At 40.8% G+C, this 60,948-nt stretch overlaps 1 protein-coding gene across 3 annotated transcripts; it reads left to right on the top strand.

The window, feature by feature from the left end:
• Window positions 1–538: 538 nt before the first annotated feature.
• Window positions 539–48,924, top strand: arhgef7a (Rho guanine nucleotide exchange factor (GEF) 7a). 3 transcript variants are annotated; one of them, XM_036139122.1, is made up of 23 exons: window positions 539–1,083; window positions 6,167–6,250; window positions 20,037–20,121; window positions 20,264–20,397; window positions 21,853–22,054; window positions 29,599–29,687; window positions 30,058–30,152; window positions 30,250–30,345; window positions 30,604–30,726; window positions 32,990–33,128; window positions 33,218–33,277; window positions 33,377–33,523; window positions 36,314–36,400; window positions 36,493–36,571; window positions 36,657–36,796; window positions 37,273–37,494; window positions 37,632–37,725; window positions 38,135–38,224; window positions 39,240–39,414; window positions 43,546–43,550; window positions 43,581–43,680; window positions 45,166–45,220; window positions 48,050–48,924. In XM_036139122.1, exons 1-23 carry the CDS (start codon window positions 919–921, stop codon window positions 48,170–48,172), a joined length of 2,589 nt encoding a protein of 862 aa, XP_035995015.1. In that variant the 5' UTR covers window positions 539–918; the 3' UTR covers window positions 48,173–48,924. The 3 variants fall into 3 exon arrangements, with proteins under 3 accessions (XP_035995015.1, XP_012719829.2, XP_012719827.2); XM_012864373.3 differs by lacking the exons at window positions 39,240–39,414; window positions 43,546–43,550 and having other exon boundaries at window positions 543–1,083; XM_012864375.3 differs by lacking the exons at window positions 43,546–43,550; window positions 43,581–43,680; window positions 45,166–45,220; window positions 48,050–48,924 and having other exon boundaries at window positions 39,240–40,240.
• Window positions 48,925–60,948: the final 12,024 nt, after the last annotated feature.

Below are 60,948 nucleotides of genomic sequence, written 5' to 3'. Positions count from 1 at the left end.
GGACTGTACCGCTGCTTGACCACAAGAAAGGGTATTATTTTCATTAATATAATCTTCATTAGCTTATACAGCTTATAATTGTGGTAACATGGAGCTAAACCAGTGACAGCAGGTAGGTGAAGGGGCCTTGAATTTAGCTCCGCCCCCAACGGCAAAACAGTGCCAGCTTATAATGACATGGTAGCTGAAGGAACTCTGCAGTGACACTGAAAACATCTCTCATTGAATAAAAGCTGCAGTGTAAAATGAGAACATCATCATAAGTTCTTACTTTCCAACAATGTTTGACTTTACAATATTTGTATTTTCAATGTTTGGACTTTTCAATGTCTAATTTTTCAACGCCATATCTCTTTTTCGATGTCACTGCAAGTGATTTGTCAATGTTTGCTTTGTCAATGTTTGATCTTACAATGCCAGATCTCTTTTCGATAACACTGCAAGCTGTCACCGTTTTAGCTCCATATATTGTCCCCATCCAATAGACGAGCGGCTGGCGCTTGCGACGCGCATATGTATGCGGTCCGCCGCTTCAGCGCGTCACGGCCCAGCCGCTGTTCTGACAGCTTTTCCAGGTTAGACGGACTGGAAACGGAGCATCCAGTGAGAGAGAGAGAGAGGGGGAGAGAGAAAGAGAGAGAGAGAAGGAGAGAGAGAGGGAGAGAGAGAGCAGCTAAATTTCCACTAATCAGCCGTCACCATCCGCATCCAGCCGACCATATAGGGGTTCTCTCCGCCATCCTCCCCCGGCTCACCGTTTGCATCTTTTTTTTTTTTTTACATTTTTATTTTTTCTCCAGAGGATTAATGGTGATGATATTGTAACGCACAGATGACAGCATAGCCGGGGCGGTGAGCTGTCAAACACTCCACTGCAGCCTCTTTGTTGAGACGGATCTGTAGCTACAGGGGCCGGACATGAATTCGGCGGAGCAGACGGTTACGTGGTTGATCACGCTCGGGGTGCTGGAGTCGCCGAAGAAGACCATCTCGGATCCCGAAGCCTTCCTGCAGAGCTCCCTGAAGGATGGGGTGGTCCTCTGTAAGCTCCTGGAGCGGCTCAGCCCGGGCTCCACGGAGAAAGTAAGCGCCACTCATCCCCTCCTCTTCCTCCTACTCCCCCTCCTCCTCCTCCCAGCCGCACGGCCCGTGCATCCGTCGGCGCGTCGGTCCACGTCCGTGACACCGACGCGGCGGTTTGTTGTCTGGCCTCTCTTTTTGTCCACTGATCCATGAGAGCATTTCTTTTGTAGGTCAACGGCGGCTCTTGTTATTGTCTGCCATAGCAGCTTGCGCATAATGTTGCCCCGTGTCAGCTTGTATTTACAAAAAAAAAAAAAAAAAAAAAAAACAGAAACGCTCGCCTGTTTCCTATTGATCTGCCATAAATAAGGCTGCTTCACGTTCATCGACATTATCAGGAAGTCTTAGATCCAATAGGCGCTTTGTAGTGTTTTGCAGTGGTGCCGCAAATGCATTACGTTTAAACCCTGTTATCATATTTAAAAAAAAAAACACACAAAAAAAACGTCCAGCTGTGAAAGCCTGTAGCCTATAACATAATCCATGGTTTGCATGCCATGTTGGTACACACGCTGTGGGCCCGTGGGGGGGATCAGTAAGGGATGATAGGATGTTATGTGTACACAGAGCATCAGTAGGAATGGGCCGCCATTGACAGCAGAGGTGCACACGGGCAGAGATCGGCTCTTCTCCCAATTTAAAGAAACAGTGCAGTGTGGCATCAGCCTTGATGCTGCACATCTTATTGGGGTTCATTAGACCGACACTAAAGTAGTCCATGATTGTGAAGGGTAAGGAAAGGGGTATGGTTTGTTTATTTATTGCTTTTCGTTTTTCTTTTTTTTTTTTACAAATAAGAATCTGAAAATTATAGAATGCATTTATGCGCAGTAACACTGAGTCAATACTTATAGAACTACCTTCTGCTGCAGTATCAGCTGCATGCTTTTTTTTCTTCAGATTTGTCTTTACCAGTGGTGCATCTGCAGGCTTGAAAGGCAAAATGTGATCAGAGTGATTGGATGGTGGGGGTATGTAGGTAAACATCAGTTTTAAAGCCTTGCCACAGATGGTCTACTGGATGTAGGTCTGGACTTTAGCAAGGCCACTCTAACATGAATGGTGTTGTTTAAATGAATATACCTTGATCTAAACCAGGGCTGCACAATAAATCACATTGGAATACGCATTGCTATATGCCTTTGTGCAACATCACAATTACAAAAGACAGTATAATATATGGTTGGATAATTTGTTTGAAATGTCATGCGTGCAAATTCGGCATGCAAGTTGTATATTTGGCCTCTTGGATTGACTTTCAAGAATCAAGAAGCTTTATTGTCATTATGTGTCACCATGATGAAATCCTGATGAGGCAGATGTTGGCTCAGATTGCAGATAAATGCACATAACACACAGACAAACAAGATATGATCTCTCCAATTTTAAACTGTTGATTGTGCCCACCAACAACAACACTCCCTATAGTCCTTAGCAGCTAATGGGCTTATTTTTCACGACCCTCTATGACATGTATTAACACATTCTCACTCCTGTATACTTCTAGTAGTTAAAATACTAAAGCTCAGAAAGAGTGGTGAAGATATTATGACATGAGGAAACATAGCTAGGGAAATTTTGGGTTAATTTGAATTCATGTTGTCCGCATAATATTTATTAGTAGTACTGAAATGAAAGGTTTTCCTGAAATCAAGATGCCCTAACCTCAACCTTTCCAGTTTGGGTATGGCTGTATAGTTAGGGTAAATGTCCCGCTAGAAGGTGAACCTTGATCCAAGTCTCAAGTCTTTTCCAGCCTCCATCAGATTCTCCTTTCTAGCGTCTTCAACATGATGCTAGACAGTATGTAGACAGGAGGAGAGAGTGGAGGGAAATACAACCACACAGAGCAAAGGGCCGTACGCTGGGGAAGTGCACCTGTACAAGGTCATTAAAATCGTTGCCACAGGTAGTCTAAAGTCATCCAACGCCTCCTGTTATTTTCATCTTTATCTTGAGATTATGATGTTAATGGTGAGAGGCTCGTCGACATCATCCCATCCAGGGCAGGGGACAGGTGTCTATTTTCAGCAACCATTGGACCTCAGGCAAGTTACACCCTGAACAGGTCTCCAATCCATCATAGAACATCTGAGAAAAAACATCTGAAAAAAACACACACTCAAGCCTAAGGCAATTAACCTAACAGAGAGAACCTACGTGTCCACAGGGAGACCATGCAATACCCTGCTGGAAATTGAACCCAGGACCATCTGTCTGCCAGGCCGCAGTACTAACAACTGCGCCACTGTGCAGCCTGATAACGATAATATCAATCTCTGGATCTGACATGGCCTGGTCCGGTATGAGGTTCTCACTGCGTAATAACTTTGAATAAAAGAATCATGGATTCATGCTGTTGACAAGAAAATAGCATGAAAAACTAAACTGTGTGAAACTAAAGTGTGTAACACGGCTGGACATGTAGCTAAGTTAATGACATTAAACTGGCCATCTGAAGGCTTGTGTCTCATTAAATGCTCGACACACAACATATATCAGCAAACATGTCCCTGTAGAATCTGAAAGAACAAAATGCTGAGAAACAGACTGTCATCAGCTTGTATACGAACTCCTTAACCTGAGGGTTGGTAATTGCACCTTTTTTCTCATTTCTCATTTGTGTCGTTTTGACCATTTTGTGCCTATCCGCATCTGCCAAGGGAGATGTGTGCACATTGTGCCGAATGTTTTTCCTCTTAGCTATATCTGCTCCTTATAGAGTAACACAGGTGGATGCAGGGGAAAGTGAAGTAGCTTTCTTTCAACTGACTGGCTGTGTGTGGCAACAGGTTAAGGAGGGAAAACCTTATTGAGAAGAAAACACCGGCAAATCATCCCTTTTTCTAGCCTTTAATCAATTAAATAAAAGCCTTTAGACAATATAAATGGTATAATGAAAGACCTTTGCCATTTTGAAATTGTAACTCTTTAAAATCTTGGTATACCATATTCCCAATAAACCCTGCATGTCTAAGTCTTACATACATGCACAAGATGAGTCACCTCTCCTGTGAGTGCGCACAAAGCCATGTTGGATCTCAGTACATATGAACGCCATAATTATAAATCGTGGAATAATGGGTAGAGCTGGTGGAATTAAAGAAAATAGCAGCCATGGATGTCACAGGCACAATGGCCCATTTAACATGTCCTAGAAACCTAAAGAAAACCTTGACGCAAATTACTTTGGAAAATCATCGTAACAGACACAGACTATCAGATTTGTTTTTTCTTTATTCAGTTTTGCGATGTATTACGTGTCTAGACTGAAGGACTGATATACTTCATTATAATATTTCGCTCATCGCTGGGACTGACTTAATGGGTGGAGAGAATTGTGACAACTATTGTCAGATTATACATGAGAAACAAGCTTTTGTCTGTAGTGCGCTGCACTCATCAAAATGAGATCTTTAGATGATTCCCCGCGCAGTTTAGAAGAAACAGTTGGTCTTAAAAGTGATGGATGTTGTTGTCGTCTCATTTTATTATGATTTATTGTTGTAAAAATGTTCAGGACTTTATTCTTTTGTCCCACCTAAATATTGTTCACTCACTGTCAAGCCTGTTGTGTTTGTAGGTTTTACCATAAAACTTAGAGCCTTAAGCATCTTATGAAGCTTTAGAAATAAAGACAAACCACAGTGACTGGAAATGACTATTGGATTAGAAATTGCCGATATTCCAGTATGGCAGTTTTGCTGCTGTATGAACTGGAAACAGTCGTCATTCCTCCCATTTATTTACTACTTTAGGTGCATTCATCTGAAGTTTTGCACTTCCAAGTCAGAAAAACCTTCAATACGTTGGATTTTCTTCTCACAAGCTTGAAGGTTTCTTGACAACTTCCAACCTCAAAATCCAACATAGTTTATGCACCTATAAAATGCATTAATCTGCTAATCTGTATCTCAAAACTGCCGCTCATACAGCACATCATATCAGTGAGCATGTTCCTTTAGTTCCTGATTGTATGAGATAATAAGAGATGGTTTTAATTGGCTTGTATGGTTTTAACCAGTTTTGTTTTGGTCATTTTAAACCCCGCCTGCATCTGCCACAGGACTTTTCCTGATCAAACACCCACCAACTCATAATCTGCAGTAAGCAAATTAAGTTTTGTAAGTCTAATAAACAATATCTACTAGTAGGGTGTAAGTTGTTTATTTTGCTGTCATATTTTACATTTGTCAACGGTCTAAAAAAAATGACCAAAAAAACCCTAAATAAATGGAAATATGGTACAATAAACGATTTCTTACATTGTTATATGATCAAATTAGAGATTAGGGGATTAAATGAGGTTACAAACTGGCAAAAAGGGGTGAAATGGCCTTCGGTCTGGTCCGTTCTTGCAAAAATAAGCAAACAGCACTAAATAAATAAATAAATGAACTAAAATGAAAAAAAAAACTACTTGTAGAAAAGTTAAAGGAAACCTATAATGCTTATTTCTCCTATGCTCTGTTATAGTCATTTTGTACTTATGTTGTATCAGAAGAAGATAAACAAAAATAGAACGACCCTATGAAAGGACCCAGGTTCCTGCAGGGGAAACACATCTCTAGCGATGGAGTTGAAAACATTTCATTCTGAATTTTTCACATTTCCCTCAAAGTTGCGTGTGTCTGGGCTACAGCGGTAACATGCGCGGTTAAAACTAGATTTAGGGCACAGTGGTGCATTTGTCAAATACATTGTAGTATTATGTTGGTACTTCTTAATAGTCCAAAACGTTGTCTATGTTATTTCTACCTTTTTTTTTTCTTTCTTTTTTTTTTTTTTGTAAAAGTCTTGCATCATCATCATCATCATTGGTGGGGGATCCCTATTTGGCAACGTCATTTCCTCAACAGAGCGCTTCCAGCCTCCTTTGAGAGCAGCAGAGCTCCAGGAGCCGCGGGCCCAATGCGCACAGAAACCGTAGAATGCGCGTTGGGGGGGAAAAAAGGAGAGAAGACACTTTAAAGCTTCCAGATTCACAAACGAGCGCAAAGTGAACAGCGGCTTGCCAGCAGCGTGGAGAGGATCAGTCCCCCCTCGATAATCACCGTCTCGGTGCCTTTTGTTGTTGTTCCAGACCTATCCAGAACCGAAGAACGACGGCGAGTGTCTGAGCAACATAAAGGAGTTTCTCAAGGGCTGCACGTCGTTCCGCGTCGAGGTGAGTAGTAAAAGACAAGCTTAACCTTTCGCTCTTCTGCACCACATGTCCGCACACAGCAGCTTTCCAGAAACGTTTGAGTTTGCATGTTTGGGTTTTGGTTAAGGACAGGAGGGATACAAAAAAAAGGCGCTGCGCTTGTGGAGCTGATCGCTTGGAGCTCCTGACAGGGAAGAAAAAAAAAAGGGGGGAGGAGGAGTGAGTTTGCTACCGAGAACAATCCCCTACAGCCCGGCTGAGAGAGCTTTCCGCAACCAAACACACCCGATAGGGCTGCAAGTGATTTACATGCAAGGTTTAAAACGGAGTCTGTTTGCTTTCTCCTGTTCTATCTGGACGCGTCTGGTTAATGTTTACGCGTTTTAAATGAATGCAAAGCTTTGTCCAGGGGGGCTGGTGCGCGGCTTTATTGTCCCTAGCAGTTCACTCTGGCCATTGTGGATCGTCTTCCACCCTGCAGCTGTGGCTGTGAACAAAGGCTTAAAAAAAAAAAAAAAAAAAAAAAAAAAAAAGTAACTGGGACTTCTCTAACTTTTTTAATAATGGCTTTACCATTTGAAAGTGTGACCTGTGAGGTGCAGATCCAGATAGGACCGCGCTTGGTTTTCTGTAAATGAGGCCAATGGGAGTGCTACCGCAGTCTAAAAAAGCAAATTAAGGACAGGGTGTTGTTTATCTCTGTGTATTGGCCAGTGCATAGATGGGTCATTGAACCAGTCTGACAATGCAGCTCAGTGTTCCCCAGCGTTGCCTCTCCCCGTGCAGAGCCTCCGGCCACTGAGCAAGAAGAGCCAGGGCTGCACAGGGCCCTGTCACACTGAGTTGGTGAAACATGCAAATTAAAAGTTGACAACACACCAAATGCGAGAGGAGCTAAGGGCAGCGTGTCATCGTTGCAGTGGTAAAGGTCTTTGTTCCGGCCTGCTACGAAGCCAGGGGTTTTTGACAAGCGCTGTTTGAGAAATAATCTGCAGGGTTCTGCTGATGTGACTCTGTATCTCATCCCTTGTTACACCGAGGTTTTAAGGGGTTACAAGGTCCTGTGTGTCCTGTTCAAAGTCACTTTTTAAAAAAAAAAAAAAAAAAAAAGAGATGGTAGTGGTTGAGGAGTGAACACAGTTTTCTGTGGCTGAACTTAGCAATGGAGCGCATCGGTCAGCTGGCTGAAAGAAGGCGGCTACAATTTTCCCCTCACTTTCAAGAAAGATGAAACTAAAACTATAACTCTTCTTAAGGTAATGATGTTTTCATTTTGCTATAGGCAAGAGTTGCTTCGGGCAACTGTTAACAGCGGCCTGAAGGCTTGCCATACAAGCAGATAACCTGACACATTTAAAGGGGACATGTCGTGCTTTTCAGTTCTTCCTTTTCACATTGAAATCATTCAGCTGTGGTCTATATAAAGTGGAGCTGCAATTCTTTGGTCTGAATTCCTCGTTAATTTACCCCCAAATTCCACCTTTTTGTCCCTGTTCCGAGGTGCATCTGAGAGCAACTCGTTTTGGTCCTGTCTCTTTAAATCAAGAGGTGGGCTTCACACCCTGCCCCTCCCCCCACTCACTGAGCTATATTATACACTGGAGTGCTAATAGTTCGCCACCAGCCACCATATTGGTACTCCCTATTTCCCCCCAGTAACTAGGGAATACGTCCGCTACTGCATCGAATAATGAGGACTTTCTCATGTTCAGGGGGGGCTTAAAACTTTTAAAATGTCAAATGCCATATACTTTTATGTTATGTTCTAAAACTATGAAGTACTGAGAAAGTCATGTGCTGAAATATTTTGCATTTTATTTATTTATATATATATAACATTTATACATGTATAAATAACAATATACAAAAACATATATTTACATATATACATATGTATACATATTTACATATACATATACTTATATATACATATATCTATACTTAATATGAATAACATGTAAAATATTTCAGCTTCTAATTTCCTAGTAGTTGATAGTGTTAGTACATCCACTGACTGTAGAATTACCTGTGAAACGTTTTCACACAGCCACAAAACTGCTTGTTGTTGCAACCAAATCCTATGGGATTCTGTGAGAGTAGGGAGTAGCAAGATGGCGGCCAGTGACTTCAGTTTTTTGGCAAAATCAGCCCTCCAGTGTATAATATAGCTCAGTGGTTCCACTCCACCCAATCGGCCATTCTTGTAGTATGCTGGAGGACGGTGTAATGAACAGCCAAACGTTTTCTTGTATCCACCCGTAGCTTTGGCATCGTCCAGCTTGGACAACAAAATTGCCCAGAGGAAAAAAAAATGGCGGATCCGCGAAATTGGTAAGCCATAAGTCCTTGACCTTGTTTAGCAGCTTTCTGCGGTGTATACAGTGACGTAATTGTTCAAAAAACTGTAAGAAGAGAACAGAGAAAACTGAACAGCTATAAAAATATGACCCAAAAAAGAATATAAGGACATCTACACAGCACCTGGACAGACCACATTCAAACAAGAACACAATTAAATGTATTTAAGGGCTAAAAAAAAAAGTGAATTTGGCATGATATCTCTCCCTTAACCAACTAATGCCAGCTTGTTGTCTGTAAAGGGCAGAACAGCAAAAACAGATCATATTCTGCACAATAAACACTTACAATAAAATAACGTTTCTAGCATATTTAAAAAAAAATTCTCCTTGAGAACCATAATTCTACTTTTCTTTTTTTAAACAAAGAAAGAGAAACCACATTCTTTTAAATGTTGTCTAAATACCACAAAATTGTGTTATTCCCCCCTAAAGTTGTCATACTGTCATAATCTCAAATCAAGTCCATCTTACTGCTGGAAGCACTATTTTCTTTGCATACTGTCGTCATCTCTTAGTCTTTTACACTTCATGAGTTCTCGCATGCAAGGTTTTGATCAGATATGTGTGACCTTGTTTTAGTGAGGTCGGCAAAGCAGGATTACAGTAATTTGTGTCTTGGCAGTCCGCCGCTCAGCGTCTGTAGAGCCAGAATGAGCATTCAGAGCTCTGCTGGCTCCGACCTCTGTTGGCTTTGGTGGCAGATAAGAGGAAATGCTTGTAATATGGAAAAGGCAGAGGTAATGATTCTTCGCTTTTGAAACTCTGCCAGCTTGCCGTTAATAGAGTTAATATTCTTGTTTGCATACGTTGCCAGAGTATATAAATGTTATGTGTTTAATTTGAATGCTTGGTTCAGTCTCTGTGCCTGGCACTTGCGCAGCTGCTTATGCTGACCTCTTAACCTCCTGTAGTTTTGACCACAGGAAGAGCTCTTGATTGTTTCCATGTCTTCTTTGGTGCCTGCGGGTAGTTACCTTCACCCCATTACGGGATATTTTTTTAACTCAGGATTTTAAGCATATCTTGCATTTATTTTATAAAATCATATTGAAAATGTCTATATAATGCACTTTAAAATGCCTAATTTTACAGTGATGAGCTCCCTCTTAAATTTTCGCTTCACTTTTAATCTGGTAATCTTTGGTCGATAAGTACATCAACAAACAACAAACAGGGAAAAAAAACACAAATACAGGTTAGAGGCATATGCTTTAGTGTCTGACTACAGTTTAAAGTTTTGTTAAATTTTAATTTTGGCTCTAAACAATTACCAAAACGATAACATTAAAAGGACCATCGTTACAATATTTTGGTCACATTCAACTTTGTAAGGATGTTCCTAATTCGTTCTTTAAGCACAATAAATTAACATAAATTTAAATACTTTTTTTTGTTTTTTCTTGCATGTATTTGTCTTCACATATCTTATGTCGTTGTGTGTTACATTTAATTGTTGAAATAAAAATTAATTTTATGTAATATGCCTTAAGGGCCCTAAAAAATCTGGATCAGCAGTTCAGCTCTCAAAACAAACTGGAAATTAGTATTTGCAGGTAAAACCTAGTTTGGTGTGTTTCTATTAACAAATGAATGCACCATTTGTTCTGCTTTTATTAGAAATTAAGGACCACCCATTTATTTTTAATTCTTTCTTGTGGCTTGATTAGCTTAGACTAATTTTTATGTTGTTGAGCTGGGTTTTCTGTTGTGCTGATGATTTTGTATTTAAAGATTGTTCTCAGATTGTATGGCAATACAGTGAGACCAGATAAACCAAAATCAAATTCTTCAGCAGCATGTCTTTACAGCCGCTTGCTAATGCTATCATAGTGACCTAAGTGAACTTCAACACTGCTGATTTTCATATTTTGACCAATTGGTCATTGAAGATACTTCAGGGTTTCCGCGGGTCATTAAAAATCATTAAGTCATTAAATTATTATTTTTTTTAAATTAAGGCCTTAATTGCCATTTAAAATTAATTAAATGTGATTATCGGTGGCACTTAAAATGCCTTATTTTTTTCTAAAAAAATACGTTCATAAAAACAGTTTTGTCAGAGATATTATATCACATATAACTGCTTCCGCGTGTTTGCGTGGAACCAAACACGCTGAACTGCTTCCAGTTGATCGTAAAACCATATGTTTTTACGATGTTCGGAAAAGAAGCTCGAGGCGGAGAAAGAGATAGAGAATGGGGAAAATGCAGATTTCAACAAAAGTGGGTGGGAAACGAGGAATTCGGGACTGTCGATGGTAAAGATGATGAAGGATTTTGCAGTGTTTGTAAAAAAAATTAAGCTTTACACAATTGGTATTAATGCTTTACGATCTCACATGAAGTCGGACAGGCAGTGGTGTAGTCCTGGGTATACGCGGGTATGCGCCGTATACCCACTTATTTTTCAGTCATCATTCAGTATACCAACTTCTGGAGGAATATTTGTGCCTTTTGTTTGAGTGCGCAGTGAGACAGGTATTCAGCCTTTAAACATCACACGCGCACGCTCAAAACCTGTTTGGCGTGCCAAAATTGGGGCTAAACATTCATTGCCAGGGGGTCTAAATCAACCGGATCAACAGTTCTTTGGGTGTTTCAACTGGTATATTTGACAATTCATGATTTGCAAAGACAAAGTGATTTGAGTTTTGATGTTCTCCTCGTCATTACCTTTACCTCTTTCTATAGATTCTCTTTCTCATTCAATTCAGGGCTTTCCAAATGCCTTATCATCTAGGTCTATATTGAAAAACCTAGAGTAAAGTAATGAAATGTTGATTCTGGATGTAGTGTAGGAATTCCTTCAATATAAACCAAAGAGAATTTTACATTACCTGCCAGAAGCTGGAAAAAATAAAGAGACAACAGTATTTTTCACACCTCAAGTAGTAGATCAAGAAAATATTTTTATCTAAATATTTTAGCCTAAATATTTTAGGCTAAAATGAGTAAACCCTATTGATGGATTTTTGTCTAAACTAAATAGAGCAGTGTTACATGTCATCGTTTCTATAACGGCATTTTTCTGAGCTGCGTCTAAAAGGGCAAACATTAAGAGTATACCAACTTCTCCAGGGACCACTACACCACTGTGGACAGCCACAGATCAGCTGCAAGGGGCAGACAACAGCTAACAATGTCAAGTTACTTTTCTGTAACCAACGCAGTCACGTCAGTAGCTACTGCAACCAGCACAAACAGCACAGCAGAAGCTGGAGCAAGCTCTACCGCCACTAACGTCGGGAAATCAGACGGTCGGGTACTTGTTGATGGCATTAAAAGAGCATTAAATTAGAGTTACTCATTCCTGTATAAACCCTGTACTTAGAAACTCACTTATTTGGCTTTTTTTTAATAGAACCGCTGTCCTAAAATCAGGTAGATTGGTTTTGTTTGTTTCAAAGTAAAATTAAATAATGTGTATAAATAAATAAGAACATGGCAAAAATTGCAGTTTTTGTTTGACTATGGTGTGAAATGTGACCTTTTGATGACAGTGGTTTGCTGTAATACCACAGAGAGGTAAACGCGCATTTCTCTATTGATTAGCACATTCAGTCACCTTTGGGTGTTGCACTGTTTTCCTAACCTGCTTCAGAGGATCCATTCCTCACTCCGATGCCGGAGAACGAGAGACGAGTCTGAGCTTGTCAGTTTAGTCACTCTTAATACCTCACTTATCTTTATTAGCCATTATTTATTGTGCTTTAAGAAGGAAATGCTTTTACTTTGCAAATAAGAAGAAAGAAAGGGGTTAAAGATGCGTCAAATGTTTGTTTACACTGCCAACCGGGTCCCTCCAACTCAAAGAAACGGCAAAGAATTTTTTTTTATTACTTCTGCCTGGCGATATTGACATGTCGTCATACAACACTGCAACCAAGCTGGGAAGGTTTATACTTTAGGGCAGCATGCAACATATTGTGTATCTGTTCTTGTGGAACACATACACATGCATGGGTTTGGCAGTCATTCCTAGCATCCACCGTATCCTAAGCTGTTGAATGTTTGCATACGGGGGGAAAATTGGATGCTGAACCTTTTACAGAGTCCCTAAGTTGTTACAATGCTTAAGATGGGCATAAGCCCGAATGGGATCATCCTCTAAAGATGCTGTTGTGTTTTTTTTTTGGTGCATACAGAATTTAAGGACTTGAATAAAAGTTGAACAGCTTGTCTGAAATTCTGTTGTTTGTAAAATAACACTGGGACATTGACAAATAAACCCTAGCTGGTTGATTAGCCATGTTTTCTACTGGTTACAAGCCTACGGCATGCTGTTCAATTTACCAACAGACACGCTTCATTTCAGCTTGTTTGTAATTGGTCGTTGAAAGCAGTGTTGCCTCTAAAAGCTATGGTGATCTTGTAATTGCTGTCCCATTGTGTTTTTCAGTCTAGGGAAAAGGCTATAAAACATTTGCACAGCTGACTTGGTCTATATTATGTAGAGCTCTGATTTAAGCCCATTCAGATTACGGTTTAAGAAATATAAATAACATCAACATATGTTTTTCTACTTACTAGATAAATTGAACTGTTTAAATAATGCAATGTTTAACCAGTAGATCCCATTGGGCATTTTTCCTCTTTGTCACTTTTTAATTACCCCTTTCAATTTGGTGCTCATTCTAGCTGATATATTAATTCTTGCTGTGTGTGTGTGTGAGATTGTGTGCGCGTGTGTGTGTGTGTGTAATACATCAAAAATCCTTAATTTTCCTAATTTTTTCAAAAATGTATTTAAAAACCTTCAGAATTGCTGGCTTCAATTAAAACTGTGCTCTTTTACCTCACTGCTATTTCCGTATATGTTGTGTGTGAAACTGCTGGATACAAGCACTAAATTTAATTCATATATGTTGATTTAATAGCAGTTTTTGGTGTGTTTATATTTCTGCCACAAAGGTCTGTGGATTGTTGTAAATTTGAGGAAGGTCCTTTTTTAAAAGCAGCACAAAGTTACAGGGCTGTCTTTTTCTGAAAATCTGTAAATACTATACAAGTCGTCTAGTTTATTAGACAAAGGTAGCTGTACACATAAAACTCAACTAAAAAGAATGGAAGCATATCATATAGCTCACTAATACGTTGTTTACAAATCAAAAAATGTACAAAGTCAATGTGACTTCAGGATATATATTTTTGTGTGTGCAAGATCACAGCTGTGTCTAAACCCTTCTGTCAATACCGGTTATTATATTAGGAACTGAGGCGGTGTCAGGCAGTGTGAGTGAGAGAGACCAGTCAGCATTACACAGCACTGCAGTCTAACAGGATTATACTATTATTTCAAAGTACTCCAGAAATACTTGGATGACTCTGCAGTTGTTAGTTGCATCAGATATGGACAGGAAGCTGATTACAGGGAGCTGGTGGACCGCTTTGTGGCAAGGTGAGGAAACAATCATCTCTGCCTGAATGTGGATGAAAGCAGAGGTGTTGATTGTAGATTTCAGGAGGAATGGGAATGGTACCAACACTACTACGATGCTGGGAGAAGAAGTGGGGGTGGCGGAGGAGTATAAATACATCTGTGTTCACCTGGACAGCAGACTGGACTGGAGACGCAACTGTGAAGCTGTCTACCAGAAGGGACAGAGATGACTGTACTTCCTGAGAAAGCTTAGGTCCATCAGGGTTTGTAGTACGATGCTGCAGATCTTCTATAAGTCTGTTGTAGAGAGTCTGATCTCCTCCATCATCTATTGTGGTAGCAGCATTTGAGCAATTGACTTAAAGCAGCTCAACAAGCTAATGAAGAAAGCCGGCCCTGTTCTCGGGACTCCTCTCAAACCTCTGGGGATGACTGCAAAGAAGGATTCTTAATAAAATGAAGAACCTTATGGACAAACCTGAGCGTCCTCATCCTCAGACTGTCGTACAACAACAGTGTCTTTTGTCACGGGCTTCTCCAGAGCCACTGTAAGACGGACCGCAACAGGAGATCCTTCCTCCCTGCAGCCATCCCTACCTACAGCAGCTGGTTGAAGAAACCCCATGACACGGCTTGCACCTGCATTTAATTTCCCATCGGGATTTTTGAAGTATTATTCAATTGAAAAGAAAACGCAGCACGATTACAACTGTCCTTTGATCTGCACCGTTAGTGAGGTTAGCATAGTGGCAAAAGTCTCCGTCTTTATTCCCTGTGGAATAACTTGATCTCTCTGAAGGAACGTTTTCTAATCCAGCATGTTCCATAACCTCTTCTAAAGGATGAGACAGAGCAGTGCAGTAACAGGGTTAGGGCTGGCAGCTGATGTCTTCCTCCCTGTATGCAGGTCTGAATAAACTGCTGACGTGTCTCTGTAGGCTGTCTAGAACCGCCTCGCACCGTTTCTGCTTCGTCTGAGTTAATTTTGTAACACCTCACCGATACTGATAAGTTCAAGGGTAACTTCGACCGATTGCTTGTCACCGTCTAGTTTCTTGATGCATCTCTAAAATGAGGTTCAACTCTCTTTTTTAATTCTATTAACAGAATCTGATATTCAAAAATATGTTATATCTTGAGGTTAAGGACCTAGATGCCAAATATCTTGTGACTGGTGAACTTCTGGGAGCCTGCTAAGATTTAAAACCTGCAGTTTTTGGTCTGTACTACAGGTTAAAACTAAACTTTCCAAATTCGGGATCATTGTTTAGAATCGATCCCCCATGTTGTCTCACACACATACACACATACAAGTATAGGAATCAAAAAAGCATTAGAGTTGGTCTTTTATAGCTGCTAGCTAATACTGACCAATAATTAGTAGATTTGGCTTCAGGGGCATCCTGCAATCTGAAAGTTGTTTTTGATTCCAGCTTCCTCCTCCCCTGAGCAAGGCACTTAACCACAAGTTGCCTACGGATCTGTGTATGAATGCGTGCGCGGGGGAATTTTGCCACAGCGCAAAGCACTTTAAGTGGTCGGTACGACTAGAAAAGCGCTCTATAAATTCAGTCCATTTGCCATCTGCTTGCTCGGAGAAAGGCTAAAAGTCATGCAGCTTTTGAGCGCGCACATACACTTATACACTTTGTGAACCCACAACCACTAAAGCACAGTCACTGATACATTCCCCTGAGGATATGGGTGTTTAGAGTGTAAGATGAATGAGACTCATGACTCCCTGTCGCTGGGCGAGGGGAGAGCAACTCATCACATGACGTCGCCACAGAGGAAGATGGAGGAGAGTTACGCTCAACAGCGGATACAATCACTTCCATTCATCTTAACTGGGACACCAGTCATGAAGATCATGCAGATGCTGTTTACAATTTTACATCCATTTCCTTCTACTGTCTTTTTTTTTTAACCAAGATTTTCATGTTCTGATCTAGATAATTTATACTTACGCTTGAGTTTCAGTTCTTGCCTTTGGAGTTGTTTCTTTTTGTCTGAGGACCACGGGTTTTGGGGAAGTTCTCCTTTACAATTGTCGTTTTGTCATTTACGTTAGTATCAACAGAGGCGCCTCAAGCATGCTTTTCTTGGCCAGTTTCTGGTTTGGCTTGAGATCTGAGGTTTTGATGCATTTAATACAAAAACCCAAATATCTCAGTATTTGACCTGCCTAATACTAATCGGAGCAGATCAAGTAAAAATTGGTGTATTTCTTGTTATATCAAGTATAAGCTGAGGCGCACATTTTTTTTAAACTACCTTTGTGCTCCTGGAGTGCTAGTAAGTTTTACTCAAAAACAGTTTGATTTTTCTTTTTTTTTTTCTTTTTTCTTTCCAAACTGACCTGCCAATTCCAATTTCGGACGCTGTTTCCTTCCCAGGGTTGTAATTTATAGTGACTTGTTTAATTAAAGCTGAAAAAATGCATGATTTTATGCTTCTTAATTATTAAATGATTAAAAAATTATATTGGTTTCAATGTGTCTAATAGCAATTGTCGTTGCAGTATCAATGTGTCCGACGTTGCAATCAGAACCTGGATGCAGTATTTGGTTGGAGCACATTCTGCATCCCAGTCGTATATTTGGCCAGTTGCTTGTTCTTTAACTGCGCTTGAATGGTTGCCGGGTGTGTTTTTTCTTGGCTGAGATGCTAAAGCTTACAGGCAAAATTGCAGAGATGAAAAAGAAAAATAGCATTTGTGGATTAAACATAATTGCTGTTGCAATATTCAGCTGTTTGACAACTACGTTTTTTTCTGATATCTTGCAGCCCTAACTGTGATTTAACCTGAATGTTTTGGTGTTTTGTCAGCCATCTCTGAGGATGGACATCAGTTATGGTTATCAAGGGCAGTGGATGTCTGTGCAACTGGACTCAAATAGTATCCACATAGATTAATGCATGGGATTTAAAATACAGTAGTCTACCAAATATTGTAGCTAAGCAGTCCCTTGAGAATGCCATGGTGCTCATACTGATGATCTTGTTACGATGCAGTGATATAAATTGTGCAACCTTATGTGTAAACATTTTGTTAATCCAACAAAAAAAACGCATACATCAGCCATAAAAGATAAAAGTGGTTCAGATTACTCAATAGAGATAATGGATTTAAATCCACCTAACAAGGAAGGAATCACAACATTATCCCAATTCATGCATCAAAGCAAGTATCCCTAATATATATTGATTTGTGTTAAACCCACAACAAAGCTGTAAATGGAGAAAGCTCTGTCTGTTGAGAAAGACAAAAAAAGGGTTCGTTTTTAATTGAACGTGTAACAAAAAAGGATTCTTCGGCTTTTTACGTAGTGATCGCAGATCAAAGCCGATCAAGTGAAAAATTGTGTTTTAGTCACTGGTTAGTTGATTGATGCATAAGTGTACACGTTGATGTGCTACATTGACGTGTCATTTTTATTACACGCAGTGCTAAAACAGGAGACAATGGAGCATTTAAGTACGTTTTCCCTGAAGCAAAGGGATGATGCAGAGGAAAATGGTCCTAGACAAGACAACAAACATGGTGGGAGTGTAATATTTGAATTGGAAACCCATTTATTACATTCATCTTTCAGCAGAATGTTTAGTTGGTGTACTGGGTTGGCAACATGTCCATCTGAGGTCTGCGGGGTTTCTCGCAGGGTTTCACCTCCACCACCTTAAGTTTCTTAGAACAAGCCTTTTCTTTGCTCTGCTAACATGATATTATGCAATGAGGTTCTCCAAAGATGTAAAAGCAATCAAGTGTTTACTACTATAACCTATCAGTTTATGTGTGTATATGCACCAACAAACAGTAAAAAACAATGTTGTTTTCTTTAAGAACAATGTTTCTGAAGTGACTTGTAAGTGCAGTGTCTCGAAATCTTGTTCTGGAAGTTTGGAAGGAAGGACTGAAAACAGTTTAAAGTTTGCCACAAGCCATGCATGGGGTCACAGCAAACATGTGGAAAATGTGACCTGGTCTTAGAAACCCGATTTGAACTTTTTGGCCTACATGTGGGGGGGAGTTGCGTAGTGAGAAACCAACAGTGTGCATCATACTGAACATACCAACCCCTCTGCAGTACACGTGGGGATGCTTTTCATTAGCAGGAGCAAGAAAGCTGATAAGAGGACGGAGCTAAGTACAAGGGAATTGTGGATGAAAAACCTGTCAGAGGCAGCAAACCACTTAGGACTGGGGCGGAGGCTTACCTTCATGCAGGACGACCTGAAACATGCAGCTGGAGATACGGGGGTATGAATTCACTGCGTTAGAAAGACAAAAGTCAAAGTCCAGACCTAAATCCAACTAACAGCCCGTAGCAATACCTAATAATGGTTGTTCCCCGACTGTCTCCATCCATTCTGTCTGAGCTGAAGCTACTTTGTAAACAAGAAGCTGGTAAAGACCTGAAAGAGTTGCAGCTCTGACCGCAGGGAAATGTGGGGCTACAAAGTATTGACTCAGGGAAGCCGAACAGAAATAAACAGCTCACCAAGAATATGAAAACTTTGCATCATTTTCCTTCCACTTTGCAGTGATTACTTTGTGTTGGAGTTTAAAATAAAAGCACATTGAAATACATTTAAGTTTGTAACATGAACAAATGTGACATGTTCAAATGGGAATACTACTTTTGCAATTCACTTTACCTTTTAGGTGTTTATTTATAATTTGTTATTACCAATTAATAGATGACTTAACTAAACCTACGTTCAGAGGCAGATCCTGCCCAAATCCAATCTCTTTCACCATATCTGATCCATATGCGCCTTTTTAATGGCAGTGTGAACAGTCAATTCTGATCTTCTCACCCAAAAAAAAAAAAGAAAAGGGGAAAAAAAAGACTACCTAATTTGTGCCACTTCCATATGTGGTATGAATTTGAATATGTATCGGATAGTTTTCAAAGCCTCCGCAGTCTGAATGGTCATGTTGCTCGCTACAGATTCACACTGACTTCTCTACATCAGCAGCGGTCATGTCTCCACAAAAGACCATTAGCCCCATTTCCATTCAAAGACCCAGGATTAAAAGCCCCAGGCTTTGGTTTCCCGGCGTAAACCAAAGCCTGGGGCTTCAGGTTAGTTGTTTTTCCAGTTAGCTAGGCGCCATTTATGTAAAACAGCCTGATGACGATTGGGGAAGTTGTGAGGAAAACCGCAGTATCAAACAGACGAAGGCAGAGAAGTTGTAACCAATATGCTGCCCCTCAAGCTGCCATTCGTCAAGACTCCACAGAAATAGGATGGAGGATGCGCAGCTGATTGTGTAATATCTCTTTATAGCCCCTTTTACGCCAGCTAAACGCTATTTCGCACCGTCAGGCTCCACTCTATTCTACTGCTGTTGGTATAGATAAATAAAAACAAAGCACAGCTTTATTTCTGCACTCGCAAAGTTATTTTTTTTTTTCTCTCTCCCAACACACGCGTTATAGAACACCGTAACAATTACATCTGCCGTCGCCTCGTACACAGTGTGCCGTTGTGTGACATGTCCTTCTGGTATCTGTGCATGAAACCATCCACACATACTGTAACCCGGACGGCGGTCACATTGAATTAGCAGTATGAAGGACCACTCAAAAAAATGTAATTCAGTAAAACATCGGAATTGAGCACCAAAACCTGCAGTGTGAATGTGGCCTCAGTAACAGTGATTTACTCTTTCAGCTAAAATTAGAAAATGTCTGTATTCATTCCTTGGTTTATGTCTTAGTATCTGACATTTGCCTTTACATTTAAACCCACAGAGAGTTTGGAAGTTGGCATGGGGGCTTTAATGCATACAGGAAATGCTTTTCATTGGGTTAAAAGAAGGAACACGGCGAGATGCGATTGTTCGTAGATTGATGTACGGGTCCGTGGAGCTTGCTTGTTTCCGTCTCTGCTTCTGCGAGAGACTGGGAAAGTTGGCGACTGGCGCTGGTTAAACCGATGGCACGCTCCTGCCACGCTGCGATACATGATGAATGAATCAGAATCAGAAATACTTTAATAATCCCAGGGGAGAAGTTATTTAATTATTTGCTCATGTTTTGTCCTCTGTCATCCACAGCCGTTCGAGGCCAGTGACCTTCTGCTGGGCCTGAACTTCTCCAAGGTGCTGAGCAGTCTGGTGGCCCTGAATAAAGTCACTGCAGGTCGGTGGAAATGTGTGCGCTGTGTGTGAGTCACATGAGGAGGTCATTTTTTTTATTTTTTATGAAAGGACGGCAAGCAGTGTGTGGGGGAGGACTGCAGATGCCGGCTCCGTTTTATTTATACTCTGCCGTGTGTGTCTAGATATCGGCGTGGGCAGCGATTCGGTGTGCGCCCGACACACTTCCGCCCTCCGCATCAAGTCGTTCGACTCGCAGTCCTCCCAGTCTTCGCTGGGCCGATCCTCTAAGCTGCTGCAGAACCAGTTTCGAAGTCTGGTGAGGTTTGCACACAGCGCAGCAAATGTTTTTTCATTAAAATGTAACATTTAACATTCACTTCAATAAGAAGAAACTGTCAAACGGCTTTCACTAACAGCTAAGTGGATTACTATAGAGATTTCCCCTATTTTACTTTAATCTTTTTGTTCATCTTAGCGTAAATGTATGTATGTACAAATGTATGCACGCATGTATATGCACATATATATGTGTAGGTACGTAGGTATATATATATATATATATATATATATATATATATATATATATATATATATATATATATATATATATATATATATATATATATATATATATATATAATCACTATGTATGTAAATAAGACATCATATGCCCATTCCTATTTCTTTTTGTATTTTTTTGGTATGCTTTTTGATCCATTGTATATATATGAAGATTCACTGTATATAATTCAATTCAATTCAATTTTATTTATATAGCGCCAAATCATGAAACATGTCATCTCAAGGCACTTTACAAAGTCAAGTTCAATCATATTATACAGATTGGGTCAGATTATACAGATTGGTCAAAAATGTCCTATATAAGGAAACCAGTTGGTTGCATCAAAGTCCCGACAAGCAGCATTCACTCCTGGGGAACCGTAGAGCCACAGGAAGAGTCATCTGCATTGTACATGGCTTTGCTGCAATCCCTCATACTGAGCAAGCATGAAGCGACAGTGGGAAGAAAAACCACCCATTAACGGGAAGGAAAAACCTCCGGCAGAACCGGGCCCAGTATGAACGGTCATCTGCCTCGACCGACTGGGGTTACAGAAGACAGAACAGAGACACAACAAGAGAAACAAAAAAGCACAGAAGCACACATTGATCTAGTAATCTGTTCTACATTAGATGGTAGTAGCGGGTGAGCCGTCTTCTCTGGATGATGTCACAGTTAACAGAACGCCAGACCAGGTGTACCTACTATGAAGAGAAAAGAGAGAGAACAGAAAGTTAAAGCAGAAATGACAACACATAATGCATAATTGAAGAACAGTAGAACTCAATAGAGTGAGAAAATTAGATCCTGATATACTCCAGTAGCCTAAGCCTATAGCAGTAAAACTATAAAGGTAGCTGAAAGTAACATGAGCCACTAGTTATAATTTTTGTCAAAAAGAAAAGTTTTAAGCCTAGTCTTAAAAGTAGACAGGGTGTCTGCCTCACGGACCAAAACTGGGAGTTGGTTCCACAGGAGAGGAGCCTGATAGCTAAAGGATCTGCCTCCCATTCTACTTTTAGAGACTCTAGACTTTAGAGACTGAATACATTTTTCCTACTCTGCACCTTCTTGTATGAACCGATGTGGCAAGTGAATTTCTCCATTGTGAGATCAATAAAGTCTATCTTATCTTATCTTATCTTATCTTATCTTATCTTTAAAAAGGTTTTCAACACTTTCCACTGTGTTTTTATGCCGCATCATCAGGACATGTCAGAAAACAGCGGGCAGCAGCTGCTGGTGAAGGCTCGCTTCAACTTCCAGCAGACCAACGAGGATGAGCTCACCTTTGCCAAGGGCGACATCATCAATGTGACCCGTCAGGAGGAGGGCGGCTGGTGGGAGGGGATGCTCAATGGCAAGACTGGCTGGTTCCCTAGCAACTACGTGCGTGAGGTCAAAGGCTCTGGTAGGTGCCACAAGATCGGACACAAACATATGGGGAATAATTACGTCCTGGTTGGAGATTACGGGGGACGACGCAGATCAGAAGCTTAATAGAATTAGGACGTCCGTTAATGATGTTGATCTAATAATGTTCTGACAGAAAGCTCATATTCTGCCATGCTGTGTTCAAAGCGGCCAGGGATCAGTAGTTTCTTCCACTTTGAAGCGCAGCACCACCATCCGTTTGATATAACGCTGACGTTGTTGTGGCCTATCACTGACGAAACTAAGGCCACTTTTGTGGAAGATCGCCCTTGACGAGACCTCGTTCAGATTTTATTTGACGAAAGTTAAAACTGCATTCATTCATGTTCATAGTTCAGCTAAAATGCACATTCTCAGCATTTCACCATGCCTTCTTTAACTCCTTTGATTGAATAAAGTCTTAAAAATATATTGCTAATGCCGTTGTGCACCAATTAACATATCGATTGTCATTTGCCAGCTTATTTACGCCTATCCGATTCTGCTCATTTAAGTTGGGCTGAATTATCAATATTGCTGTCCTCAGTTAGATATTTCATATTTTAATGATAGCGGCACAACAGTGTCCTGTTTCACAAGATCCTGATGTAAAGTAAAGACGATCTGTGGTGGTATTTCTGCTATAGCTACCTTTACGATGGTCAGATGGCAACATTTGAAGTGCCAGAGAGGATTAAGGTACAGCCTTAAACTGTGCTCATCTTCATTGTCCATGCAAACACCCAGCTATTCTCCAGGCTCACAGTCCATGGCAAAACCCTTTTGTAGAAACGAGTTAGTATAATCCAGTGGTTCTCAATTGTTTTGAAGTGAAATTTTCAGGCCCCTCCATCCCAACAAAATTGGTCAAAAATTGAACTTTTATAATTTTCTGTTTTAATACATTAAAGCTGTCTTTCTGAAGATCACCTAGTATCCCTTTTAACATTTACAACATATATATGGGTTCATTTAGACCATATATGGTCTCTAACAACTATTATGTTTCATCATTGCCACACTTTTTAACTGTATTATATTAACAACAATATAAATGGCTTTCAGCCTGACTCGTACCTGCAGTCAACTTTTAACAAGCTATGAACCACGTATGGCACAACGATCAATATCAAGCCATTAATATTAAAGACAAACTTCATTTACACTAAGTTTTGTGCTTTTTCAGGAGTATATTAGTATTCATCATGCTAGTGACCGCAGATACAGACCAGACAGCAGGGGGTGCCCCCCACCCTGCAATACCTTCAGGTGCCCCACTATTTGAGAAATATTGGTGTAATCTGTTAGTTTTGATGTTTGGGCGTGAGCTTTTAGTTTATATACAGATTTTTATTTTAAGTGAGGGTAAAGGCATGTGTATTAGCAATAACAGGTACCCACAGAGTAATATTTGTGTGCAAATCAGTCTGAGCTGCACCTGTCCAGAGGCACAACAGTCGCCAAGCTCTTGCCTCAAAGGAGGAAATTTGTGACTCTTTTCCTGCATAATGAAGCTGGAGCTTTTAATAAAAGTTTCTCAGTTTATTCTGAGTTTTAACTTCTTAATAGAGCAGCGTTTATTATTGCCTGGCAGAGCTGAATTTAAATCCTCATGTGAAAAAAAACAACAACCTTTGTTCAGTTCGAAGTCTTCAGTGAATCTCGACGCCAATCAGCTCATTAGGCTTGTCATGAAACTAATATTTCAAACTCAGAAACGTTACCAACAAAAATACTCAATGCCTTTTTCGTACCACATTTATGAGGGCGCTGGGTTATTTCTGGCTTAGAGCAAAACTTTGGTTAATTAAAACTGGGCAACCTTAACTTTGACTTGCTTAATTAGGACAAAACTAATAAGTAGAGGACAAGTCAGCCCTTGTTTACAGAAATACATACTTCAAATGTCACTTTCCTGTTTGACAGTAGACAAGAGAACTAATTGTAGAAGTAGTAATATCCTTTTCTAAAAGCGTTTATTATTAATAATGTAATTCGCCTTTTGATTCAGTCATGGAATTATATTAATTGCTTATCTTTATCGTGCCATGATACAAATAAATGTTAATACTGGGGAAAAATAAAGTATCATTCCAAACAAAAACCGTCTTTTGAAACAAACATGGATCTGGCGCAGGCAAAGCACATTTTTCTCAGTGTAAACAAGGATCTGGGTCATGCAAATGTTTCCAGCAGCAACCCTGTGCGATTTCAACCTTTCATTTTGCATATTTTCTTTAGCGATTAACTACAGCAGCAGGGTAGGTTGTTACTGGCTCCCACTTTTTTCGGCTGTCAGCTTCAGTCTGGCTCCACCAGAACCTTTGTTATTATTAACCACACTAGGCTCCAGACGTGCCTTTAGAACTAAGCAGCGGAGTAAAGCTGTAACATTGTTGTTTTTGCTGTCCGTGACACTGATATTTAGACAGATGGCGTTAGCTTATGTCTTCTGGGAGGTTTACTGCTTCACTGTTGCAGAAAAAGGAGCTTTACCGACCTTGTTACAGTGCTTTCAAACATTAGAGTCGTTGCGTTAGCTTGTCGTTAGCATACGGCATCGTTTAGGATTTAATTTTTGCCTGGGTTGTCTGCCTTGTAGGAAACGTTCCTCCGAACAATGATTTTGTGTTTGTGTTGTCGATAAATAAGGTCAGTTGTGGTTTGCTGGCTGTTCGCACCATGTTAGCAGAGATTTAACTTCCAGCAGCTGATCTTTGTTGAGATGAGCGATAGCGGTGCAGGACTTAGGGAGTTTGTTGTGTAACCGGCGGGTTGCCGGTCGGATTCCCCTCTCCGACGGTCTGAGTAGTTGTTTCCGTGGGGAAGACACTTCACCCGAACTGCATGCTGCCGTCGGTCAGAGGGCCTGTTGGCACCGATGTATGGCAGCCTCGCTTCTGTCAATCTGCTAGCTGTGGCTACAAAGATAGCTCACCACCGCAAGGTTGTGAACGTGTGGATTGTAGTGTGAAGCGCTAGACAAGTACAAGCCATTTACCATGAATATTTTTAGTAATGACTAAATAAAGATATCTATTATTTAGGGCTGGGCAACGATTAAAATATTTAATCGCGATTAATCGCCCTGATTAATCGCGATTAATCGCGATTAATCGCATTGTATTTACAAACTCCAAGAATGAATTCAAAGTAGTGTAAAGAGCACTTTTATTTTAATGTTCTGCTGCCATATGAACAAAAGTGTTGTAACATTTGTAGCACTTATTTTATACTGGATATTTTCAACCCATCTATTGAATTTAGTGCACTAGTTGATCTTTTCTTCATAAGAGAACAGCAAGCACTGCAGCCAAAATATGGCCTTTTTTGACCTGCTGTATATTAGCCACTCCCTAAGCTTGATGTATCATGAAACTGTTGACCTTTTGGGTTTTGTGGTTTTTATTTTATTATTACAATTAAATAATAATAATAATGTTATGTTCAGTGTTTTTTCGCTAATCCACCTCTTATATATTTCAATCCTTATGTAATTTTGTCTGTGTTGTGTGCACCTGCCTGTTGCTTTAATCCTATAAATTTCCCCGTCGTGGGATAAAAAAAGGACTAACTAATGTTATCTTATCTTAAATAACACTTTTTAATATATGTACTGGGTTCTTTCAAGGTCTTAATTACATGTTATGTGTGGGCTCCAGTAACATCCATCCATCCATCCATCCATCCATCCACTGATCTACCTGGATGTTCCCTGGAGGACTGAAACGCCTCAGTCAGTGACGTCAGTCTGTGGGTCTGTCGGGGCAATGACAGAAGTTTCGTCTCCTCTCTCCGTTTCTGGGGCTCGACGTTTTCATGTTTTTTCACGTGCTTAGATAAATTTGTTGTGTTTCCACTAAAATGAACCGGCTTTTTACAAAACATACAGCTTGATTTCATTTACGGTATTAAAATAAAGCCAAGCGGTGGTACTTCCTCCGTTCATGTTTTTTCGCTGCTGCGGTCTCTCTCAGCTGTTTGTTTGCTAAGTTTGTGTGAAGCTGAGTGGGCGGGCCAGGCTGAGCCTGCGTGCTGATTGGCTGGCGCCGCTGAGCCATGTACGAGAGGGGAGGGGGAGCGGGAGAGTGCTTCCGTGACTGCTGCTGCAGTCAGCGCGCGTGCTGACTGACACTGACTGAAAGCATATGAGCAACATGCGTTAATGCGCGATAAAATAAATATCGCCCTTAATAGTCTAATGAATTAACGCGAAATTAACGCGTTAACTTGCCCAGCCCTACTATTATTCTTACAACTCTACAAGATGTACAAGAACGCGCACATCCTTCGCCCCAGGCTCCGACATCTCTTATGTGATGTTATTGCTCCCCGCGGCAACAAAGAGGAAGGTTTCATTCAGGCCTCCTTTAAAGGTGGTCTGGGTAATGCCTACCTAGCCTCGTGAGACCATCCTGATCTCGCGAGGTTTCAAGGTTTCACTCGCAGATCAGTCTGGATACTCTCCGTTAAAGAAAATTTGGAGCCGTTCACCAAACGAACGTCCAATCAGCGTTGGCTTTGAGGCGGGTTGAGGTGTGATGCAACGGGAAGCGCGACAGTTCAGTCTAAAGAACATGGCGGCTTCAGCCGATGAAACTAGCGTTAGCGTGGCTATCGAGCGAGTTTTATCGGAATTACAGAGTATTTCTTTGCTGAGCTAACGAGCCTTTACCTGCAGCAGCAAGAGTAGCTTGGCTTGTGGTTGTGTTTTCGTCGTCGCTCGTAACAGAGCGACGACGAATCTGATTGGTTTATTTGGCCCGTCTATCACCAACATAGACCAATCAGCTGACCAGTATTTTCGCCCCTTCCCAAAATTACTTCAACGGAAGGTTTCCAGATGGATATGCGGAGCAAATCTATCTGGCGGAGTCAGGTAAATGCCTACCTGCTCTGAACACAATCTGCATGGGGTGGTTGGATTTCATTTGCTTGTGTGACTTCCCTCATGAAGCAGAGTAGCAGCTGATTGTGTGTTGTGGCTACATGTGTGTTTGCATGTTGGTTGGTTAGTAGAGATCCATTTATGATTGATTCTTGTTATCTGGTGTGAACACTCGTGGTTATAGGTCTCCACTTGTGACTGGGTCGGACAGGACACATGCGGGTCTGAACAGGACCAATACGTCCACCCAGGTGCAAGTGGGTAAAATAAACTTTGCTCATAGGAGGGTAGTCATAGATTAAAGGTACCGCTCCACTGTATCTAAAGAAACCCTTTAGGGCAGTTGCTATGGCATCAAAAATTGATTGATTGGCTTCAGCTTTGTGATTCTCTTTCCGAATTAAATAGATTTCCTGGGTGTGCATGCCTTTGTGAATGATAATCTTCTGAATAAACCTCCTCACGTTCCTGGCAGAGCTGGTGACATCACAACAGCCTTTGTTGTTGTTATCCAACCTGATGGTCATACGGCAACACATCTATTGCTCATAAGCTGCTGTGGTGTGAAGCACGGTGGCATCTCTGTGAAAAGATGCAGAGTAAAAGGATGCTAGCAACACAATAAAAGGATTAATTGTTGATATTAAAATATTTTTTTTGTTTTTGTTTTCCTTAATCCCCAAAGGAGACATTTCTTTGATACCCGCCTTCTAACCGAGAACGCGTTAATTATTGTTCGTCATCTTTTCATCGGTTTAGCCACTGTAGGTTATAGCAGAGTGCAATGCAGTCTAAAGCGGCCAGCTGGCCAGTCATTATCAGGGGCCAGGACATCTTTGATCCCTGGAAGTGCTTTCCCTCCTAATTTTCCCATTTGCAAGGTCTTCCAGCAGTCCCAACGCTTCCACCGCGCAGCATTATGCACAAGTTTATTTGGCGGTTTACCGTAATTAAAGTGATTGCCTCACAGCATGTAACAATATATGTTATTGTCCCCATAATCTGTGGGACACGTCACATGGCGATCATCGGGGAGAGGAATGTGATGATAAGAAACCCAGATGAAATGTTGTGCGGCCTTTTCTTTAAGATTTAAGTTGGCTTATGGCCATTTTTTTTTTTATTAGAAAGGTCTTGATGTATAGTTATTTATCACCAGTGCAAGCATGAACAACACTGCAGTTTGGAGGTTTATGATAAAGTTGATCTTCATGCAGCTTGACTGCAATTCACCACTTTACCGTCTCCGTCATCAATTTCCCTCATGGGTCAGAGTTGCTGTGAGGACCGCGCGTTTTCCCGTCTAGTTTTTTTTATAGAGCCCAACTTTTGGACCCCTTTTGTGCTTCGTTTAAGAGCAATTTAAACCTCTAAAGATGGATACACAAAAATATTTTTCCTTTAACTTGCAAGACATGCTTTATTGTAGTCAATAAGCTTTATAAATCAGGGCTTGGTGTTTAAGCTTTTTCTAATGTGCTAAAATTTGCAAGTTAAACGTACTTGGTTTATAAAAAAATTACAATAATTTTGGTATGGACTTGTTAATATTTATCTGCTCAATAATGGAATGAAAATGAAAATAATTGTTGATCCAAAACAAAAAAGGGTCTTGCTTGTTTGCCTTTTTAATATTTTCTTGTTCTAGGAAGAAAAAAAAGTCGTTCTTAGCAACAACAGGATAGGGGTCACTCTGTTTTGGAAACACCTGCTGTATTTAGCTAATTCTGATGGAAACCAGTCTGTAAAAGCCACAGGGTCTTTGTGGTTCTGTTTGCTTTGAAAATAAACTGAAAGCAAGCAACAACAAAAAGAGAAAGGGAAAAAGAAAAATGCTATTAACAAATGCATTTGATCAGCCCTGGTTCAAAATCTAAAATACTGACCTTAAAACAATTAACAATTTTATTTAAACTAAAGCTGCAAAATGCATCGAATTGCAGTCGGCAGGTCAGTGTCCAATATCTAAATCGCAAAGGACTAGTAGAAGTAACATTTGGTAGGATGTAATACTTTAGGTTTCATGCATTCATGCGCTGCATATGTTGAAACAGTTTAATAGTTTCTATTGTTCCTTATTGGCTGCACCAGGTGTATTTTCCTGAGTGCCTGTGATGCTAATGTTGGTACATGACATAATGGCAAAGAAATAATAAGGGGCCTGGAAAATTAGGGCCAATTGCAATTGATACAAAAAGAGTAGCCCACTTAAATATTTTTGTGATATTGGTCAGCTGTTGTGCAATACAGAGAGGCTGGATTATCAGCAATGTTTTGACATTAGGGTCACTTTAGAATTAGAAGAATTAGACACAAACCAGACAAACCACAATATATGGGCTTGTCAAACCTGGTCTAGAACATTCAGCACTGATTACAGATTTTCCATGATCGGTGAAGCCTTTACTCTATTTGTAAAAACAAACCAAAAAAAAAAAATAGAACTTGATTTTTTTCTCCTATGTTTGCCTGGAGCTCCATTTGGACTTGTTCTTGTGAAGATGTCTGTATCCTTAGATCACAGGATGTTAGTAGATTGCTGCTTGCAAGATGTGAAAAAAGGCCTTTGTAGTAAAAAAAATTATTATTTAGCTCCATGCAATACTGCCACCTTCAGGTAAAATCAATTATTGCTTTTACTTTCTGATCAACAGATAAACAAGTGTCCCCTAAGTCTGGCAATCTGAAGAGCCCACCGAAAAGCTTCGACACTTCTGTTATCAGCAAGACGTACTATAACCTGGTAAGGATGCCTGGACATCTTCTGTTAGTCTTAATCTCACAAATATTTGCCGCCTAAATCCCTGATTTTGGGCTTGAAGGACATTATCACTGTTGGGGCTTTTTATTCATGCCTGTATATAACATTCCTCTCTGTGAAAGGGAGTCTTTATAGTAATTACAGAAAAACACCTTTTTAAAATAAATATTTCCTTTCATTTGGTAGGAGCACTTATTAAGTTTCTCATTCAATTTTAAGCTTGTAATTATTGATGTGACTCACAGTCTGGAAAATTACAAGTCAAAGCATATAATAAATCTGCTTAGCTTTCACCTTCAAACCCAGATACATCCTGTTTGCTCATTTTTGTTGTTATTTTTATTTTTTGTAGGTGTTACAGAACATTTTAGAGACAGAGACGGAGTACTCCAAGGACCTTCAATGCCTCCTCACAAACTACCTTCGACCACTTCAAAACATTGACAAGTACGACTTAATTCGTCTTGGTGAATCTGGACGGCGAACAAACAACAAACATCACCCGACCTGCACTTACATGGTTTGCATGATCTCTCCCTCTCAGGCTGAGCAGCTCGGACGTAGCTCTGATTCTGGGGAACCTCGAGGAAATCAGCACCTTCCAGCAGATGTTGGTCCAGTCGTTGGAGGAGTCTACAAAGTAAGTCCTCCGTGAGCACTGATCACTCACACCTACTGCAGTCTTTCTGTTTCGACAAACAGATCAGCATCTGGTGTTGTAATCTGCGCACGGGGTGAACCTCAAATTAATCTGGACATTTTGAATTTCAGAATACATTTCAAGCATTTTTTGCTAAGAATTTTTCCGTATTTTTATTCCTTTCTGTTTTCTCTGTGTACTTCACCTCCTGACATTTTGTTGGTCTGTGATCTTTTGTTTTTCTCCTTTTCCTGTTAGACTCCCAGAAAGCCAGCAAAGGGTCGGTAGCTTCTTTCTGAACCTCATGCCACAGATGAGGGCGCTCTATGTCGGTTACTGTTCCAACCATCCCTCCGCCGTCAATTTGCTTACCCAATATAGGTAGGTTCACACCAATGCTGTTTTTCCTCATGATAAATTATGTGTCTTTGTTAAATGAAAATGTCTATGGGGATGGGGTGGTGTGATCAATACTTTAAATCTATCAAAATAATAGTTTGTATCAGACAAATGTGAAGACTTGATCATCATCAGCTGATGCCCTCATTTTATTTGATCATTTCTGCCCTGTAATCCCATCCATCTGCCCATTAGCTGTACTTGCTTATCCTGGTAGCAGAGGGGGTATGGTGCCAATCTCCAGCAGGCATTGGGCAAGAGGCAGGGTGCACCCTGAACAGGTTGCCAGTCCATCACAGGACAACACAAACACAAAGAAGAGAAAAAATCATGCACACACTCACATCTAAGAGCAACTCAGAGAGACCAATCAACTTAACGCTGGAGGGACCCCACGCAGTACATGGGGAGAACATGCAAACACTGTGTAGAAATACCACAGGCAGGGATTTGAACCCGGGATATTCTTGCTTCAAGGCAACGGTCCTACAAGCTTCTCCTCCACACGGCCGCTGCCCAGTTAGCAAATCTGGCTTTTTTTTTATTTCTGCTAGAGGGTGCTCAGCTCGGGCGTGGTCAGGTTCCCAAAACTGAGTTCTGACTTGCGAAGCAGATCCAACGATCCACTTCTGCAGTGAACTGTAAGGGTCAGACAGAGTTGGTTGTTAATAAAAAAAAACAACAACCTGCAATTAGACTTTAAACTAGATGGCAGGAAAAAAAGGTATGAAATGTCACAGGTCCCCAGACGGCATCAGTTTAAAGTTTCTGTATATTAGGCGAACACTATGTTTGCTTGGGATGCATTCACAATAGTTAGAAACCTTTTGCTGCTTTCACCTGTATAGCATTTTGTGATGGTATCCTTTAAATTTAAAGGAATATAGCCACATTATATGCTTATATGAAAATACCCAAAAAAGTTTGATCATGATAAAATAAAGTTAAATACACCGAGACTCCATCCAGATAATGTTTGGATGGTCCTTTTTGTGGATAAAAATAGCCCAAGTACCGATGACCAGATATAAACAGGCAAGGCAGGGCAAGTTTATTTCTATATCACTTTTCAGTAACAAGACTATTCAAAGTGCTGTACATGAACAGAAAAACATTGCAGACATAGGAAAAGCATAGTTAAGCTAAGTAAATCCTTGACTAGACGTTTTTCATACATTAACAAACATACAGAAAGACTTAATCGTTTCTGTTAATAATAGGAAATAAGCTAAGTATATTCTTGGGGAGTAATTTTGTCCGACCTTACCAAAGCTACAAATAGAATAACTTCTTTTTTTTCATTGTTTGACTGGAACGAGCTTCATCATAAAAAATTCAAATCTTAATTGTTTATATTCAGAGAGCTAAAGCTTGAGGTTTCTGATCTGACCTTTCTTACACTACAGCTAAAACACAAAGCAGCATAGTAAGGGAAGAAAGCACAGTAGAGGCAGTATGTGTGTGGGCCTGTGTGTTTTAGTGTAATAATGTGTGTGTGGCGCCATCTCCTGGCAGTATGGCAGAACTATCATGATGATGGTTTGCTTAATTAATAATGTGAGTAAATGAGTAAATGTTCTGATGAACATTTACTCATGTCAGTCAACTCTGAAGTCACATCTGAGCCTCGGCAGGTTTAGCGTCCGCTTCAGTGAACATCAACGTTCGTTCTGTATTCCCAGCTGTATGTTTGAGGTTTTTTTTCTCCCCACTGGATCTTGGACCATTCTGCATCGTTTTGCTGGGAGAAGCTAATAGCCGTTAGCCGTTTTCTTGTTTTATGCCCTGCAGTGATGTTTTTCCGTTGTTATTATAAATAAACACAGAAGGTTTTATTTACTACAAATTGAGCAAAAGCAATGTATATAACACCAACATAACAACTAATGCACCAGCGGAACGTGATAATCTTTCATAAAAACGTTTTATGCAACCAAAGTGAGCTACTGACGTATAAATAAATAAAAAAGTCAAATAACGTGGCTATGCACCTTTAATATTCATGTCCCCCGCACCTTACATGAAATTATTTACTCTTTCAAACAACAAAACAAATGACACATCTGGACCGTCTGCCTCCGGCCGATCGTTGTTGGTATACTCTGAATCACCATAAACAGACAGAAATGACTCAAACATCTGGCGACATGTTGGCTGGGACTTGCTAAGGATTAAAGATAGCAGCTATTTCAGGGTGAATTAGGATATTACCGTAAATGTAATCTGTTTTCTCCTTCAACGTCAGTGACATACTGGGGGAGTTTATGGAGGGGCACGGCGCAGTGACTCCTGGGATCCTCACGCTGACCACTGGCCTCAGTAAACCGTTTATGAGACTGGACAAATACCCCACCTTACTCAAAGAGCTGGAGAGGCATATGGAGGTGTGTAACGTGGCCTAAGACTGTTGTTCTGAACTTTCTGTGTTGATCGTGAAATGTTTAACTATCCTGACATTTCTCTGGTGTTTTAGGAGAATCATGCCGACCGACCAGATATTCTGAAGTGCATGGGGTCGTTCAAGAGTCTCTCTGTAGGTTCTGTGCTCTCTTCCTCATGTCAGATGTGCGACCTAGCTGCAGAACGAGCCGAAGGCTGGAACTAAAGCAGTTGTCCGTTCCCGTCCTTCTAGGCTCAGTGCCAGGAGGTGCGGAAACGAAAGGAGCTGGAGCTACAGATTCTCACAGAGTCCATCCGACTGTGGGAGGGGGACGACATCAAGACCCTGGGCTCTGTGATCTACATGAGCCAGGTCTTGGTCCAGAGTCCCATGTGTGAGGTATGTACGGCGTCACGCCAAGCCGACAAGAGTCAGGTGTCCAGTTTTTCTCCTGGAGGTGCAGCTGAAAATAAATTTCAGTGTGAAAGTATTGGCATATATAAATGAATGGTGTGGCTATTTAAATGGAATGGCCTACAGGTGCTCCTCAGTATCATTACATTTGTTTCTTTAAGATCAAAAAGTGAAACTCAAATATAGATTCCTTCCTCACTGAGTGATATGTATTTATTCCTGTTAACTGATAACTACAGCTAATAAAAAAACAGTTTGTCTGCAAATTACTGTATTACATAAGACCAATAAAAAAAAATTTCTAATACATAAATGTCAGCCAGCTGATAATTATTTCTATGTGTTGTACATCATATGGAAAAAGTCTTTGGTTGGGCCTCCTCAATTCCGATCTTTTCATCTCCAAAGAAATCCAATCTGTGCCACTTCCATATGTGGTACTAATTCAGATACAAATCGGATAACATGCAAACTCCCCAGGGCCTTCTTGCTGTGAGGAAAGAGTGTTAACTACTTTTCCACCGTGCCAATCCCCAAATCTTATCGGACCGATACCAATATGTTAAAAAATTACTAACACTGGCTGGTAACGATGTTAATGCCGATATATTGTGCATCCACACTCAGAAACAGTCCATTGTTTTCCCTTTAGCCCAGGTTAGATCTAGCTGAAGTTGTCTCTGGTCTAAGGACTGACTTAACACAGGACTGATATGCCGAATGTGCAAAGTGGCTCTCACTCCAGCTTCAATTCACGCCCAAAACTCTTCCCCTATCTTCCCAAGCCTGCAGCTCTCCCTGCTGTCCGCGCCCCCTTTTCTACAACCCTATTCTTCTTCTTCTTCTAAACTTTATGATAATGTGCTGAGATACAAGTTATTAACAGATGGCTACTTTAGCAGTTCCATTTTGTTGCTTACCCTCCTTGTGGAGGGTAATGAGACTGTCGGATGGATTCCCCTTGGTAGTGTAACCAATTTCAAAAACAATTCCAGAAGATGGCATTTTGATAATATTCAGATTAAACTGCCAGTGAGGACATTTATTTTAGTTCATATACTTAATTTTTTTATGTAGCTCTTCCAAGGATGAGTGGATATGAATCACTAAAACTATAAACTACAAAAGCAGACAATAACTGACCTACTATTGTTGACTTTTGTGGTAAAAGCATCTTTTTTTTTATGCGCAAAGGGTCATTTAGGAAAATGTCTGCGTGGTTTTGTGGTCCTCCATCGGAGTGAAAATCAGGCTCATTTGTGGCTTTATGCATAGCTGCAGTATCAGTTCCGGATGTGTGGTGTAGATCCAGCCTGGCTTTGTGAAGGAAAGCTGAGCAATGGACATATTTAGCTGCTATAGAAGTATGTTGATGAGGCATCTGAGGAATATGATATGTGGCCAACAAGACGCTGGGCTCTGGTAAAACTCCCTTGAGGCATGAGGCATTAAGCTCATCATAACTGAAATCAGGACTTTCTGCAAATCTCCCAGTGAACTGCAGCTGAAGAACAATGGGTTGCTGTAGGGCTGGGCAATAAATCGATTTAGTCGCTTAACTCGAATGTACAATTTATTAAGATGACATTTTTTGGAAGATCAGGATTTAATTTTTTTGCTAATGCACTCATTGGGCTTTCTTGAAGAGAACAGCATGCAATGCTGTATATATTTTAGGAACATCCATCCATTTTGTCAAAATATAAAAAACACAAAAGTTACCATAAGACGAGACACTTTAATTTATTAATTAACTTTTTAGTTAGTTTGATGTTACACAAGGGAAATTAAGCCTGTTTTTCGCCCTTTTCATTTCACCAAAAGAAATTATAGGTTTTATTTCTATGTTGAAGATACAAAAAGAGATGAGACTCACTATCAACCCTCAGTTTTTATTAGGCAAACTTGAAAAGACTAGATTTTATACCCAACAGAACAGCATTAGGACAACAGGACACACCGAAGGATTTAAAGTTATCATCTCTTGGGTTTCTTTACCTTGGGTCAAATTAAATGAATTTTAAAGGACAGAGACGCCAGATCATTTGGCCCAAATGTTTAATTATGTGTTTTATGTCTGGTTTTGTATTTTGTATTTCTTGTACATTTTATGCTGCTGACTTGACCAGGTCACTCTTGAAAAGGGGGTTTTAATCTCAATGAGCTATTTTCCTGGTTAAATAAAGGATACGTGCATTAAGCCAAGCAATTCTAAACAACCCAAAGCACTTCAAGATTCATTGGGGAAATCATCAAATCAAGTGACAAATGCAAAAAAAAGGGTGGAGCTGACAGCCGTGCTCACCATTCTCACCCCAAATGTTTTGAAAATGTGTATAAATGAACACGGTAAATTTTAGAAAAGATTGCTACGCTGTTTAAAATTTTTTTTTTTTTTTTACTTTTGATAATAAGTATAACATCAATAACTACTAGGTTTTCCAAAAACTGACTGGCATTTTGAAATTGTTCAACAGTTAGACTCTCTCATCTTATAGAGATTAAAAAACAAAGCAAGCGCTCTTCTCTTTTGGCAACGCGTGATTGGTTTAAGTTTTACAGTGTAATTAATTGTTAAATTTTTACTCATTATTTAAATGCATTGATATCTGGGTGGAAAAAAATAACAAAGGCCCCTATAAGGTGGTCCTGTTTAGATATTTAGAGGCCCCTCTTGCATTCTGGATGGATGGATATCTTTTATTTTTTAATTTTTTATGAGAACCGGTATCTTAAATTCTCATCCACTTCTCTTACCCTTTTCATTTGGATCAGGAGAAGAATGAGCGCTACCTCATGCTGTTTCCTCACGTCCTCCTCATGCTCTCTGCTAGTCCGAGGATGAGTGGCTTCATATTCCAGGTCAGACATCCCTGCCAAGTACCAGAACAAAAAATACATTGCTCACACTGTCGCGTTCATTTTTATGTCTTGTGTGGTTTTCGTCTGTGCAGGGAAAGCTGCCTTTGACGGGCATGATAGTGACCAAACTAGAAGATTGCGAAGCCCACAAAAACGCCTTTGAGCTGAACGGTAAGACCACCCCAACGAAGAACAAGCCGACGGACGTGCAGGAAGCGCTTTAAACGCCCCCCCCCCCCCTCTCCTCTGCGTGCAGGCACGATGTTTGACCGCCTCCAGGTGGTGTGCGCCAACCAGCAGGACCTGCAGGACTGGGTGGAGCACCTGACGAGACAGATCAAACACAGCGCCGCCACGGCCCCCAGCCACAAACCGCTCACCGTGCCCTGCCACACGGTCAGGAGCCAATCATTTTCCGTCCATTCATGTGTGCCCCAGCGTGGGGCCCAGCGCCGTGAACGCGTATGCTGGTCTCACGCTGACTCCGATCCTACAAATCAATACGCTGCAGAGAGGTTGGCTCTACATAATCTGTAGCAATCATCTGAAGTGACTGCAGCGGGGCCGCCAAGTGGTTTGTTTCTCTCATTTAGAGCGGCTTCACTCAACAGAAACTGATTTGAAGTAATAGGAATGCATACAAATTAATTATTGGCAGAACGTGTTGGAAGTTGACTAAATCAAGGGGATGATGAATTATTTATAACAAGCAACGTCAGGAGTTGTTGGCTGTGTATCAGCTAGCGACTGTGATCTGTCGGTAAAGTGTGTATGGAGGTTCTTTCTGAAAGTCTGCAGCTTGCTTGTTTGCACCCGATTTGAGATCAGGTGTAGAATTCTCATTTGTTTCCTTTCTTTGTCTGCTTCCTCAGCTCCCATCTCATCCTCTCACCCCGTCCCGTCATGCTGAGAGCAGGGCCATGACGGTGGCTCCCACCTACCACACCCTGCCTCACCCTTCCTCTCATGGAACGTCCCACAGCACCATGACGTGGGGCCCCCTGGAGCCTCCAAACACGCCCAAACCCTGGAGCCTGAGCTGCCTGCGACCCGCGCCGCCACTCCGGCCCTCTGCGGCGCTCTGCTACAAGGAGGTGAGGGACTGCTTTTCTTCTTGTGCAGTTTTTTTTTTATTTTTTGTTCTTTGTTCTTTTTGGGAAAACTGCTCGGCTTCAAATTGCTAATGTTGGAAAGAAATCCAAAACGAACATGTTCTGCTTCCCGCTTGCAGGATCTCAGTAAAAGTCCTAAGAGTGTGAAGAAACTCCTTCCGAAACGCAAACCTGAGAGGAAGCAGTCTGAGGAGGAATTTGCTCTGAGGAAGAGTATGTGTACCGTGTTTTTTTTTTTAGACGTTTTCACATTTGATGTTGATACCTGTTTTATTATATCCCTACTCGAACTGCATGTTAGAAGTGTAATCATTGCTGTTTATATACCAGTAACGGTCTGATTACTCAAAAGTGGGAATTCGTCTTTTCCGCTCTCTCACATATGACCTTTTTAATTGTGTGGGTAGTGGCAGGAAGCTGCAGGAAAGTAACACTTTGACCAATGCGCCTGGTGGTGAATCAAGAAGTCCAAATGCCTAAAAATGCAAATGCTGTAGTTTCGGATTTATGTCTCCCTTGCATATATAGCAATTCTGCCCCTCCCCTACATGTTACCAGTAAATAATCATGAAGTAAGAATGTTGGCTATAAATAGTTCACCTGTCTGTTCGTACCCTTTCAGGTACGGCCGCTCTGGAGGAAGACGCCCAAATCCTGAAGGTTATCGAGGCGTACTGCACCAGCGCCAAAACCCGGCAGACCCTTAACTCCAGTAAGACAAATGGAAATCTTATGAACGTTAATTCGGGGAAGGAGGTGTTTGCTGTGTGAGCATGATGACCTGGAGCGGTAAAACAGACACTTTTATTCACAGAAACAAAGCATTTTCCTTTCCCTGCTTAGATCATATACTCATTATTACAATCGCCATGTTTTCTGTGACATTTGTGTGCAATTGTATGGATTTTGGATTTTAATACCAAAAAATGTATCAGTAAGGAACAGCTGCATGTGCAAAGTATCAACCTCATTTCCCCCCCATTCTGCTCTTTGTAGAAGAACACAAGTTGCCGAGCTCTCTGTTCTGTATGTGAGGCTGCAGAAAGCTCCTCAACATATATGCGGCTTGAAGCTTGTCACGCTTTTAGTTTAAAACAGTATTATGGGATGGGGGGAGGTGGGGGGGGGGGTGTCATTCTTGTGAAGGTTTCATCCAGCTGGATAGTCAGTGCTCAGCTGTTGGTGGGGGGGCTGTGTTTTATGCTCCAGCACAGTTTGACAAAAGAGAAAAAGAAAAACTCCAACAGCTTGTCTATTAGATGATTAAAATGACTTTAAATGGTAAAAATGGCATGATGGCCTGAAATTGTTACTTTTTAGAATTGATATATTTTTCGATAGCATCAACCAGTCCACGCCTCTCAGAAATACTTCCTGTATTTTCTACTCAGTGCCTATCTTTAACGCTGGTATTCTGAACTGTTCCTTCTAACAATATCTCCTCTCTCTCTCTTTCCCGTTTCCTCCTGCTGGGCATTTTTCCGATTTTTACCTTGAGTACCTTTTTCCATATTTCTGTTTTTTTTTTTTATTACTTTTTTTTCACACCCTGCTATATTTCCTTCATCTTTACCTTGCGCATCTATCATTTCTTTTATGGTTTGCCATCTGTTGTGTATCGCATACACCGCCCCCCACCCCAATCCCCTTCTTCCACCCTTCTTCCCCCCATTTCCTCCCTCCACATTTTTTTGCAACAACCCCCCTCCTCCCCCCGGCCCCGCCAGCCTGGCAGGGCACCGACCTGATGCACAACCACGTGCTGGCCGACATGGACCAGTCCTGCGTGGACTCGCCGGGCCGCCGCAGCAGCGTCTCCCGGCCAGAACTGAGCTCTGACCTGTCGGAGGACTCGGACTACGACTCCATCTGGACCACCCACAGTTACAGGATGGGCTCGGTGCCGCGAAAGAGCTGCATCTCGCATCAGAACTAGAGAACGTACAGCGCCGGCAGGCTGTACTATAATGTAACGTATAGTGCGCTTACCTCTTTTACCGTAGATGTATTAAAGAAATAGAGTTTTGTTTTTTTAATTTATCTATTTATTTTTATTTTTTGGTAATTTATTGCTTTAATTTATTTTTCAAACGCTCGTCTGAAGATGTTTTCAGCATTTTCCTGTTGCCTTTCCCTTTTTTGTGCCTCCTCTCTTTCTGTAGATGTCATGCAGTAAGTGTTAGCTAATTATTGTTAATTTATCTTGAATGTGGCCACTCTCGTCGTTTAACCATACAGCTGGCGGACTCTTGATTGGAGAGTGCGGGGATCTTTGGCATGTAGTTTAGGGGAGGGAGAGTTGGGGACTTATTTTTATTTATTTATTTTTTTTCTTGTCTGATATTCAGATGCAATTCAAGAATGAGTGTCTTCAATTTACAACATGTTTGTTCGTTTTCAGTATGTGGTTTTGTGGGGTACGTAGGCTCAAACATAGCACAGATGCTAACAGGCGCACACACACACACACATGCGGGTGTGTTTAGGCACAAATCCCTCTGCTGTCTGCAGAATAAAGCGGTGTGCAAATGCAGATCCTTCACATTCTACCCGTGATCTTTCCTCATCCAATGTTTAATTGGTGTTAAACTTTGGGGAGGATTATAAAAAAAACACTGCTGTACATTGATGACTGAATCTGTAGCTTATCATTACGTCCCCTCATGGCACTTTCCACCAGGGAATATCCTGAGCGCTAATCTGAATGTTGCATTGAAAAAAAAAAAAATCATCTCGAGATTTCCACATTTTAAATAAATATTACGCCCCATTGAGAAATTTGGCACTAACATCTGTCCCTGGAGCTTTGATCTCATTTTGAAAACGCAATACAGATCTGAGTGCATTGAGGCTAAGGATAGGACTGCACAGGTTTTAATACTATTTAACAAAAAAAAAAAAGAATTCAAGTTTTTTTTGACGTTGCAACCACAAACTTCAGTGCATTTTATTGGGATTCCCCGTCTTAAAATAAACACAAAGTACAGCCTGGTCACTCCTTCGTGTTGCTGATTGTTCCCTAACAAACCTCTGCGCTGTTCAGACGTATTCAATAAATGAGAATACGTCTTTCAATGAGGCTCGTTTGTTTCAGATTAAAAAGTACCTTTTGAAAATAACAAGCTTAATGGGTGCAAAACATTCTTTTTTTTTATTAAGCCTGGATTTCTGTATCAGAGCTGAATCTAATGCATGGAACACTTTACTAAATCTTCATTTCCAAATACGAAGAAAACTCTGCCTCCCTTGTGCTCTGGGTTGTGTTGGTCCACCACATAAGAAGCCAACAACATTATTTGAGGTTTGTGGCAGTTACACAGTATGTATTGCAGGCCAAGCTCTTATGATGATGTAGAGATTAAATTGACTGATAATAAGATAGCAATATTTTTTATTTTTTTTACATATTATGCAGCCTAGCTATGGCCACCATAGATTGTGGTCTAGGAGACGCTAATCTGAATTCATTTGGAACATTATTCATCTTTAGAAACATTGAAGGCCCACCCATTTGCCTAGGTCAACTTCCTTTTAGTATTTAAAAACAAAATTCATTTAATAAACACAATTTTGGGAAAACGCTACGGTTGACTAATTTAAAGCAGTTAAACAGCTGTCTTGCTGGAATATGTTTTCTTTCGGTTTAGAAGTTTTAATAACTTTCTTATTTAAAAGCTTGTCTTTTAAAAAGCTGGTTCTATCCGGACTATATCATCCATCGGATTAAAACAGCACTGGTTAACTTTTGCTTACTGTGGTGTTTTGCTTTTGGAGCTAGTTGTGCTGGCTGTGGTCACTGAATTATCAAATGTGCTTTCAGTCACAGATTACTGTAGGTAACAGCTGTGGGCTGGACTTCAGAGATGTGCGCCAGAATATGAAGTGCTCTGCAAAGGCATTAAAGTTCTTTTTAGTTCTAATTTTTGCGACTTTACAAACGCAAATTGTCATTGGGATTTGATGTGATAGACCAACGCAAAGTTTAGCAGAAGTAGAAGGTAAATGATGCATGATTTAAAAAAGTATTCTGGGGAAGAAAATCTGCACATTGTGCCTGGTACTTTTCCATTCTAACACAGGAAGGTGCTTCAATCAAAACAGTTTCAATGTCGCTTTAAATGTGTGCTCAAGGTTGATATCCTGCCTATAGTCACCTGTTTTTTTGCAGCTCGTAACCAATTTGTCGCTGCATTCAGCTCCATCTATCTTGCGATTAACCCTAGAGAATCACCGCCGTAGCAGGAAGCTGCCACCACCGTGTTTTACAATAGGTATAGTCAGTTCAGCACAGTGTGCAGTGATAGGTTTTTTTTTTTTTTTTTTGCCATACGTAGTGGTTTGTAGGTAGGGCAAAGAATTAAATGTTAGGTTCATGTGACCATGGCACTTTTCATTCCTGCTTACTGTGTTCCCTGCATGTCTCGTGGCAACCTTTTTAAAAAGGGTGTTTCACAGTTCCCAAACTTCAGCGGGGGCTTTCTTTATGCCACTTTTCTATAAAGGACAGATTTATGGTGTGCAGGACATCGCCGCACAATGTTTCCACTTCATCTGTGAATCTCCGCAGCTCCTTCGGATTTACCACGGCCCAATTACAGCAAACCTTGATAAAATCCAGTAAAGTATGTGGTTGTAACATGAACAAATGTCGGATAACATAAGGGTATAAACACTTTTGCAATGCACTGTATTTCACTGCCACTTAATAAAGTTAACACAGGAAAATAAAAACAGTTTAAACCAGTCGGATCAAGATCAGCTGCATATATATTAGGAAAGCAGCACCTATACTGATGCCTCATCAGCTCCACCTACCATTGAAAGCTTTTGAGCCTTCCCATTCATCTTCACATTAATACCTATTTTTATGAAGAAGTATTTTTCCAGTATCGTTATGAAAAGTACAACTTGACATCCTCTCACAGTGGGCAAAAAGAATGACATATGATATATATATATATGGGTTCATGTTGTAAGTGTTTAAAATGGGGTTTCTTTACTGTATGTATGATTTTTTTTCTTATTTATTTATTTTTTTTTTTTTTACACATTTGAGTATTTTTTTCCATTTATCTGTTTATTTAAAACTGTGTATATCAATGTTTACAAAATGATCTCTGGAAGAATATTGTTCCCCTTTTTGATCCGTTTTATTTGATCTGTATCGACGTTTACAATTGATAACGAAATGTTTTAATTATTTTGCACAATCATGTAACGGGCAAAAGGGGGAGTGGGGATGTGGACTCAATGAAATCCTGTACTTTTTAGTGTCTACCAAGACTCTGTATGATATAATCTTTAAAGATAGATTTAAGTATTCAGTGTAATTGTAAAGTGAATACTTATTTGTAGTTTAAATGCTCACTTTCAGCGGTTTGATGGCATTGAAGGTAAAAACAAAAACAAAAAAAAGATCAAGACAAAAGAAACGAGAGCCTGCAAAGACGGAGTTCATCTGTTCCAACTTCAGAATGCTGTTAGAGTGGACTTGGCATATAAAGAGCACATAATGTCCCTTTTCCCCCCCTTTTTTTTTTTTTTTTGTAAATAGTAGTTGTCTTGCAGCCAAAAAAAAAATAATAATTATCGACTCTGAGAAAATGGCTGTCCTTCTATCATGTGCTGAACTTTGTGGCAGGTGTATTCTGTGGTTTAACAAGTCAAACTCTTGGACAGACGGGGTCTGTCTCTAACCAACATTGTCCTCTGTGTGCTCTAATGTTGCATTCAAGTCACACATCTGACCATGTCCTTTCTTTTAAAGCAGCCTTCAGTGTATTTGTTCTACACTGCTGAAGTGTTAAAAGTCCCAAATGCTGTATTATGGGTTTTAATAAATCTATCGGTTGATAGAAACTGGCGTTCTCTTGATTTTTAGTGCCGATCTCCCCAACTTCTCGTGTCTTTTTTTGCTTTCCTCTCTTGGTTTCGTGTCATGACTAACACACTACTACTACTACTACCCTGCTGTCTCTTAATTCCTGTGAAGTCGGAAAGCATTTCGCGTCCACAAGCTCAGACATAGTGAAGTAGCAGTGGTTGTTTGCTTCTCTGTTTTGGTCCAGGGTCGCGGCTGGAAACAGGGCTGCACGTGATCATCCCCGGTGACGACAAAGTTTTTCTAGACAATCCGAATCGCAACGGACAAAGCGCCCTGGAAGAAAAGTAAGAGTCACTGACGGTCCTGATCAGAAGTTTACACGCACTCCTCCCTGGCTTGAACATCACAATTATTTTGTGCTTTTTGCTGATGCATTTCACCCATTCTTATTTTTTTCTTTCTGGGGTGGCCCAGTGATACAAAATACACTTGAAGGATTTTTGTTTTTACTAAACTGGGTTTGGAAACATTTTGTTTTGTCTTAATCCACCAGGATCAACATTACACATAAAGGCAACTTGGTAAAATGTATAGTTATAGCTATTTAGCTGTTGATATGAAGCACTGCAAAAATGAAACTAAAAATAAGTTAAATGTTCTTACAATTTGTGTATTTGTCCTTGATTTAAGCAGGTAAATAACATGATCTGCCAATGAAATAAGATCTTTGCACTTAAAATAGGAACAACTCATCTCCATCGTCTTATTTCAAGTGCAGGATGTCTAATTGTCTTATTTTATGGGTCAAAATACTCATTCAATTAGCAGATAATACAATTTACCTGCTCAAATCAAAGACAAAACCACAAATTTTACGAACATTTTACTTATTTTTAAGTCCGTTTTTGCAGTGAGGGAGGTTTAAGAATGTCGAAGTTTACATAATGATATTACTAAAAGCAAAGCAGACCCTCGGCATTGTGCTACCTCCTCCATGCTTGATATTTGGTAAAAAAAACGTTCTCAGGGGGGAAAACCCCAGCTTGACTCTCCTCTTGTCGCTGTGGATACATAGGTCAATATTTGTCCTGTATCGACCGGTTTATGAAGGCAGCTTAAACCTTAGTTGTTCTTGAATATCCTAAGCAGTTATTTTCCGTATGAGGGTAGTAGTTGAGGTTTAGATGGTTTAAAACATTGGCACATTTGGATCGTTGGGATCATTGCTCCTATAAATGCACATGGATTAAAGCTTGTTAACATTAAGGTGCTGGAATAGCTCCAACCTGAACTGCGTTAAAGTTTAACTAGAAAACAGCAAGAAAACAAACCAATTTAAATGGGCCCCGCAAATACTGATATGAAAAGTGGTCCGTTATCAGGCTAGAACTGTCAGAACCTTGATGCAACTTTTGAAAGGACCTTTATACAGATATCAGTGGGCGTGTATTTAGAATTATGAGCCTGTGTGGAATAGAAAGAAGAAAATCCATAATACATTTAAAACTGTGCGCACACTTCTTTCGAAGAATCACATAAGCTGTATTTTATGTTATTGGACTACCTTAAAAAAAAGAATGGTTCAGATATAACATTAAAAAACCCAAGATGTAGATCACATTTACACCGATGATGTGTGTATGTAAACTTCTGACCAGTAGTGTAATAGGCACAGTATGTTTAAGTTTCATAAAACCCATGTTAAACCTAAACCCAAGTCTTTTTTCACCCTAAGGTGAGTTTTACCACTTTTGTGCAACCCATTTATGCATGCAGCTTGACTGGTACTGGTGTGTTTAATGGTCTGTGTGAATCTGATCTCATTGAAGGAGTTTGGTGGATGTGGTTTACGCCCTGCGGGATGAGGTTCAAGAGCTGAAACAGGTGAATCTTTGCAGAATGTTTTCATCATAGACTCTGAGAGACAATCAAGTAACTCAATAAACTAAACATACTGTTAAAACGCATGGCAAGAGCCTTAAAGCTCCCATGATTTCTTTATATTTTGCTTTAAAGCAGCCAAACTGTCTTGTGATCATTTGAAGTGGACTTTACAGTAGTTCTCCAGGCTTTCTTGGAGGTCTTTTCAAGGTTTGCTGCCTTTTCACTCATTTTCAGTCCATTGCTTTTATCTAGATTGAAAAGGAAAGTGGATAAGTGAAAGGAAAAAAAAGCAAGGATTAGCAGACCTAAAAACATCCAGAGTGAACAAACAATATCACGTCTGAGAAACCAAGGAAGAGTCTAGCTTGGCACAGGTTCTGTGCAACACCTTTAAATTAATCAATAAATCAGTTTAATAGAAGACATTCCATACAAACAAGTGATATGGAAGTTAAAAACAAATCAGGATAGATAAAAAAAAAAACACTCAAAAATATGAACTTGCTTGACAAAGAACTAAAACTGAGGAAGAAAAATCATGTAGAGAGAGGAAACGCATGAATTGAATAAATAAAACACAAACATTCTAAAACAAGCCATAAATAGTAAAAATAACTACATTTCTGAAGTAATTGCAAGCATAATACAACTTTAATATGCAAATATGGAAGTTATTTAAATTGTTAAATATTTTTAAATACCTTTTTTTTTTTTTAAAACGATTGATCACCGGTTCACGTACACATTTTTGAATGAAGGTGTTCCTGTCACATCCAAGGTTGCGAGTGTAAAAACAAATAAATCCAGCAGCTAGGCTTGAATAATGCTTCTTCAAAACTTTGTGGAAGAACGAGTTGCTCTCAGCTCAGTGAATCATGAAGCAGGGTTGGCGGATGCTGAAGCTCATGGAGATCACCAACTTTCTGCTGTGTTCGTACCTCAAGATCTCCAAACTAAACTTTGGATGAATGTTCTGTGCAGTGGTATTAAACACGCCCCTCTGAGGGCACTTGTGTTAAATCTGGCACAGAGAGGATTATCTCTGATAGATTACGGTGCGCGGCTGTATTTTAAGAGTTGTGCTCGGCTCCCTAGTTAGAGTAAAAACTACTTAAAGCTTCAGCATACCGAGAGATTTTGGACAAGTTTCATTCTCGTCATCCTCACAGTTCCTACATCACTGTACAACAGCGCGCAAAGCAAGGCCCATAAAAACACGAGTGAGTGAGTTATCTGTGGGGGAACTTGACAGGCCTCACTACAACCTGTTGCAATCATTTTGGGGCAATTTAGAGCTGAGACTATGAGCCAGGCCTTCCCGTCCAACATCAGTGCCTGACCTCACAAATGCCTGACCTTTATGGATAAAACCACCATAAACACACTCCTGAACCTCGTTTGCCAGAAGAGTTGAAGCTGTTCTACCTGCAAAGGGTGAGCTGGCATAATATTAAACCCCATGAATTAGGATGGGTGTCAATCAAATTAATGTGTGTATCAAGACCAAGTGATCCAATGCTTTTGGCAATATTGTGAATGCGTAAGGTGACGGCTGTAGAAGGAAAAAGACGAGTCACTGGGAAGTTTAGTTTCAATGAGTACGGACAGAAGACGCCGGACTAAGACCATCACTAGTTTTAAAAAAACAATAAAAATACCTTAAAGGTATACTATGCAACCGGGGTTGATTTTCCAGCGAGGCTCCCCCCAGAGGGCGAAAGTAAAAGTGCACTGTGGTAAAGATGCTCAGCTGTTCTGGTTTCTCCGTCAAGCCAGGCACGGTTGTTTTGAGCTTAGCAGACAGGCGAACGCAACGAAAAGTGGAAAAAACGGCAGTACAAACAATGACTAACACAGTGAAGGTATGAACATCAAGCTTCTCGCAGCGCTATCTTGGCGAGGCGGCCGCCAACATAAAAAAAAAATAATAATAAAAAAAAAATAAATAATAATAATAATAATAAAACTCGATATGCTTGCATGTTTATTTGACGTTAACACGCGGTTCTTTGTTGTTGCTTTCGCACGTGCATCTAGTGAATGGCAGGGAAAAAACAGGCAAAAACACATGGAGTTCTCGCCGTAAAGCAAGACTTCTGTGTGTGCGGGCCGAGGGCTCTTGCAATTGCAAGTGCGGTATTTCCCCCACAGACCCCCAGGGCGGCCGAGAAAACCTTAGTTCGACCTGAAATGACTCATTTAATCATCCAAAACGGTATGGAACACATTAATTAACTGAAAAATGTTGCATAGTATGCCTTTAAATCAATCATTTCAAATGTACTTGCAGCCAATGCAGAGACTTTAAATGGGGTGTAAGTTGATACAATTTTAGAGCAAGTTTTCAGCTGATAGGAGAGACATTTTTGTGGTGCTATAACACTATTTCTATGTTATGTAGGTTTTTTTTATTTCGGCTGCTAGTAACAACGTGATAAAAGAGCACATTTCAAGTTAGTCCATTGCTGAGGAGTCTGTTCCGTGTCAACACGGCACTGATTTATGTGTTGAGTTTAGGGGCCTTTTCACACCTGGATAATACATAAATACAGAATTAGGTGAGTTTAGCAAAAAAACAAACAAAAAAAAATCCTCTGGGGAATTAATCTTTTATTAATTTAGGGAAAAGCAGCAAATCTTCAAAGACAGACTTTGAAAACCCATCGGAGAGCCTTAACAGAAAGTAAGGCTCCTTGAAGGAAAAATATGTAGACATGACGGATTAGTTGAGACACAGCACTCTATCTGTATTAAAATATGTAAAAATGATCTACTCAGTGTGATTATCTAAACGAATCTTTCAGAATAACCGATTATTTATCCTCACAGGACAATAAGAAGATGAAGCGGTCACTGGAGGAGGAGCAGAGGGCGCGCAGAGACTTGGAGAAGATTGTGCGACGGGTGCTGAAAAGTATTAACGACCCAGCGTGGGACGAAACTAACCTGTGATCTTCGTTTGGTCCATCTGTAGCTTTGACAAAGAAACGGCCAGCATTCCTGTTTTTGTTTTTTTTGCGGACCTGATGCGAAATATAAAAATGCACACACTGGCTTTAAAAAGGTAAAAGGTTGTTCTGAGAGTGAGACCAAGAGTGGTTTTAAGAGCTGTTGGCTTTGTGCCTCCTCGTCTTTGGTGACGCGTATGGAAATTTAACCATCTTCCCCCTTAATTACATTCCTTAAAGCAAAAACCCAGAATTAGAACAACAAAAAAGAAAAATGCAGATTTCATCATCCAAGAAATCTGTGGCTTTTTTTTTTTTTAGGAGGGATCAACAGGTAAAATAACAAGAGAGACATTTTTTCTCCTTTTGCGTTTACAGTCTTACAGGACGACCATCAGGTGGTACATAAATGGTACTTTATTGGTGTCAGTGGTCTGGTAGGCTTTGGACAAGTTGCCACTTAACACTACTTCATAACGTCTCTAATGTTATTTAATGTCTTAATGAATTGCTTTTGCAGGGATCTTTGTTTGACACAGGCTCTCTGTTTTATTTTTCAGCCTGTTGTGATTTATTTTTTCCCCCCTTTGTATTTTTTTCCTTTAGTCTTTATCGTTTGACCACATTGCGGTACAGCTTTCTTGGTGAATTATTGTACAGATATGAAGCTTGTACTGTATGATGTAAATACTGCTAAAACATGAGCCTTTTTTTCCCCCTTGGAAATTAAATGTTTATTAAAACGAAGACTTTGAATCCCTGCTGAATACGACCCGCACCGGTAAAGTAAATGTCCTCTGACTTTTTAGCGTGTCGCCAACAAAATGATATTGATAGAAGATTGTGACGTGGGCTGTCGCAAGCTGAGGGCCTTAAAAACAATTTAAAATCCCTTTTATTCAGATTTTGTCACATTAGTGACCAGACAACTATTGTGGGCTTCACTAATTTTGCCTTATAAAAGGTTGGAAAGAAGAAAGAAACAAGACCTCTCATTTGCCGTTGACCACAAGTCACGTATGAGATTCAGTAAACGGGTGGAAGAAGTTCCTCTGGTCATGTGAGACCAAAAGTGTAACTTGTAGGACAAGAGTGAGTCGAGGAAATCAATACTGCAGATCACTCCGATCAAACCATTCAGGCTGTGAAGCATTCACAGCGTTTCTTCAACAGGCACGGGAAGCGGGTCAGAGCAGATGGAAATTCAACCGACTATACAACAAGGTTGGAGGAAAACCTGTTAGCTGCAACTTAAGAGCGGCGTGGAGGTTTGCTTTCCAGCAGGGATGACGACGGCAACAGTACAGCCACTGATAAAATGAGTTTAGCCCAAGGCATGTTGATGAGTTGGAATGGCCCAGTCAAAGTCCAGACCTAAACTCAGTTACAAATTGGTTAGCAAGGCCTGAATATGGATGTTTTTACAGTTGCTTTCCAAGTTCCTCTAGACTTACAAAGCTGGCAGAGACGTATCCCAAAATATTTTTGTCCTAATAAGTATTGTAAACAAAATGTTGAAACCGGTATATCATTTTACTTCCACTGCCCAAACATGTGCTACATTGTGTCGGTCTGACCCATCAAAATGCCCAATAACTACAATGACGCTTGTAGCAACGTCATGTGGAAAAGATCACGGTGGATGAACACTTTTGTAAGGCACTGTAAACACTGCTAGAAATACACTTTTGTGATTTTTATAAAGTGTTTAAACAACTACGGCTGCTTTAAAAAAAAGTTTGGCAAGAACATGTAATAAGGAATATCATCTTTATTGTCATTGAAACATACATTACAACAAAATTTGTTCTCTGCGCCCAGGGGATAAGGCTCTTGCTCAGTGACCCAGAGTGCCGGAACCAGGGATTGAACCGGGTACTTGCATAATTCTCAGAGCACAAGCACACTGCTCTAACCACTAGGCCAGCTCTCCCCATGTTTATGATCTTTAACCATCTTTCATCTACATTGATTTATGTACGTCTTATCCCCCCACCCCTCTTGGTTCTTCACATGCTCGGTGGGAACATAAACTTTTGGAACCACCGCCGAAAAGGATGGTGTTCACAAATGCATCAGGACTAAATGGGAGGTTCTTGGAACCAGAACCACCAGAAGCCTTTAGAACAGACATGGACCCCAAACACTGGTTTTTACTTGCCATCCAGTGTTTGAGGTCATGTATGCGTTTTATTTACCTTCTGCTGTTTATGTTTGCAGACTTGTTTCTGTTTGGGAAACATATGTAGATAAATGGAAGCATTTTTCATTAAAGCCAACGAATGGTATCCTGAACCCACACTGGTTTAGTGGAAGATTATTTGTATTTCTAGACTTTACTCACTATGTAGTTGGTTAAATATGTCCTTCCTTTTGCAAATTCCTCTTTCGGTCCTTCTCTCTCTCTCTCTCTCTCTCTCTCTCGCTCATCTTAATTTTCCTTTCTTCTTTTCTCATATGCTTGATTCCTTCCTTTCCTTTTATCTTTCCTTCTGTGTGTATGCTCGCTGATGTCTTTCTTTTTTCGTCCTCCAAATCCCTATGTCGTTTCTTGTTTCTTTTTCCTCTTCCTCTTTTTTTTTCACATATGAAAGTGAGACTAGAATGTTGGTATTTTCAAATGCAAAATGAGCTGCACTGCTGCGTTTAATGCTTCAGGAAATAAAGAAGACTTTTAGCTTGACTCGGAGTTGAGAGTCAAGCCAACAAGGATTTTCAACTAAACAAAGTCCTGATAGCAGAGAGAAACAAGATTGTGGATTTGTCACGAATTATCCGTCATTTCTGACACTTGGACGAGTTCACAGAGCCGTAGTAAGTTAGTTTTAGTTCTGATGTACCTCATGGTTGCCATGTATAACCCTGTTGTTGCACACGTGCATTTCATTACGATATCATCTTGCACCAGTTTCCTGAGATGACCAACATTTGTAGGTCAGGATTACTGTTGCCTAGATAACGCTTCATAATTGGAGTGCTTTAACTATACTTCCTAATCTGTTTACTGTCTTTTACCGATAGGATCCATGCTGAGTGTGAACTTTCTAAATCAGCTCCACATGACTCAGTTAACTTGAGGCAAACACACCAAAATGACCTCATGTTTAAATAAAATCAGTCAAAGTGCAGACTAATAGACTGATGTGGCTATCTCATTGGCGGCATCTTGTGTGTGCACATCAGTGTTTTTCTTTTTTTTTCTTTTTTTTTTGTCTTCTCGGGAGGCTTTTGAAATCTATTGTGCATCCAGGTAATTGTGTCAAGCTTTGTGAAAGAGATGATCCGATTCTTCGGCCCGGATGAATAAGCGCAGATGTCAACCTTCTCGCCGGGACTTTCACCTTGTTCCCCTTCGCTGCTAATGAAAACAGTGGCCTCTTTTGTTTCATGCTGAATATTCCCTCATAGGAACAAAGCCACAATTCACATTCACGCTGGAAAGCAGATCTCAGAAGATAAAGCGCTCTGTGTTGCCACGCTCTGACCTTGCGCTTCGACCGTCGGAAGATGTTGGCTGTCCAGTTGCAGTAGCTCCGCACTCAGTAAGGAACCATTTCCTTTATATTTGGAAGCTTACTTGAAACTATAAAGACCCAGTTTAACTTGGCGTGAACACGGATTTTTGGCTCAGTTTGGTTGTATCCTGCAAACAAATACAACTTTCATCCGATTTTTTTCCCCCCTTCTTGTCTTACATATGAGATCCTGTTGCAGAGGAAACCGGCCCAGAAGGAAAACCCAGACGTTCCTCTCCCAAGTTCCTCAAATTCAGTGTTGCTATTTAGAAACAGCATGCCGCACAACTTAATCCAAACCAAAAGGATGCGATTCATTTTTACTGTTTTGCTCCACATGCATGACGGTGAACCGCTGCCTGGACTCCAGTCTTTTGAAACCTCTACGAGGTTTTCTTCCAGGGTTCCCCTGGATTTAGCTCCAGTAATCCACTCCCACAAGCTTTCCTGCCCCACCCGACAGAGCATCCCCACAGCATGATACCGCCTGTAGCGTGCTACAAGCCGGGGTCGGTGTGTTCAGGGTTACTGTTCCAGCACACACAGCGTCTTGCACGGAGGCCATGCAGTTCAGCTTTGGTCTCTCCTGACCAGAGCCCGTTCTTCCACGTGTTTGCCGTCTCCCCTACGCAGCCTGGGACTCGCTTTGGCTGCTTTCCAACAACAGCTGTCTTGTTGCGACTCCTCCATAAAAGCCCGAATTCTCTAAATTATGCTCTTCATGACCTCTTATAGTGTTTGTAGTTGAGCCACACTCCTAGTTTTAGACTTTAGATTGAACAGTGCGAATAAACTTTCGGATGTTTGAAGCTTGGGACGTTGCTTTCTAAGTTTTTATGATTATTCTTTTCAGATGACTTCTGTAAAGACTTTTCGTCTGGACAGGGTTTTGTTTTGCAGTGTCAGAGGGAAGAAGACTGGATATGAATCCAAAACGCAATTGTTACTGCGATTTTGTTACTTTTCGCAATCTTATGATACTTAATGTTGGTCGATCACATAACAAAGATTACAGTTTGTAGTTTTAAGGCAACAAAATGTGAAACGGCTACTATTCGCAAGGCACTGTACGTCGAACTCCTCCTCTAACGTTGCCAGATTCTTTGCTAGACCTAAGTTAAAAAAAACCCACACAAGCCACAGATTTACTCCAAGTTTACAGAAACAAACCCAGCAGTCGTTTTCTCCCCGTCAAGAGACCTACTGTCACATTTCTGACCTGCCCCACATCTCCTCACTTTGACTCTTTCTTGTTACCGCGATGGAGTGACAGCTTGTCAACGCGGCTGCTCCACAATAAGACTTTGGCCTCCTCCGACTGTTCCAGAGCCCATACAAAAAAAAAGCAAAAAGCATCAAGGTCTTCCACTCTTCTTCCTTCAGTCTTTTCTCTCTCTCCTCAAAGCAGAGAATCAATCAGCTGAACGCGCACACATCCGAGCGCACGACTCGCTTCTTCTCCCTTTCCCCTCGTCTATTCAGCAGCCAGTGATCATTTAGACTTGACATGTATTGTGAAAAACTGAGCTGCTTTGCCTCTTTCTTCCTCTCCTTCTTTCTCTCCTTTTCTCTTTCAACTGTCTGTCATTAATGTCCAGGTCTTACAATGTACCAACAGAGGGAGAGGAAGAAAGCGGAAGAGCGAGGGATGAATTGATGGATGGGAGGATAAGCACTCTGTGTCCTTTCTTTAAAGATTTGTTATTGTACAGTACTGTCTCACAGTATTTTTTTGGTTGGTGTTTCAGTCTGAAAGCCCATCCACGTGCTCTTTTGTATGGGAAAGCAATAAGGCCCCATTGAATGAAGCTGAATGGACCTGCCATCCTTAGGGGCTGAGGCCTGAGGACTCCTATTCTTTAGCCCCCAATCTAATTGGAGCTGAAATGAAATGGAGGTTTCTTATGAAAATAGGCTTTGTTTGGCCGCAAGGCTGGTAATTCATAAACAATAAGCAGGGCTCCATTGTGTAGATAATAATATATTCATGCCGCTGGAGATGGGGAGAAGGCAAAGCGAAGGCTGAGGATATATAAGGAGGATAGGCAGAGACAGTGATGGAGAGCGGAGGGGAGGAGGAAGACGAGGGGCTAATAGCAAACAGTGGGTCAAGGAAAATTGGTAATGGTTGGGTAGAGGCGAAGGATTTAATAGAGCAAGTGAAAGGACTTTAAGTGGGCAGGAGTGAGAAGTGAGTGGGAGTGAGGGAGGTGAAAATGACAGGAACGGACGAGATGGACAAGATAAGGATGAGGCGAGAGGTGGTGGGTGTGTGGCAGATTGGCTACAGGTGACTGGTTTTGGAGGGAGCCAAGTGAGCAAAAAAGTATCATTAAAACTAGAGTGGCGGGGAGCTGATAGAGAGGAGCGATCAAGTGCAGGGATGGAGCAGAGGGAAAAAAGGCGGCGAGAGGAGGCTGGTGTTGCCGCTGAGGTTTGAAATCTGGTAGGAGGGTTTTCACCGCCCAGGAGGAGGAAAAAAAAAAAAAAAGAAAAGGTGAGCCTCGTTTCTTCTTCGCTTCGCTCGTCTGCGCAGATGATCTCCTTAGTGCTGTCATGCGTAATTCTGGGGAGTTCAATCATTCTGAAAGTGGGGTGGGGGTGGGTGCGGGGGTGGAGAGAGTTTCTCACTTCCAAGGACACAAGGAAACAGAGCTGGACATGTGTGCTGTGGTGGGGACGCGGGCTGACCCCCCCCCTTGCTTCCTGTAGAGGATCTACGCTGCTGTGACACTTAATATCTGTCCGAGAAGGAGATTTTTTTTCTTTTTTTTTTTTTATACCTGGAAGATGCTCTGGATACTACCTGAAAGGCATGGCGTCCAATTAAAGTCTGCAGTAGATTAGGGGCAGACTCTTGCAACAGTGGAGAAAAACTTTGACTTGAGGAGTATATTTACGGTTATTAGGAATGGTGAGTAAATTTTAAATGGAACTTTCTGAGTGCACTTGAACTGAGTTTAGCAGATCTTTGCATGCTGATGGATTTCAGTTTTACTTCATATGTGCGCACACTGTGAGGAAATGCTAAAGTATCTCTCAAAGTCTGCGACTTTTTCTTTTAAAATAACTTTTCTCTGAACAAATAGCGTAAATAGCCATCTTTGACGAGGTCGTGCATGTAAGCAGAAAATTACAGCCATGATACAAAAGTTTTGTGTCATAAAATAGAGAAATTTATAAGTTTGGTTGCCATTAAGACACCTACTTTTTTTGTTAGATGTTAACACAACATGCAGTCTTCTACTTTTCTAGGAAACGACCTGTGATTTTAGGTAATTCAAAGTTTTTTTCTCACAAACTTGTATGCTCTTACCAGAAATAGTCTACTCTTTCGTGTAAACCTCCATGGTAACTTTGAGACAGATTCTTCGCATTAAAAAATTAAAATTAAGAATTAAGCTAAAGAAAACAAGGTATCTAATTAAATAATAATGTCATTGCATTCAGTTTAAATCTTCCTTTTTACTGCTTCAAAGTAGCTACTTTGCTTTAGTGCTGCTAAACATTTTGAGGTGAGGTTCTTCATTTCATCCACTAGATGGCAGCATTTATTAAGCGGTGCACCAAATTCCGGCACCTGTAGACCAAACACACACACACACACACACACACACACACACACACACACACACACACACACACACACACACACACACACACACACACACACACACACACCTCTTCAAGGAATAAATTGGGCCTCCTCGTAATGCCAGATTTTTTCACCGATCTAAAATCATTAGGCAGATTTCTAATTTTCATAAAAAAATTGAGAAATTATCTCATCTACAGTCATGACTGTAGCCGATTAAGATTGTTAAATGTAGTATCTAATTGGGTATTATACTTTGTCTTAATCCAATGGTAACTCCACCACAAGATGGCAATGATGCATAATGAAAATCCCCATAACTATCTGCGTGAGTTTGGACTGGGTCTTGTTAGATAATTAAAAAGGGCTTTCCATATTTCATGGATGTTTTTTTCCAAATAACAAAATGTGTTCAAATTGATTTATTTTAATACATAACATTAATTTCTTTTAATCTTTCGCCTATATATTCAGAGTTTCTTGTGTGTATCCTCCTACTTATTTTTCACCCATATTTTTCATTTTGGCCTCATCTGTTGGAATCTGTGGTTTTGTATTCTGATGTTTAGATTTGAGTCCTCTTAGAAGTTGGAAAACACCAAATCATGTATATGTTAAAACCTAAGAAATGACATAGAGAGCACTTTGTTTTTAAACCCCCCTCCCTTTTTAAAAAAAAAAAAATCATTATTGCTCTGCGGGTTCTTGATGCGACCGAAGCTGGATGTTTCCCCGCTGGGTGTTCTTTGCCTTGTTTTTGTTTATTTTCATGCACCAGAGTGGTTGCTGGCTGCGCTGGTCACTACAAGTGGCTGGCATTCGGTGCCTGGTAATCAGGCTGTGGGCAAACTGGGTGGCGGCGCTTCGAATGGTTTGCTGGAGATTATCCCAAAATTATCCATGAATTATCCCCCAGAATTACGCCATTCCAGTCACCATTGATGGAAACTGGGAAGAGGGAGAGCATTGGACTGAGTAGGGGTGTGTGTGTGTGTGTGTGTGTGTGTGTGTGTGCAGGCACACACGAACTATTGGGCAGATTTGGATGGAGCGATGTTGGTCTCCGTGTAGTGTAACAGTGTGTGCATGTCTCTAATGATTCTGGCAGTGTTGGTACATTGGGGTAATGGAGCATGTTAATCCACATCAAACAGCTATTAGCGGCAGATTTTACATGTAAAAATCACTGGTAATGCTGAGAGGAAACACAAACTAAACAACATCTTTGAATTTACATCCCTGTTGCTCAGTCTTCTGCTTTTATTAGAGGCAAAGAATTAAACTTTGCTCTGTACTGGCTCTAAAATTTTGTGAAAGGGGACTTGTAGAAGTACTCATACAGCCTAAACATTAAGTGTGCTGTGCATTTGTTTTCCGACTCTCTGAGTCAATAATTAGTGGAAGAACCGTCTCTGTGGCGTATCAGCTGAAACTCTTTAGGGGTGTGCAGCTTTGAACATTTGGGCTGAAATCATACTTCTTTGTGGAAAAAAAAGGACCAGTTGGCTTTAGATCTTGACTTTTGCTTTTCCATGAACCGTTCTATCATAGCTCTGACTTCATGTTTAGGTTTGTTGTCCTGCTGGAAGATTCAGCCTCCATCCAAGGTGATTTTCTTCCAGGACTGACCCGTGTGTTGCTCCATCCCTCTGCCCATCAACTCTGGCCAGATTTCGCACCCTGCTGAATAAAAACATCCCCACAGTGTGACGCTGCGACCACCACGGTTCACCGCAAGGATATTGAATTCAAGGTGGAATGTGTGGTTTTCCCCCACAAATTACTTGTTGCATGTAGCTCCAAACATTTCATTTTCTTTCTCATCTAACTAGACGACCTTCTTGCTCAAGTTTGCTGTATCCTCGCCGTGGCTTGTGGCAAATTGTTAAAAACGACTTCTCCTGGCTTTGTAGGGTGCGATTAATGGCTGTCATGTCACCAGATTCTCCCACTGGGGCAGTGGATCTCTGCAGCTCCTCCAGAGTTACCGTGGGACGTTTGGTTGTTTCTCTGATAAAGCCCAGGTTGTTAGTTTTGTTGGACTCATAGGTTTTCCGTTGTGCCATATTTGTTCTGTTGTTTGGTTGGTGGTTTGCACAAAGCCTGGGGAAATGTTTTAAGTTTTGGATAATGTTTCTGAACCTAACATTTTTTTTTTAAAATACCACATGTTTATCTCTGACCTGATTTATTGTCTTCCTTGGTCTTCAGGATACTATTTCTTTTCCGTAACGTTCTCCACCAAAACCTCTGAGACCTTCACAGAGCAGCTGGATGTATAATGTGATTGAAGCTCACGCAGTTAGACTGCAATTACCAACCGGGGGCCTTCTGAAGGCCGACGGTTGCTTTTGAGTATATTTAAGGGTGTCTGCATAAATGGGGAATGTAGAAATGTACAACACACCCTTCAGATTTTAGTTTTCGTAAAGATCTGTGGAAAAACCGTGTATCCTTTTCCTTCCACCGAACAGTCATGTCCTACTTGTGTTGGTCAATCAAATAAAACCCCAACCAAATACTTGGCCTTTGTAGTTCTAACGTCATAACTTTTGCAAGGCAATGTGAATGTGTTAAATCCATTAATTCTCATGCAAGATATCGTATTCCCGGAGCTACACATTTTTGTACCTGTCAGAGCTGCTGTTGTGTGGTTGCCGGCGGTGTCCGTCCCGCTGTCATTAAATTTCTGAGCAGATAGCGCGTCTACCGTGGCTCCAGAGGGGATGAAGGGTGCCGGTGTACCTCTCTGCGATAAGTGTTCCACAAACAGCTCCGCAGATTGTTCCTCTGAGTCATTTTCCACAGACTGGGAGCACAAATTATCCTCTGCATTCATTCCCTAAACAGACCGCCGGTGGCGCAGACTATACATAGTTTGTTGTGGCTCGGTCTCTCTGTTTTCTTGTGCTTTGGCTGCACGCAGGACTGCTTGCACTCAAGATGGGATAACAAACGCAGGCTTTTCTCACCCGCCCATAAACAAAGGCCGAATGCAACGCAGGCGAGTAGAATGAATGCACAACTACGGCGGGGTGGGAGAACAATTAGCTTTAGAGAGGAAAAGACAGACACGCCGGCGAGAAGGAGGAAAACGGCAAGAGGCAGAGGGGCAAAAAAGAGGGAGAGGCGGAGGTGGTGAAAGGTTAAGTACTCTCTCTTTTTTTGGATGCTGTACTTCCTGCGGGGCCTTGTTCCTTGACCCGCTGGTTAGAGGAGAGAGGTTAAAAAAAATCTCGAGCTAGAGGAAGGAGGGTAGAAAAGGCTAAAGCTGCATGCGAGGTAGCAAGGTGAGAGGTGGAAGAGCTAAAATGGGAGGAGTATTTGCCTCCGGCTGATGGGGAACAATTGGACACGTAGGCCGGCACGCACGCACACACCCGCTGAAGTGCAGAAGCGAAATGGACATTCTCACATACATGCAAACGCGCGCACACTCAGGACTTGGGGCCCAGCAGGCGTATGAACTTCAGTGCAGTTGTTGCCATGGCGATACACTGAGTTGCTGACCCCCTGACTCCGTTTTTCTGCCGCTTGGCTATTGAAAGAGATGATTGACAAGTGTCCAAATGTCAGCCGACCCAGCCTGGCCACACAGATGGAGGAGGGGTCTGTGTGGCCTGTGTGTGTGTGTGTGTGTGTCTGTGTGTGTGTGTGGCAATTTTATGCTACTTTCTCTTAAAGGGTGGGAATGTGCGTGCATTGCGTACACAGATGTATGCAGATATAGATATGCACCATATACATCCTTTTAAAGGGGGTGTGGGGGTGGGGGGGGGGAGGGAGAGACCTTAAACAGCAATTGCAACAAATTACCGACACCCAGATGCTGACAATTCACAGAGCATAGAAATCAGCAGAGATAAACACACACATAACGTGGACGTATTCACGGGTGAACACATATATCCTGACTTGCAACAAAGAAAGCAGTCAAATAAAGTCCCTTTGTATGCAGGACAGGGTCGTATATTTAGTCTGTCTTTTGAGCTGGAACGATAACCCATTCAGTCAAACGTGGGACTAACAGCGGCTATTGAGCTTTTTGTGTGTGTTTTGTGCTCTGTTCTGCTGTGTGTGTACGTTTCATCGCTGACCCAAACACATCAGGTTTAATAAAAAAAACAAAAAAAAAAAAAACGTAGTCTCACACAAAAGATATATGTTGCTTATTTCTCTATATTTTTAACCCAGTTTCCTTTTGGAACTCCTGTTTTGTGTGTCCACTCTCACTTTTGTCTCTGGCTGTCTCATTGTGTGCGGGCCTGAAGGGATCGGTCTTATCTTGATCATCCACAGCAACACATTAACCTCTCCTCTCTTATCTCTACACTGGTCATTAGTGCCGAAACCCTTAACGTCCTATTGACAGAGGCCACAGAACTCTGCGCCTGTGTGTGTAGGTGTGCGCATGCATATGTTGAGTTATTGTAAGGGACGTCGATGGGATCTGCTGAGCTGGTGATCTGAGACGATAACATTATTAGCATTTTGTGTGCATGGGTGGATGTAAGTGAGGGTGGCAAAGCGTACATTTGTACCGGGATATTACATACCTAAAATCACGAAAAGAATTTTAAAATGCATTGTTTCTAATTTCAAAGTATACAGCTTTTTTGAATTTATTAGCATCCCCTGTGGAAAAAACAAATATGTAAAAAAAGCCTTAATATAATTGCGTCTTTTATTAGAGTGAGACGATCTCACATGATTTATTTTTTTTAAATCCAATATAATTTGAATATTTTGATTATAATTAAAAATAAATCTGACATTATGACACAATCATTTTTCTTATGAAAATCACCAGTGTCAAAGTTGTTGGATGACCTAACCAATTATTATAAATTAACTGTAATTTAAGCATTTTGAGTCTCGATAATTTACTTAATTCATCCAAGTGTTTACAGAGCCATGACTGTAATTCAAAGCTTTCTGTTTGCCAGAGAAATAAATACGACACAGAGAACCGTTTGTCTTAGCAGGTCTTCAAAATGGGAAAGTCAAAGGAACATGCAAGTAGAGCAGATGTTCAAACTTTCCCATTCAATCAGGATAAAACAAACAAACCTGATGAGAACTTTTGCCACTCGGTGCAATCGGCAGGATAATAAGGAAGGTTAAACATTTATTCTCATTTTATTTACTAAATAGGATGAAATTAGTAAAGCTGTAACTGACTTTGAACCCGTCTGTATGATTGAATGGAGTTAACTGTATCCTAAAGTGCCTTGAGATGATTTTTTGTTGTGAAATTAGTAAATAAACTGTATTATATTGAATCTTGGGGTCACTGAGTCTCCATAACCCCCATTAGATGCCATCTATTTGCAAACCAGTTGGTTGGGAAACACGCCAAAGAAACTGTGTATCTGCCCTACTATCAAGCACTCGACAGTATGCTAAATGCTGATAGAACTTTAACGGAGCTGTGTACTGTATATACAGTGCGTAGAAAAACCTCTTGTACCCATTATTAGGTATGGTGGAAGGACTGGGATGCATGTGGTCTAACAAGGCACTGAGAGCCTTGTTAAACCACATGGCTTCATGAAATCTTTGCAATAGCAAGAGATTCTGAACATGTTTAGTGCCGCCTTGAAAAACACTGATAATGGGTCATTATAGGGTATTTCAGTGCTAAAATGATACAAAACTTATGGCCATATC

The sequence above is a fragment of the Fundulus heteroclitus genome, chromosome 7, assembly GCF_011125445.2.
Source record: "Fundulus heteroclitus isolate FHET01 chromosome 7, MU-UCD_Fhet_4.1, whole genome shotgun sequence".
NCBI classification, from domain to species: Eukaryota; Metazoa; Chordata; class Actinopteri; order Cyprinodontiformes; family Fundulidae; genus Fundulus; species Fundulus heteroclitus.
Note: the sequence above shows the minus strand (reverse complement) of the source record. Positions and strands in the feature narration are given on the sequence as shown.

Bases quoted from the DNA above. Each gene is read 5' to 3' on its own strand.
- arhgef7a (XM_036139122.1), top strand. From the start codon at position 919: ATGAATTCGGCGGAGCAGACGGTTACGTGGTTGATCACGCTCGGGGTG. The intron at 20,122-20,263 runs GTCGGTGGAAAT...GTGTGTGTCTAG, and splicing joins CCTGAATAAAGTCACTGCAG to ATATCGGCGTGGGCAGCGAT. The intron at 36,401-36,492 runs GTCAGACATCCC...TCGTCTGTGCAG, and splicing joins TGAGTGGCTTCATATTCCAG to GGAAAGCTGCCTTTGACGGG.